At 37.7% G+C, this 72089-nt stretch overlaps 1 protein-coding gene and 1 non-coding gene across 2 annotated transcripts; both read right to left on the bottom strand.

Moving 5' to 3' along the window:
- Positions 1–36986: 36986 nt before the first annotated feature.
- LOC141634622 (small nucleolar RNA R71) lies at positions 36987–37093 on the bottom strand. Its single transcript, XR_012539349.1, has one exon. It is a non-coding gene; the product is annotated as a small nucleolar RNA R71 (small nucleolar RNA).
- A 5446-nt stretch (positions 37094–42539) lies between these two features.
- On the bottom strand, positions 42540–44278 carry LOC141630454 (uncharacterized). Its single transcript, XM_074443272.1, has 2 exons — positions 43682–44278; positions 42540–43403 (listed from the first exon to the last, which is right to left on the bottom strand). Exons 1-2 carry the CDS (start codon positions 44276–44278, stop codon positions 42540–42542), a joined length of 1461 nt encoding a protein of 486 aa, XP_074299373.1.
- Between the last annotated feature and the right edge of the window lie 27811 nt (positions 44279–72089).

Genomic DNA, 72089 nt, shown 5'->3' with positions numbered 1-72089 from the left:
ATACCCCATTAGTCTAATTATATTATCATGTTCTTCTCATCAATCTTTAGTGTAGTGTATATTATTCTAATCTCTCTTTAATCTTGTAATCAACTTCTAATAAAATATTAATACAAATCTCATTTCCTTAATTTCTCTTTTGTTCATCTTTTATTTTGGGTAATTGAAGATTTTTTGGGTTTATTGGGAGATTGACAACCTTCCATCAATCATGAAGTACTTCTTTTATTCTTTGCATTATTATTTTGGAATCATCATTAGGTATAACTCTCTTAATCTCTTTTTAATTATTGTTAATCATCTTCATTTATTCATCATGTTTTGCTTTGTTAATATGATTGACAACCTTGTTAACATGTTAAACTTGATACTGAGTTAGTAGTTTCCTAAACTAGGGTTAATGGGCCATCTTATTGATATGGACACCATGATTCGCAAGTTCAAGTGGGTCAAGCATGACACTCTTGACGACAAATATGGGTGGTTAACAAATGAAGCTAGATCCTTCACCTTGCCTTCCAAAATTTTCCGATTGAATGTTCACCGACCGAACTACCTTCTCCCACTCTCCGAAGAGACCGAGTATATCATTCAACAACAAAGGGGCGAAATTGCCAAGCCCTCCTCCACCATTATCACCCCACCTTACCCAATTGAATACCAAGAGTTCAAACCCAAGGATGTCGAAGTGGGAAATAACTACTTAACACTACTCATGGGGGAAATGCACAAGCAAGCTTACAATGATAGAGTGGATGCTTACAAGGCCCAATATCCGCCCCTCCTATATCTAGCTAGGCAAGGACTTCTTGATCCATCTTGTCCTTTGCCTAGTTGGGCGGATAAGGAAGTATTATTTCCTAGAATTCCTAGTGGTGGTAGACCGGGTGGAGAGGAGATGGTTGTTGGAGAGGGTGGTGACCAAGAAGAGGTTCAAGAAGAAGAGGTTTAAGAAGAAGAAGCTCAAGAAGAGGAAGAGGAAAGTGAGGAAGAACAAGAAAGTGAAAGTGAGAGTGGACATGATTCCATATCTATGGAGGTTGATGATGCCTTAAGAGATGATGATGATGATGATGATGATGATACAATGGGTGAGGATTAGCAAACTTTGGAGGCTCCTACATTCTTACACCTCCATTATTGTTTGTCTACTTCTCTTGTTTTTATTTTATCTTGATCATTTACTTTGTGGAGTCCTAGCAACATTAGAGGACTAACACCTTGGCTTCATTAAGGTGTTCTTTATCTTTGTTCCCAATTTGTAAAATCCAAAATGACAATCTTTAGTTTCATGCATTGCATTCCATGTGTACAAACTCCCCCGAAATTCATGACGTTAGAAATAATATCTATTTTGGTTTGGGGAAGTCCATGCATATGCATCGGGAGCTAATTTAAATTATGCTCTCCGCCATAACAAAAACACATGCATCATGTAGTGTAGCTTAGTATAGCTTACATTTAGTTTAGAAATCATGCATATTCATTGTATAATTTCCTATCGTATTGGCCATTGAGGACAATGCCCATACTAGTGTGGGGATGGGAAATTCTAACTTGACTTTTATTCAAAATCCAAAAATATCAAATTTTTTTTTGAAAAATCCAAAAAAAAATTGAAAAGTTGAAAAAATCAAAAACATGTTCATTCCTTTTTAGTATAGATTTATATATATTGTTTTGTATATATTGTGTTTGTTCATCCTTGTTCACATTGATTGACTATGCCACATCCGAGACATGAGGATATTGAAGACCGCATGGTATGATCTTTCCAATCTCCTTTTTCCTCTTTAAGTTAATGACTATGTGGCTTTATTTTGATTGATGCGGTAAAAACAATGTGAATTTAGGATTACATTTAGATTATTTGGCATATTAGTTGATAGAAGCATATGCATTAGGATGTATATATGTTAGTTGCATCATAGCATATAGTTGCATTTAGGAAAAAATTTGTGAAACCCTCTATTTGGGAAGCTTGAAAAGTGATATAGGCCCTAGTAGATGCTTTTTCTTCTTAAGACTTTGCTTGTTAGAATACTTGTAAAACACCCTAGGATGTGTCATACTAGTATCCTTTGACCCATGGATTAAGGCCTAGTTAAGAGTACCTTGTGGTGTGATAACTCCTTGGCTACCATTTATTCCAAGGTGACCCTTGAAACCATGCAACCATCATTCATCCATGTTCTACCATACATTTTGTCATAAAAAAAGGAATGCGCACAAAAATCATTCAAATTGAGTTCAAGAAATGAAATGAAAAGTCAAAAAAGTTTGCAAATATAAGGCAACCTCATTACTAATTGGGGTGACTTTGAAAATGTTCAAAAAGAAAATGCAAAAGTTGAAATTGTCAAGTGTTGAAAATGCCAAACACCAAAAGAAATGGCAAAAAGAAAATGTTCTCAAAATGTCAAATGCCACAAGAAATTGGAGGGAAAAACAACAACAAAAAGCAAACTCCCAAATGAAACTCAATTACTATTGATTCCTTTATCCATCGTATCCATTTTTGTGCATGGTAGAGAGGGGACGACCCTTCTTCTTGTCTAGGCAAGAAGGGGAATTCCGCGATCCTCCAGTGTTTCTAACACCATAGGGAGTCTATTCTTGACAAAAGCATTTAACGATTGAGGATAAAAGGTACCCTAGCTTGACACAACTTGGAGGTGATTTATTGGTATCCTTCTAGGCTTAGTAGTTTGAAGAAACCATATCTATGAAGGAGTTTGTACCCATGAATTGCTTCCCCTTTAGATAATTTCCGCCACTTAGATGAGGAAAGTGGCTATTCTTTTGTAGATGCATCCATTACTTGATTTTGGGTGCTTTAATGCTTGGACGTGTCGCCATTTTGGCAAGGCCCACCTTGCCTTGCAAGAAGGCATCTTACCTCATGGTTGTCTTGTTGTGAGTTGAAGGGGCGGAGTGAGACCCGCTAATTGTCTCATATCGGCTATAATAGTAGGATAGTTTAAATAAGGGTCCTAGTTTTGTCATATCTTTACTCGGGATGAGCAAAGGTTCGGTTTGGGGATATTTGATGTGATCAATATTTGAGCATATTTATTCCCGAATTAGCCTCGTTCCTATGCTTTTTAGTGCATATTTGGGTCATTTACTATCTTTAGTCCTTTGTTTTGCATATTCTTTGAGGTTTTGTTTCCTTGGTAGGAGAGGAGTGCAAACCTTGCATTTTCATGGCAAAATAGAGCTAAATTAATCAAATCTAATGACCAAGCATCTAAGAGAAGACAAGACTAGAAGGCCTTTGTACATAATGAAGTAGATGGGCAATGATGAGGAAGATCCTTGCATCCCCGACAAAATCCCGGAGGATTGTTGGAATAATAAAAGAAGAAAAGAAGAAAAGGAAGCTGAGTCCCTGGACGCTCGTCCAAACCATCGGGACGCCCGTCCAACAGCTCCCCAGGACGCTCGTCCAAGTCACCCAGACGCCCGTCCAGCAACTCCCCAATCCGCCCGTCCCGACCCTTGGACGCTCAGAATGTACTCCAGAGGGGCACGTCCTCTTCTTCCTTCCATTGGAGATGCGCATATTTTTGGAAGACTAGCTAAAAGGAGACCCGCATCTTTTCTTGAGAGGAGCGATTCCTCAAGGACTTAGTCGTCATTTAAGCCCTTAGTAACCCTAATTTGTGCACCTAATCCCCACTATAAATACCCCATTAGTCTAATTATATTATCATGTTCTTCTCATCAATCTTTAGTGTAGTGTATATTATTCTAATCTCTCTTTAATCTTGTAATCAACTTCTAATAAAATATTAATACAAATCTCATTTCCTTAATTTCTCTTTTGTTCATCTTTTATTTTGGGTAATTGAAGATTATTTGGGTTTATTGGGAGATTGACAACCTTCCATCAATCATCAAGTACTTCTTTTATTCTTTGCATTATTATTTTGGAATCATCATTAGGTATAACTCTCTTAATCTCTTTTTAATTATTGTTAATCATCTTCATTTATTCATCATGTTTTGCTTTGTTAATATGATTGACAACCTTGTTAACATGTTAAACTTGATACTGAGTTAGTAGTTTCCTAAACTAGGGTTAATGGGTAATTAGGGGAAACCAACATGGGGGAAGATTCATGCTTAATCTAATATGTTTTCATAATTTATTTGCTTGCTTGTTGTGATCTCAACTTATGCACATGTTATGTTTGATGAAATGCGAGCCTATGAATCCTTGCATTTTTTACCCATCACCTACCTTTTCAATGAGACTTGTAAGTCCTAAACCAACTCGAGTCTCATTAGACCATGCATATAGTTGAGTGGGGAGGATTAATTCGACTTGTAGGTGTTGTACAATCTAATCGATTCGGCTCCGGGACCCAAACCTTCCTAGGATTGTAAGATATAAACCAACTCGATCCTATCACAACAATAATTGCTTGCTTATAATTTGAGAATATATTTGTATGGTCAATTCCCATGAATCCCCTATGAACCCATGACACCCTAATGATTTTAATCAATTGTTTACATCTCATTTTAGTCATCTTGCTTGTTTACTTTTATTGTCATTTAGTTTAGTGATCTTCTCATCTCAACCCAAATTGTGACACGCCTAGACACCACTACTTGCAATCGAAAATCCTACATCAATACCCGTCCCTTGGGATCCGACCTTTACTTGCCTCTTTACTATTAGTAGAGTTGTTTGTGAAGTTATAATTATTGTTTTGGTCTAGATGCTCCTAACGACAAGTAACCGAAATCTAAGCTCAAAGTATACTCGACCAATTAACTCGGTAAAAACTACAAAAACAGTTTGGCGCCGACCGTGGGACATAGTGGTCATCATCGTTAATTGTACCGCAAGCAACAATGAAACCATGTCAGGAAGTAAGCAGAATATCTCACGAAGATCGGAAGGTAGTCAATCGCCACACTTGGCGACATGACCACCATCGGTAGCAGGAGTGTAAGCCTCAGCATCAGGGCCTCCACAAAAAGCCAATATCCCAACCAAGACAAGCAATCAAAAAGTATCCAGAGAGATGAAAATCCAGGCAAGGACAGAGAGAGAGAGAGAAAGGGCATATCCAGCAAGAGTAAGAATCCCACCCAGCAAGTCACGTCAGGCACCAGACTCCCCCGCCATCCAATACAACCAAAATTATAATCAGTGGGATGGATAATCTACAAAGAACAATTGACAGCATGAGGGAGGAAAACAGAAATGCAAAGAAGCAGGCAGTAGAGGATAACCGTGCACTCTGGGCACAGATAGACGCCTTGCAGCAACGGAGAGTTACCCCAACACCCATGGCAATCAGAAGCCAGGCTCCAATAGTAAGCCACCAGGATGAGGCATCAAGCAGTAGGAACACCGCCATAAACGGGAATAATTCCATGAGGGCTAGGATGCTTGACACCCGACGGCTGGCCAGCACCAAGCAGTATAGAACCAAGGGCAAGTAACCCCCAAACTAGTAATGTTGCTATCACTAATCAAACACCTGGTGTATAATTTGTCAGTAGACAGGAAACAGATTGGCAGCCAGGATCCTTAATGGCGACAACCCCCTAGTCACCAGGCATCCGAATCCCACGACAATCTGGCTAGGGGGCGGCATCCAGAATCTCACGACCCCTGCGTAGCTTATGACAACATCAAGGATAGGCAATATTTGGAAATCAGGGACATGCTCATCAGGATCCCAGGAATGTCAGCACCCCTGGAGAAAGCAACCCCTAAAACCTATGCGGATTCTCCGTTCATAGGCGCCATATCGCTGGTTACCGTGCCAATGGGATTCAATGCTCCCACAATGACACTCTATGATGGTACATCAAACCCTTTGATCATGTCAGCCAACATAAGCAAAACTTGATAGTGATAATAGCAGTTGGACATCTGAAGGAAGCCAACATGTGGAAAGTATTTGGGTCGACGCTATCTGGAGCAGCCCTTCAATGGTTCGTTGGTTTACCAAACAAGTCAATATTAACCTTCGCTGACTTGGTGTGGACATGGGCCACCTACACGCCAATGGTAAATCTGTGGACGTGTAGCGGTCGGAAAGCAACGCTCGGCGGCGTAAGAAATGCTTTCGACCGGATCGCTTTAGATCAGTCCGTTTCGTCTCGGCAAAGGTCTCGAAATGATGCTAGAGATGTTCGGAGTCGCCACCAAGAAATTACGGGATGCCTGGAAAACGTTTGAGTCCACTTTATACCTAGGTCAATCAAGGCAAAAAACAGTGCTTAACATAGGTACTAAAGATAAGGAATCGCCCCTGTTTAGCATCCTATCGCTGGAGTGACTCTCTTTTGCCCTGGATAAGATCGTCCACTATCCAAAGTTTCTGAGTAAGAGATGAGGGTACGCATTGGGCAACCCTTTAATCGGACACCCAATCTCGCCCGCGGTAGCAGCCTCCACTGATCATCTTGGTTGGTTAAGTGCAAAAGTTGAAAAAACGGTTTAAATGCATGAATGCGCATCCACAAGTTTAAACCTAACATGCGAAAGTTTGCTAAGTCGGTTGTTTATCCAAGTATCAAGTAATTGATGTCAAGTTTGTTTTAATGTTGTTTTGCATACAAGACGAAAATTAAACATCCATTTATCGAGTTGGGTTTATGGTTCATCACATGATCCATTTGTCTTAGAATTTTTTTTTTTGTAAAATAGGAACTCATCAATCTGATATGTCTGGTATTTGGGTTATCCGAAGTCGGGATCGGCCTAGATGAGTGCTGGAAAGAAACAGGAGCAGCACGAGGCGACCTATTGAGGCGCGAGCCATAAGGCGATGTGTCACGGTCCGCTACTTTTGCCGGACCGTGGCGCGCACCCTTGCCCGTCTCAAGGCAGGATGCAAGCGACAAGGATCTTCGTACTAGTGAGGGATCGCCCACTAGCACGATACTCGGGTCTCGGGGTGTGAGTCGGGATCCTAGTGTCGATCCCACAAACACGGCTTGTTAGTAAAGTGAAGGCAAAGAGTCGTTCACAACAAAGCAACAACAAGCAATACGAAGGCACAAGGTAGGAAGTAGATTTTCATTCACTAGTACTCCCTAAAGAGGGAAATTTGATTATTACATCCTGGTAGCAGGAGACATTGAATTTACAAGTTTAGTTCAGAATAGCGATATACCTATTTATGGAAACCAATTCTAAAACTACTAAGAAAATACTTACTACAAATGTACAAGGGAAATGAAATTACATAAGCATAAAATAAATCTAAGGGTTCAAGTGTGCGGATCGTCACACGATGCAAGGGAGCCTATCCAGGTTTGAAAACTGGAAGTCAAAAGGCCTGTTTAGGCGCGAGTCATGCGACGACCTAAAGGGTGTCTCCTGGTTGGTTAAAATGCTTATGAAATTGTTTATAAAAAGGTATCAAAAACCGTTTTGTTGAAAAGGTCGTTAAGACCGCTTTTTGTGCTAATATAAAGAACGGGACTTGGAATAATTATCATTACGTTGACAATATTCAATTTTGAGTTCGGTTTTGCTAGCTTGACATGGATAGTTTTATAAAAAAGGATGTGAAAATATTTGTTATGAACTAATTTTGTTAAGTTAATTGCTTAATAAAGTGTAAAAAGTGCTTGATATGAACTAATTATATTAAGTTCATTGCTTTGTAATTAGTCAAAGTTCATTATCGTACTCGGATTAAACCGACATGGTATGTAGAACCAAGGATGACTATTTGTGTATGACTAATATGGTTTTTGTTGGAATAGTGTCCTCCACAATAAGTGCGTTTATATATTAAATCTCGTAAAAGGTGTTGGAGTTAGTGTCCTCCACAATAGTGCGTTTACATAATAAATCTCATTAACGGAATACCATCAGGATATTTAATTATTTGATCCTCGTCAGTTGTGTTGTGACTCATATTTAAGCATATTTAGTCCCCGAATTAGCCTCGTTCCTGTGCTTTTCAGTACATAATTAGGTCATTTACTATCTTTAGTTTCCCATTTTCCATATTCTTTGAGGTTTTGTTCCCTTAGTAGGAAACGAGTGCAAACCTTGCATTTTCATGGCAAAATGGAGCTAAATTGATCAAATTCAATTACCAAGCATCAAAGGGAAGACGATACTAGAAGGACTATGTAGATAATAAAGTAGATTGGGCAATGATGAAAGGATCCTTGCATCCCCAACAAGATCTCCGAGGATTGTTGAGGAAAGAAGAAAAGAGAAGTGCTGAGCCAGGATCCGAGCGTCTCCCTGCCCAGGACGAGCGTCTCCCTGCCCACCAATCTGAGCGTCCCGATGCCAATACGCTCGTCTTAAGGCCAACAAATCCGAGTGTCTCTCCTCTGATCCACTCGGATTCCCTTGCAGAACCCATCGTGCCTACTGCCTAGACGCTCGGGACGAGCAGATTTCCTGGAGACTACCAAAACGGAGATGAGCATCTACTTGGAGAGGAGCACTTCCTCAACTTTTCTGAAGGGTCTTAATAGTCATTTAAGCCCTTAGTAACCCTAATCCTTGTACCTAATCTCTAGTATAAATACCCCATTGTACTACCTAGATTAGCATGTCATCTTAATAGGATCATAATCTTATCTTAATCAAGTCATAATACTCTCTTAATCTTGTAATCAATTCTTAATTTAGCATTAATACAAATCTCATTTCTTAATCTTTGCTTAATTTCTCTATTGTTCATCATTTATTTTGGGTAATTAGAATATTATTTGGGTTTATTTGGAGGATTGACAACCTTCCATCAATTATCAAGTACTTCTATTATTCTTTGCTTTATTATTTGGAATCATCTTTATTGGTATAGTTCTCTCTTAATCCGTTTTTAATTATTGTTAATCTTCTTTATTTGTTCATCATATTTTGCCTTGCTAGTATGATTGACAACCTTGTTAACATTTTAAACTTGATAATGAGTGAGTAGTTTCCTTAACTAGGGTTAATGCAAAATTAGGGGAAACCGACATGGGTTTTGATTCATGCTTAATCTAATATGTTTTCATAATTAATTTGCTTGCTTTTTACGATTCCAACTTATGCACATGTTATGTTTGATGAAATGCGAGCCTATGAATCCTTGCATTTTTTACCCATCACTTACCTTTACAATGAGACTTGTAAGACATAAACCAACTCGAGTCTCATTAGAACATGCATATAGTTGGATAGGGAGGATTAAGTCGACTTGTAGGTGTTGTAAAATCTAATCGATTCGGCTCCGGGACCCAAAACTTCATAGGGATTGTAAGATATACACTAACTCGATCCCATCATAACAATAAGTGCTTGCATCTAGTAGAGAACATGTTTGTATGATCAAATCCCATGAATCCCCTATGAACCCATGACACCTTAGTGCTTTTAATCAATTGTTTACAACTCACTTTAATCATCTTGCTTGTTTTCATTACTCTATTTACATTGATTAGTTTAGTTGATCTCCTACCTCAACCCAAATTGTGACACCCTTAGACACAACCATTTGCAATCGAAAATCCTACATCAATACCCGTCCCTTGGGATCCGAACTTTACTTACCTCTTTAATAAGAGTAGAGTAGTTTGTGAAGTTATAAATATTGTTCTGGTCTAGGTAACTTTTGACGACGAGTAACAAAACCCATCCGACCAAAAATGGTGCCGTTGCCGGGGACGGTGTTAACTTGATTTGATTTCCTTTGCTTGTTTTTAGTTGTGTCTTTCTTTTCCTTGGGGAAGTAAAACTCCTCAAGGTACTTCTCATATTTTTCTCTTAGTGCATTTTGCAAGATGGATATTATAGATTTTTTTGTTGAGGACCACTTGAGTATACCTTTCTTCAAAGACCCCATGCAAGCATTGGAAGCCTTAGAAGCAAGTGAGACCAAAAATATGCATTAGGAATTGGAAGTAGATCTTCTTGAGGCCGCTCTAGCCAACAAAGAACTTACTCATGAGCAATCCGTATTGGTACATAACATTCTTGTGGAATCATATCAACCCATAGAAGAAGAACAAGCCATAGAAGATGATATCATACAAGCCGAGGAGCAAGAAGAATTTGTCATGAAATTTGAGTATGACGAGATTAGTGAGCTTGAAGAACAAGTTGAATATGCCATGAGAATGGAATGTCTAATGGAAATGGAGCAAGTCCTTAATGAATCTTCAATGGAAAAAAGTGAGGTACAAGTTCCAACTCTAAAACCCCTTCCCCCAAATTTGAAATATGCTTACCTTGATGAATCTAAGACTAAACCCGTGATTGTTAATGACAAACTTGATGAGAGCCAATTGGGAAAATTGCTTGATGTGTTGAAACAACATGAAAAGGCTATAGGTTATAGTCTAGATGATCTTAGGGTGATAAGTCCCAATTTTCGCATGCATAGAATTTATCTAGAAGAAGACCATAGACCTACAATCCAATCTCAAAGGAGATTAAACCCCCACATGCAAGAAGTTGTAAAAGCGGAGGTTATGAAGTTACTTGATGCGGGAATCATATATCCTATATCGGATTCCTTGTGGGTTAGCCCCGTTCAAGTGGTACCTAAGAAAGGAGGTACCATGGTGGTAACAAATGATAAGAATGAGCTAATACCCACAAGGAATATCACCGGTTGGCGTATGTGTATTGACTATCGAAAATTGAATTTCGCAACAAGAAAGGATCATTTCCCCTACCATTCATTGACCAAATTCTTGAGAGGTTATCCTCTAACAAGTTATTTTGCTACATTGACGGGTATTCAGGATTCTTCCAAATCCCAATACACCCGGATGACCAACATAAGACCAACCTTCACATGCCCTTACGGTACTTTTGCATATAGGAGAATGCCGTTTGGCTTATGTAATGCTCCCGCTACTTTCCAAAGATGCATGATGAGTGTCTTCTACGACTATCTAGAAACCATAGTGGAGGTTTTTATGGATGATTTTAGCATTTATGGGAAAGACTTTGACTCTTGCTTGCATAATATTTCTCTTGTATTGCAAAAATATGAAGATGTTAGTCTCGTTTTGAATTGGGAAAAGTGTCACTTTATGGTCAATGAAGGTATTGTTTTGGGTCATTTAATTTCAAAAAAGGGCATCGAAGTCGATAAAGCTAAGGGTGAGGTGATAGAGAAACTCCCACCTCCCGTGAATGTTAGAGGGGTGAGAAGCTTTCTCGGTCACGCGGGTTTCTATCCCCGTTTTATAAAAGATTTCTCAAAAATCACGAAACCCCTCACTCAACTCTTACTTAAAGATGCCCAATTCCACTTCACTAATGAGTGTGTTGAAGCCTTTAATAGAATTAAGAAAGCACTAATCTCGGCACCGATCATCCAACCACTAAATTGGGAACTACCATTCGAGATCATGTGCGATGCAGGTAACTACGCCGTTGGAGCGGTTCTTGGCCAACGGGTAGGAAGGGCTTTGCATGTTATCTATTATATAAGCAAGACTCTTGATTCCTCCCAAGTAAATTATGATACTACCGAAAAGGAACTCTTTGCCATTGTCTATGCATTAGAGAAATTCCGTTCCTATTTGCTTGGATCAAAAGTGATTGTTTTCTCGGATCACCGTGCTCTTCGACATCTCTTAATAAATAAAGAGGCAAAACCAAGATTGTTGAGATGGATTTTGCTACTTCAAGAATTTGACTTAGAAATAAGAGATAAGAAAGGGGCCGAAAATGTGGTAGCAGATCACTTGTCGAGAATCCGATTTCATGATGAAGAGGGAGAGACACCGATCAATGACTCTTTCCCCGATGATATTTTGATGGCCATTCATTCACAATTTGAGAGGCATACTACTCCATGGTTTGGCGACTATGCCAATTATATTGTTGGCGGAGTTCTTCCTCAAAATTTGAGCTACAGCCAAAGGAAGAGATTCTTATTCGAGGTAAAGAGATACTTTTTGGATGACCCCAATCTTTACAAAGAGTGTAGGGATGGACTTTACCGGAGGTGCATACCCAATGGGAGATTCATGGTATTTTGGAAGGATGTCACTCATCACCTTATGGTGGACACCATGGAGCACGAAGGACTATTGCTAAGATCCTTCAATCGGGCTTCTTTTGGTCTACCATGTTCCAAGATGCTAGGGAATTCATTCTCTATTGTGATGCTTATCGAAGAACGGGAAATATTTCTTAGAGGAATGAGATGCCACAACGAGGAATATTGGAGGTGGAAATCTTCGATGTTTGGGGTATCGACTACCAAGGACCGTTTGTGACATCTAAGGGCAACAAATACATCCTTGTGGCCATTGACTATGTTTCAAAATGGGTAGAGGCAATTGTTACCCCAACCGATGATGCCAAAATGGTCACCAAACTCTTCAAGAAAATAATCTTCCTAAGGTTCGGAGTCCCTAGAGAAATCATAAGTGATGGAGGGACACAATTTCATGAAAAGAAGCTTACATCCCTTTTGACCAAATATGGTGTTCAACATAGAACCGGCTTGGGATATCATCCTCAGACAAGCGGTCAAGTTGAAGTTTCAAATAGAGAGATCAAGCAAATTCTTGAGAAAGTTGTCAACAAGACTCATAAGGATTGGAGCATGAAGCTTGATGACGCTCTTTGGTGTTATAGGACGGCCTATAAGACTCCCATAAGAGCCTCCCCTTACAAACTTGTCTATGGGAAAGCATGCCACTTGCCAATTGAGCTATAATACAAAGCTTTTTGGGCAATCAAAGCTCTCAACCTTGATCTCAAACTAAGTGGTCAAAAGAGAATGATGCAAATCCAAGAGTTGGAGGAATTCCGACTACAACCTTATGAGAATGCCAAAATCTACAAAGAGAGGACAAAGTTGCTTCATGACAAGCGAATCAAGCAAAAGGCCTTGCACAAGGGAGACAAAGTCCTTCTATTCAACTCTCGATACCGAATCTTTCCCGGGAAGTTGAACTCTAGATGGATGGGTCCTTATGTGATCACCGAGGTAGGAAAATATGGAGACTTCGAGATAAGGTTGGAAGATGGGAGCAAATTTAAAGTCAATGGCCAAAGATTGAAATCGTATTATGAAGGAGCATTCATTGGAGAGGTCGAGGTCACCTACCTCGGGCCTCCTCCCCCATGAGAAGATTATCCAAAAGAGAGTTTGGTGGAGTCCTCTCCAAACCACCACTTGTAAATATACTAACTCTTCTTACTTGTATTTTTAACTTTATTGCATTTTTTTCATAAGCATGATTCTTGCCATGAGAGTAAGTGAGGGAGGGCCACTAACCATTTTTGATGAATGAAGGATTTAGAAATTCAAGTGCGGGGAAGAACTTTCACCGAATAAGGAATGAAGAAGAAATAGGATCAATCCGAGCGTTCCGTAAGGAATCATCTCGACCTAGACGATGATTCGAGCGTCCTGGGAGCAAGACGCTTGTCCTGAGAGAGCTGGAAAAGAAATTTTTGGTTTGACTAAAGATCCGAGCGTCTCCATAAAAAATCTGCTCATCTCAGTCAAGACGGGCATCTTACCATGCATCCGCTCGTCCTGATTATATCAATTTATGGGATTTCATCCTGACAGAGAATCCGAGCGTCCTCAGAAGGATCCGCTCGTCTCCGTGCAGAAATACGCCCGTCCCGTATAGAATCCGCTCGTCTCCAAGAGCTATGATCCGAGCGTCTCATGCTCGAGCCGCTCGTCCCCTACCGTCCTTTTCTTCTATTTTCTCACCAATTAAAATCCCTCCCCACCACACATTTCGTGACACCTCATCCTTCCTTCCACTTTAAAACATAAAACCCCCTCTCATATAACTCAAATTATATCTCAAGCACTCATTTATCCCTCAAAAACAAAAACCTCCCAAAATCTAAGGTTTCAAAAGATTCAAAAGAAGATCTAAATCACAAGGAACATCCCCATATTTCAACAAGTCTAATTCTAGATCTACATTCAAGAATGGGGCCAAGAGGATCATTATATAGAGAGAGAAGAAGACCAAGGGTGAGGGGGAGCTCATCTACTTCTCACCTTAATACTTTGAGGAGGGAACATGAAGAGATAATTGATCTTACAAAACTTGATGAGTTTTCCAACATAGTGTTCGTCAACGATGTTCAAAGGCTTGTTTTCCATCGTCTTCTTGGTAAGAACATTCTACCCACTAAATTTATGTGCCATAAGACTTTGAGGAAACTTTGAATCTTTCATCAAACCGGAGCTCTCTTTGAATTGTTTGGTCTTTCAACCTTATTTCACATGCATGAGCGTACCTATCAATATTTAGTTCTTAAATTCTTGAGCTTCTTGAAAATCACTACCTTGAACAAGACCATATGTGTGGAATTTAGATTAGAAAACACCACTAGGATGATGACCCTTGCTGAAATCGCTAGTGTGCTTGGGCTAGATGTTTCGCCTACCCGAACATCAAAGCCAATAAAGTATAGCGTGGCACCCCTTTGGAGAGCAATGACGGGTCGGGATTTTTCATACATCAAAGAATGCTTGGCTTTTCACATTCAAAATCCTATCATTAGGCTCACATATCGATTTCTATCCGGCACTCTTCTTGCCCGTCGAGATCCTGCAATAGTGAATAAGCTTGACCTTGTCTTCATGGAGTCTTATCTCGAAATTCAAGGAAGAAGCGGGTACCATTTTAACGCCCCCTTGTTCTTCTAGAGAAATGGGCTAAATTCCAAAACGGGGACGATGATGGTTGTTGGACCATTTAGATATATTATTATGTTTTGATAATAACAAGTGTGTGCTTCATTTTATATATAATTTTGCTCGTAATCATTTGTTTAGTCTTTGTTAGATTGACTTAGGTTTACAAGTTTAGCAAGTAATGTTATAGCATTCTTAGCTATAACATTGAAGATTTGTGAGGCATCATTCAAGTAATGTTATAGCAGCTTGAGCTATAACATTGAAGATTCTTAAAGCGTCATAGTAACTGTAACAAGTTTCAAGTATGATGATCACTCAAGCAAAAGGCTAGATCAAGTCTTTAACAAGCTCAAGATGAAGAGCTTTTGGTCAAGATAAAGAGAAGATCCTATCACTGAAGATCTCCAGGAAGATTAGCTAGTATAGGTCTTCATCTAATGACGGTATCTTAATAAAAGAATATTGGGAAGGTAAAGTTAAAGCTATTTCACCTATAACTTTACCTACCAAACTTAAAGTTATAGCTGTTTCTACCATAACTTTAGGTAGCATTTTAATGGTATGATTTTAATAGTTTTAAAATCATTTTTCAAAGGATAAAATTCTTTAAACATATTTCAAAATCATATGTGTATATAGTAGAGATGAATTATGGGTTGTTATAATGGATAACTTGCATGTCTCTATTGGTTAGTAAAACGACTAATGGGTCGTCATGCTACCTAGGGTTTGCTAGTTTATTTTAACCTAACCCTAATCCAAGAAAAGGGATTTTCGTCTAGATGGACACGGGCCTAGGGTTTCGGCTGCTGGCTTTGAACCTTTAGGTTTTACAAGTCCTCTAGTACAAGTAACCTATCTAATTAAATCTAGCTTATATTTTTATAAGCTATTTTCCTATCTTAAATATATTCATGATTTAATTTGTTTACTTATCTGAAAATCTTAAAGATATAGTTATAGAAAAATAAGACTCACTTTTATCTTATTTACCTAAACTAATATATCTTGGATTGAATTAGGAAAGAGATAGAGATTTATCTCTTGCGAGATAAACCGCCTATCTCACGGCATCCTAGGGTTTCGTGCAAACCCTAGTTCTTTCCTCTACTATAAATACATATGATCATTCTTTATTCTAGTTAAGCTTTTCGAAATATTAAAAATCCCTTGCAAACAAAATTGAGTTTAATTTTTAATTGGCTATTTTTATTGTTTTGCGTTTGTAAAATCTTGCGAAAAGTCGTGCTCTTTAATTTGCTTACTTTTCTAAAGGTTACGTCTTAAGATAATAGTGCTTCATATTGTTTCTTACTCGTTCAATTGTGTGAACACTTAGAAGAACAATCAAGTGCTTTCTTAGTAACTTAAGATAGTCAAAACCGAATATCCAGTGATATTCAAATTGAGTTATAGTTAGGGTTAGCTATACAAGTGGGTTGATAATTTTGTAATTCGGAGAAAGGTACTAAAATTCTTAATCGAGAATAGTGGACGTAGGCTTCGACGTGTGAAGCTGAACCACTTCAAATATCGTGTGTCCTTACAGTTTTTCTTTTCGTTCATTTCATTACGTTCATAATCACTTAGTTAATTATTTAACATTTAATTAATAAACTTTAAGTAATTAGTCATTGATATAAAATAAAAAGAAGGCATAAGTTTTTAAATACTCAATTCACCTCCCCCCCTCTCGAGTATTTCGGGTGTGATAGACTCTTCAATTGGTATCACAGCCTCGTGCTCTTGGTTGCCTAATTGCAAAGAGGCTAGATCCGTCTATCTTTTTATCTTTTTATTTTATTTTTATTCCGCTGCCTTACACGTATGAAATGGATTCCAAGTATCTTAAGTGTCCCGTCTTTGATGGGAAGAATTATGGACTTTGGAAAAATATGATGACACGCTATATAAAAGGACATGATTGGGAGTGCTAGACGATCATCAAGAATGGACCAAACAAATTTTTGGTTGCATCTTCGGAAGGCACTACCTATGAGAAAAAGGAAGAAGACTATATTGAGGCTGATTACAAGAAGGCTGAGAAAAACTCAAAAGCGATAAGCCTGTTACAAAACGGCATGACATCGACTGAATTCGATCGTTTTTCTTCTTGCACTTCGGCCAAGAAAATATGGGATGGTCTTGAGTTGGCCTATGAAGGAACGTCGGCTGTAAGGAAATATCGCATTGACCTGCTGATTCAAAAATATGAACTTTTTAGAATGGAAAAGAATGAATCACTTGATAGCATGTCAGCACGATTTTCTACTACAGTCAATGAGCTTAAAAATCTTGGTAAAACTTTTGACTCCGAGGATATTGATAGAAAAGTACTTAGGAGTCTAACCAAGAAATGGCATCCCAAGGTCACGGTTATGGAAGAAGTCAGAGATCTCACTTCTCTTCCTTACGCAGAACTTATTGGTGCTCTCATGGCTCATGAACTCGTCTTGGAAGACGATGAGGCCGAGGCCAGTAACACTAAGAGCATGGCTCTAAAAGCTTCTGCTAAGGAAGAAGAAGATGTTGAAATAGAGGACGAAACGGTTTTGTTTTCTAAACGATTTAACAAACGCGTCTTCATAAATAAGCAAGCAAAATCGTTCAACAACAATAACAACAAGTTCTCTAATAAAAAAACTTATGAGTCAAAGAATACGTTTGCTAGTAGAGGATGCTTAAAGTGTGGAGAATCCAGTCATATGATTAAGGATTGTCCCACATGGAAGAAAATTAAAGATAAAGCAAAACGTGAGAAGACCAAGAAGGAATTCAAGCAAGTGATGATGGCATCATGCTGGGGAGATCTCGACCCTGAGGACGACAAAGTATCAGAAGAAGAAGAAGTTGCTAACCTATGTCTAAGCAACGTTAGTCTTGACCTCTTCTCAGACAATGATAAAGATAGCGTAGACTCCTACTGCTGCTTCCTAGGAGATTCCGATTCAGAAGAAGAAGAAGAGGTAAGTTATCTTGAACTTAAGAAAAGTGTTAAGAAATTGCCTAAGAATGCTTTAATTGAATATTTTGAACAATCTCTTGATAAGTGTCACGAACAAGAGATGGAATTAAAAGACTTGAAAGAACAAATTCTCGATATTGCTGAAGAGAATCACCTCCTTAAAGTAAAGGCCAAAAAGCTCAAATCTAAAGTTACAGCTAATATGGCTACAACTTCAGATACGACAAATGCTGAGAAGAAGGCTCTTCAGTCTAAAGTTATAGCTAATGAAGCTATAACCTCAGACCTGAAACTCAACATTAAGCATCTTTAAGCCAAAGTTATAGCTAGTGAAGCTATAACATTGGAATTGAGGAAAGTCAAAGAGCTTCTTGAGTCCAAGGCTACGGCTAGAGAAGCCGTGATCTCAGATCAAAAGAAGGATATTGAATCTCTAACTCAGCAATTAAAGAAATCTAAAACCGTTCTTTCAAATACTAAAAGAACGCATACCGAGACGGTACGAGTTCTTAATGATAGATTGCAAAACTTTTGTGACAATTATGAAGAGACTCATCCTCCAAAGATCATAGAGTCAGACCATTCCAAATGCAACGAAGAGATACAATCTTTGAAAGAATTACTCTTGCATGCTAGAAAGGTTCACGAAAAATGGGGAGGTAGTACACGTGTTCTAAATTTCCTAACTGAGCAATCAGATAATATGAAAATGGGATTAGGGCACGAGTGCTATGGTCGTGGAGATCACTCTAAATGCAAATTAAACCCCTTCCGAACGATATTTCAGAAGGATAAAATATACAAATTTACCAGAATATTTGATTTGCAATTACTGTGGTCATACTGGACATATCCAAGAAAATTGTGTCAAATATGCTCAGGATTTAAGAAAAGGAATCAACTTTGTTAAAGCATCTGACACTACTTTCGAAGATAATGATTGTACCCCGTCAAAACCAACTATAAGTGAAGAACGCAACAATGATCATCGTTGGTTCTACGATATGAGCTTTGATTTCAAGAAAGTTACCAAATCAAAACAAACACCTAAACCTAAAGAGCCCTTCAAAACCAAAGCTCCCCGAAAACAACCTGAAAGACCATGATATAAGGAACCCACAACTCAACCTAAGACGGTTCCTAAACAAACCCATTCGCCTCCAAAACGTAAAATTATAAAAAAGGTTTGAGTTAGAAAAGATCTAGTTTTTAGAGTGACTAACGTCAAAGGACCCAACTTAGCTTGGGTACCTAAAAACTGTATCTGATTATTTTGCAGGTTATGGTGAAAGAAAATAACTTATGGTACCTTGATAGTGGATGCTCAAGGCACATGACTGGAGATGTAAATTTATTTCTTTCACTTGAACCTTTCGGTGGAGGTAAGGTCATATTTGGTGATAACAAGAAGGGTAAGATCATCGGTGTTGGTAAAATTGGAATATCCTCTTCTCATGCTATTAGTGATGTTTATCTTGTTAGTGGTCTCAAACACAATTTACTGAGTATCTCTCAATTATGTGACAAAGGAAATAAAGTTGTCTTTTATTCAGATTCTTGTCGAATAATAATTGAAGGAACAAGTAGTGTTGTGCTTGAAGGACACCGTAGAAGGAATATTTATATGATTGATCTAAATAATATTCCTACTAATTCATTCACGTGCATGAAAGTAACGACAGATGATCCGTGCCTTTGGCACAAAAGATTTGCTCACACAAATTCAACAACATTGAATAAGCTAAAGAAATGGGATTTGGTTGAAGGACTTCCCTCAATCAAATTCGATCAAGAAATGTTATGTGATTCATGTGCCCGATGCAAACATGTGAGATCATCATTCAAACACAAGAGAATGGTAAGTACCAAGGAACCACTAGAACTCGTGCATATGGATCTTTGTGGCCCAATGAAGGTAAGAAGTAGAGGTGGATCCAGGTATGTCTTCGTTCTAATGATTATTTCAGATATGTTTGGCCAATCCTTCTCAATTCAACTTTCGAAGAATTTGCAGTTCTAATGAAGCTTGCCCAAAATAAGTATAAATCAAAATTAGTTTCCATTCGTACGGATCATGGCACCAAATTTAATAACCATGCTTTTATAGAATACTGTAGAGAGAATGGTGTTGGGCATAACTTCTCAGCACCACGAACCCCACAGCAAAATGGTGTTGTTGAACGTATAAATAGAATATTGGAGGATATGGCACACACGATGTTGTTGTGTAGCGGCCTACCTCGAAATTTCTGGGCCGAGGCTATTAGTACTGCAGGCTATGTTTATAATCAAGCGTTGATTAGACCCATTCTCAAGAAGACTCCTTATGAGCTTCTTAAGGGACGTAAACCTAACATATCACATCTACGTTGCTTTGGGATTAAATGTTTTGTCCATAATAATGGCAAAAATAGATTAAGCAAATTCGATCCCAGAAGTGACGAAGCGGTGTTTGTCGGTTATTCTAATCATAGTAAAGCATATAAGGTTTTCAATAAAAGAACCTTATGCATCGAAGAAAGTGTTCATGTTGTTTTTGATGAGAATAATATGTTTGACAAAGCTGAACAAGATGAGGAAGAAGATTTGAACGAACCTGATTTTCGACTATCCAGGGATGAACTTCCAGAATTGGATGAAGTAGATAAAGAAATTGAGGGCACAAATGATGAACAAGGAAGCCCTTAGAATGATAAAGGAAAGACAACTGAGAGTTTAGTTGATGATACTAAAACCTCTTCTCAATCTAAGCAATTGGAGGATAAAGTTATAACTGATGAAGCTATAACTTCAACTCCAAATCAACGAATTAGATCCTATGTTATAACTAATTATGTTATAACTCCAGGATTGGATTCAGGGGGAACAAGGCTTGGACCCCAATCATTCGAAGAAGGCAAGACTAGTTCAGATGAAGATGTGCCTCTTGTTTCTAAGAAATGGAAATATAAGGATTCTTATCCAATGGAAACCATCCTAGGAAATTTGAATGAAGGTGTTCGAACTCGTAGATAACAACTTTTGTTCGTTCTACTCCTTTCTCTCAACCATTGAGCCAACAAATATCAAAGAAGCACTTGTCGAACCTGATTGGATCGTTGCTATGCAAGAAGAGCTTCAACAGTTCGAACGGAACAAAGTGTGGCATTTGGTTCCAAGACCTAAAGACCGAACGGTCATTGGTACAAGATGGGTTTTAGAAACAAGCTGGATGATACAGGAGTTATTGTACGAAATAAAGCTAGATTGGTTGTACAAGGGTATAATCAACAAGAAGGAATTGACTATGATGAGACCTTCACTCCTGTAGCCAGACTTGAGGCTATTAGACTATTAATAGCGTTTGCTGCTCATAAAGGAATTAAACTTTATCAAATGGACGTTAAGACAATATTTCTTAACGATTATTTGAATGAGGAGGTTTTCGTCGAACAACCTCCAGGATTTCTCGATAGCAAGTTTCAAAACCATGTTTTCAAATTAGATAAAGCCTTGTATGGTTTGAAACAAGCTCCGAGGTCGTGGTACGACAGATTGTCAAAATATATTCTTGAAAGTGGTTTTAAAAGAGGATATGTCGATAAAACCCTATTCCTGAAAACTGAGGATTCAGATTTATTTGTTGTACAAATATATGTTGACGATATTATTTTTGGTTCAACTACTAATCGTTTATGCAAGTATTTTTCAGATTTAATGACCTCAGAATTCGAGATGAGCATGATGGGAGAACTCAAGTTCTTCCTTGGACTCCAGATTCAACAAACTTCTGAAGGAATTATGATACACCAACAAAAATACATCAAGGAGCTAATCAATAAATTCGGTATGGAAAATTTTAATTCTAAGCCAACTCCTATGGGTACTGAAAAGAAGTTGACTTCGGATGAAAACGGTAAGTCTGTCGATGAGACCACTTATCGAGGTATGATTGGCTCACTTCTTTATTTAACTGCAAGTCGTCCGGATATTATGTTTAGTGTATGCATATGTGCTCGGTTTCAATCGTGCCCTAAAGAATCGCATATGATTGCAGTTAAGAGAATCTTGAAGTATTTAATCGGTACATCTAAATTATATCTGTGGTATCCTCTTGTGTGTAATTTCGATCTCATAGGGTATTCAGATGCAGATTATGCAAGTTGTTCACTTGACAGAAAAAGTACTTCCAGCATAGCCACGTTTGTTGGACCGTGTATCATTACGTAGGGGTCTAAGAAGCAAAATTCCGTTGCGTTATCTACAGCTGAAGCCGAATACATTGCTGCTGGATTGGTATGTTCTCAACTTTTATGGCTTAAGCAACAATTATGTGATTATGGTGTTAATTTTGGGTGTATACCTATTTTATGCGACAACATGAGTGCTATAATCATATCTAAGGACCCGGAACAACACTCACGAACTAAGCATATAGACATCAGACACCATTTTCTACGTGATCATGTAGATAAGGGCAACATAAGACTGGAATTTTGTAGTACAGAAAAACAATGGGCTGACATTTTTACCAAAGCATTGGCTAGAGAACGTTTTGAGATTTTACGGTTGGAAATTGGTTTAATTGGTGGCAACTAAACTTGTCACAAATATTCTACTCTCGGTATGACTGGCTAGATTTGACGAGATTGTATGACTGTGTCCGTATTTTTCGTTGCAAGTTTATTTTTGTCAAATGTTATTTTATAATATGAGAATATTCCATTTGCTAGTCATGTATATTTTGAGTTTTATTATGAATCATAAAGTCGTAACAAATTGCCTCCTTATTTTTCCCTTAACCGAAATTCTCTACCAAAATTTTATCTCTTGCCATATCTTATCTTATCATATCTTATAAATTATCTACCCTAACCACTTATATTATTTTATGGTAAGTAAATAATTAACAAAAAAAGGAGAATATTTACCTACCTAATTCCACACGTCACCTCCACCTTCATTATCTCACTCAACCTCTTTTACCATAATTCACAATTAACACTCCCCATAAATACCCCACCCTCTACCGTCACCATCAACACACAACTCTCAATATTTACTTTTTCTACACCCTTCCACACTCAACCTCTAAAATCAAATCATCATCATGACTCCTCCCTCAACTCGCCTCCACTCACCCTCAACTCGGTCCACAACTCGGACCGGGTCCTCCAAATCACCATGCAACAAAACCTATGTCCCTCTCAAAACTCCCTCACCTTCATCAAACCAAAAACCAACTAATCCCGATCATAACCGGGTTGATCCTAACTTAGAAGGGAAAAGACGGAAGTTAAATAAGGGGAAGAAGAAGGTCGTAAGATTTGAAGGCTCGGTGGAGGAAACAGAGGTCGTAGCTACTCAAGAAGGTCATCAAAGAGCAATGTTCTGAGAGTATATGCCGAATGCAACATCATCGGGACTTGATAAGCTTCGACTTACCGCGGACGAAAGAACCCGAGTCAACAATGTTATGCGGTATGGTATTCATGGTGGTCGTTCTTACTCCGAAAAATGGTATGGGAAAATTGAAGCTTTACAATTTTTTAAGGATTTCTTGAATTTTCAAGAATGGAAGAAAGTTAGTTCCTTTGTTGGTCCGGTTTATCCTATTGAGGTAATCCAGTTTTGTTCTTCTGTCTCCATAAAAAATAACGTGTTGCATGCTATGGTGAATGAATCCGAAGTCAAAATCTCCCTTGCCGATTTTTGTACTCTGTTTTCGGTCCCTGATGATGGGATCGAAATAAATCCGAGTGCGGAATGGGGAAATGTGACGGAGGAAGAAAAGCTTAAAATTAAGAAGTCTTTTGATGTTGATGCTACGGGGTCGAGTAATATGCTTGCAGGGTCGTTCACTCCAAAATTGAAATTCTTTCTTAATTTTCTTTCGAACACGGTTGTCCCGAGGAGGGGTGGTCATGATAAATTGTCAAGTTATGAGATGGTATTGATGTCTAAGTGGCTTGAAGGATCCAAAATTAGTCTTCCTCGTCTCGTGTTTCATAAAATCATCCAAACAAGTATTTCTGTCACCGAGGAAAAGTTTTATACTACTTTGGATTTGCCGTATGGTATGTGGGTCTCTCGGCTTTTGGAACAAAAAGGGTAATTGGGTCTTCTAGCTATGGTGTAATCGTCAAAGATGAGATGTGTGACACTCATCTTAAATTCATGAAGATTGGTGCAATTGGACCCGATTTGGTGTTTTTGGCTAAGGGGAATGTGGTGGAGAAATCGTCGGATGTGGTCTCGATTGTTGAACAAAAGTTGGGCTCGTTTATGGCGAGTATTTGTGAGAAAATGAATGCACAAAATAAGATGGTTGCGGCATTGGTCTCGGGTTTGGTGGGTCAAGACAGGAATGGGGCTTCGGGTTCGAAGGGTTCGGATCTTGCCGAGGTCTTGTCTTATTTGCATGGGTTGGAAGCTCGGGTTGATGCTATGGCTCAGGATGCGGCTAAGGCGGCTAAGGAGTGTGTCCATCATTCCGGGTCATTGGCTAACTTAGCTAGTCAAGGAGGAGCAATATGGCGTGAAGGGAAGGCTATGCATGAGGATATGCGGATTGTTTACGAGACTACTAAAGCCTTGTCATTGAAAGTGCTCAATTTCGAGAGGTGTCTCACGGCACAAGCTAACATGTCCGAGCATGCTTTGATCGTCTTGACTCTCTTGAGTTTAGGACCCGTCCCGGTTATGTGAACCCAAATGTCGTGAAATGCGACTACCCTTAACCCGACATCATCCTTACCTTGCTTTTCTTTTTATTAGGCTTTCTATTTTGAATAATTTTCTAATTCGACCCATTTGGCTTTATCACTTGTCTCCTTATTCGGCTCAATTGGCAATTAGACTACTTTGGTTTGTAGTACTCTTATTTTATATTTGGCATGCTTAATGTAGATTATTTTCTCGTTTTATAATCTTTCTTTGCATGATTAATACGTGTCTCGATCTATATCATTCTAGTTGTTTTATGTCTTTTCTCGTCTTTTCGATGATGTCAAGAGGGGGAAGAAATTATCGTGACTTAAGTATTTGCCTAAGCTTGCTCCTTGTCAGAACCTTTAATCTCTTAAGGTCCTTAGATGCTATACTTTGTATATTAGTGGATTGTTCTTGCGTTCGACTGACTATGACTTTTATAGTATTATGTTAAGGGGGAAAGTTCACTTAGTCACAAATCATAAGAGACTTATCATCATCAAAAAGGGGGAATTTGCTGGACCATTTAGATATATGATTAAGTTTTGATAATGACAAGTGTATGCTTCATTTTATATATACACTTGCTCATAATCGTTTGTTTAGTTTTTGTTAGATTGACTTAGGTTTACAAGTTTAGCAAGTAATGTTATAGCATTCTTAGCTATAACATTGAAGATTTGTGAGGCATCATTCAAGTAATGTTATAGCAGCTTGAGCTATAACATTGAAGATTCTTAAAGCGTCATAGTAACTGTAACAAGTTTCAAGTATAATGATCACTCAAGCAAAAGGCTAGATCAAGTCTTTAACAAGCTCAAGATGAAGAGCTTTTGGTCAAGATAAAGAGAAGATCCTATCACTGAAGATCTTGATGTGAACATTATTTGCACACATTTAGTCCCCTAATTGAGCCTATTTTTCATACTATTATAACATTTTATGACCATTTTATCCGTCAAAACCTTCCTATTTGCTTTTCTAGCGCATTTCATATGTTTTGTAGGAAAGGAGATAATAAGGCGGAAATTCCCGTCTTTCATGCATATTTGGAAGCTTGTTGACGATATTTGATGGACTAAGTATGAAGAGGAGGCAAAAATGATGACCAAGGAAGTATAAATAAAGAGTATATAGAGGCATCTTAGGCTAAAAAGCAAGGATGAAGAAAAGGAAGACATTGCAAGAAGAAATTGCTCGAAACCCAAACCAAGAGTTGCTCCTTTGGCTCTGAAAGTATGCTAGATGAAACGGCGTCGAAAAATCAAGTGATCTAGGTTTTTGAATCACTCCAATAGGAGTCCGAATGAGAAAATGGCGTCCGTTTTACAATCCGAGCTCAAGTAAGGCATGATATAGCTCAACCCGCTCGGGACAAATTCAACCCGCTCGGGTTGAGGCTCAGGATGCTCATATTTTGCTCGGGATGAGCATATTCCTGGACAGGAAGTTATTCCTTGCTACGTGAACCATGATCCACGCATATTTCTTGAAAGACTAGCAAAAAGGAGACTCGCATATTTTTTCGAGAGGAGCATTTCCCTACTCAAACTTAGCAATGCTATTTACTAAAATACCCTTGCTTAACCTAATGATGCACCACTATATATAACCCATTTGTAATAATAAAACCATCAAGTTTTCATTAGATTAATTCAATCCTTCTTTAGATTAGGTTAAGCTTTCATTAGGAGTAGATTAGAATAGATTACTCTTTAATCTTTCCACAAATCACACATTAATCTTTCCTTTAATTACTGTTCAAGTTTATTATTAAGTAATTCAAGTTTATTACTCTTGGGTAATTGAAGATCATTTGGGTTTATTGGGAGATTGACAACCTTCCATCAATCATCAAGTACTTCTATTAGTCTTTGCATTATTATTTTGGAATCTCCATAGGTATAACTCTCTTAATCCTTGTTTTAATTATTGTTAATCTTTCTTACTTGTTCATCATGTTTTGCCTTGTTAATATGATTGACAACCTTGTTAGCATGTCAAACTTGATAATGAGTGAGTAGTCTCTTAGCTAGGATTAATGGGTAATTAGGGGAAACCAACATGGGGATTGATTCATGCTTAATCTAATATGTTCACATAATTAATTTGCTTGCTTGTTGTGATGTCAACCTATGCACATGTTATGTTTGATGAAATGCTAAGCCTATGAATCCTTGCATTTACAACCATCTCTTATCTATTCAACTTGACTTGTAAGATATAAACCAACTCGAGTCTTGTTAGACCATGCATAGAAGTGATTAGGGGGAAAGTAAGTCGAATTGTAGGTGTTGTACAATCTAATCGATTCGGCTCTGGGACCCAACTCTTCCTAAGAACCGTAAGACATAAACCAACTCGGTTCCTTCACAATAATAATTGGTTGCTTATAATTGAGAACATGTTTGTATGATCAACTCCCATCATTTCCTTATGAACCCATGATATCCTAGCATTTTTAGTCATTTGTTTACATCTTTCCTTTTGTTGCTTGTTTATTGCTTTTATTAGATTAGAATTATCAACCCATTATAATTGTGACAACCCCTAGCACAACCATAATTAGATTGAATAATTTGAGTAACCACCGTCCCATGGATCGACCTCGACTTACCACTAACTAGTTGTTTGTTAAGTATTATAAATTTGTTTGATTGGAAGACACGACGACATCACCCATCAGATCTCCAGGAAGATTAGCTAGTATAGGTCTTCATCTAATGACGGTATCTTAAGAAAAGAATATTGGGAAGGTAAAGTTATAACTATTTCACCTATAACTTTACTTACCAAACTTAAAGTTATAGCTGTTTCTACCATAACTTTGGGTAGCATTTTAATGGCAAGATTTTAATAGTTTTAAAATCATTTTTCAAAGGATAAAATTCTTTAAACATATTTCGAAATCATATGTGTATATAGTAGAGATGAATTATGGGTTGTTATAATGGATAACTTGCATGTCTCTATTGGTTAGTAAAACGACTTATGGGTCGTCATGCTACCTAGGGTTTGCTAGTTTATTTTAACCTAACCATAATCCAAGAAAAGGGATTTTTGTCTAGATGGATACGGGCCTAGGGTTTCGGCCGCTGGCTTTGAACCTTTAGGTTTTACAAGTCCTCTAGTACAAGTAACCTATCTAATTAAATCAAGCTTATATGTTTATAAGATATTTTCTTATCTTAAATATATACATAATTTAATTTATTTACTTATATGAAAATCTTAAAGATATAGTTATAGAAAAATAAGATTCAATTTTATCTTATTTACCTAAACTAATATATCTTAGATTGAATTAGGAAAGAGATAGAGATTTATCTCTGGCGAGATAAACCGCCTATCTCACGGCATCCTAGGGTTTCGTGCAAACCCTAGTTCTTTCCTCTACTATAAATACATAAGATCATTCTTTATTCTAGTTAAGCTTTTCGAAATAATAAAAATCCCTTGCAAACAAAATTGAGTTTAATTTTTAGCTGGCTATTTTTATTGTTTTGCATTTGGAAAATCTTGCGAAAAGTCGTGCTCTTTAATTTGCTTATTTTTCTTAAGGTTACGTCATAAGATAATAGTACTTCATATTGTTTCTTACTCGTTCAATTGTGTGAACACTTAGAAGAACAATCAAGTTCTTTCTTAGTAACTTAAGATAGTCAAAACCGAATATCTAGTGATATTCAAGTTGAGTTATAGTTAGAGTTAGCTATATGAGTGGGTTGATAATTTTGTAATCCGGAGAAAGGTACTAAAATTATTAATCGAGAATAGTGGACGTAGGCTTAGACGTGTGAAGCTGAACCACTTCAAATATCGTGTGTCCTTGCAGTTTTTCTTTTCGTTCATTTCATTACGTTCATAATCACTTAGTTAATTAGTTAAAGTTTAATTAATAAACTTTAAGTAATTAATCATTGATATAAAATAAAAAGTAGGTATAAGTTTTTAAATACTCAATTCACTCCCCCTCCCCCCTCTCGAGTATTTCGGGTGTGATAGACTCTTCAATGGTGTAAAACATATTGTCAATGGAGGACTTATCACAAGGCTTGCCAAGTTTTTTAACCCCAAATTCAATGAAAACAATGAATATGTACCCCTTCTGGGCAACACAAGGATCAATGAAGAGCTAATCCTTAGGCAACACCATTGAATGACCCATGAGGGATATGAAAAGAGGATCAAATGGCTTACTAAGGGGAACACTCCCATTTACCTACCAATAGAAGGATTAGCAAGAATTTCACCAAGACGAGGCCCTCTCTCTCCAATACCATCATATCTCATCCCAACAAGTACAAATCAAGCAAATCAAGCACCACCTCCAACACAACATCAACAACATGAACAACAAAATAATGACAATGAAAAGATTGTGATACCACCCTACCCCTTTCAATACCAACCTTACAACCACCCGAATCCTTTCATCCTCCCTAGGGATGATTTTGTGACGGGAATCCTTCAAGATATGCATCTCCGACAATTTGAATCCAATTTGGATAATTATTATGCCTTGTATCCACAATTTCACCAAATGGCTCGGCAAGGAATCATTAGTGAAGAGGGAATGCTTCTCTCTTGGGCTCAAATGCATATTTTTTTCCCAAATTCGGGGAAAGATAATGAGGGAGCACATGGTCAAGGAGGTTAAGTGAGTGAAAACTCAAATGGTGGAGACACGGTGGAGCTAAATAGCGAAGAGTATGAGTTTATGGATTTCCATGAAAGTGAAGCATCAAGGGAAGCTTGGGATAGTGATTTGGGAGGGGATGATGACGACCTTTGAAGAACACTTCATAAGCTAGATGGAGCGGGCACGAGGCACCCATCAAGGCCAAAGTAAAGTTTCTCTTATTCCCCCTCATTTCTTTCTTTTTCATGACAAGAATTTCATGTTTTGTTAACATGTTTCATAATTTATTGTTCCAACTTTGTGGTGTCTTTGTAAAATTGAAGGACTATTATCACACCTTGGCAACATTAAAGGTGCTAATTTAATTGTTCCCACTTTTTCAAAATCCAAAATGACAATTGTAGTTTCATGCATAGCATCTTTATGCATGAACTCCCCCAATTTTTGTCATCAGAAATAATGTCTATTTTGGTTTGGGGAAGTTTATGCATATGCATTGGGAACTAATTTAAATTATGCTCTCCAACCAAAAAAAAAAAAATCATGCATCATATAGTGTAGTTTCGTTGCATCACTTGTTTATATGTCATATAGTTTGCATTTAGCTTAGAAATCATGCATTTTCATATAGATTGCATAATTTCCTATCGTATTTGCCATTGAGGACAATGTCCATACTAGTGTGGGGATGGGAAATTCTAACATAACTTTTGAAAACAAAAATGATAAAAATTTGAAAAATTATAACATAACTTTTTAAAACAAAAATAATAAAAATTTGAAAAATTCAAAAACCCAAAAACATGTTCTTTTCCTTTATAGTGTAGTCTTGTATATATTGTGTTTGTTCATCCTTTTTCACATTGATCGACTACGCTACATCCGAGACATGAGGATATTGAAGACCGCATGGTATGATCTTTCCAATCTCCTTTTTCCTCTTTATGTTAATGACTCTGTGGCTTTATTTTGATTGATGCGGTATAAACAACGTGAATTTAGGATTGCATCTAGATTATATGGCATACTAGTTGGTAGAATCATATGCATTAGGTTGTATAAATGTTAATTCCATCATGGCATATAGTTGCATGTTCGGAAAATTTTTGTGAAAACCATCTATTTGGAATCTTAACAAGTGTATATAAGGCCCTTGTAGTCACTTTTTCTTCTTAAGACTTTAGAATACTTGTAAAACACCCTAGGACGTGTCATGCTAGTATCATTTGACCCATGGATTAAGGCATAGTCAAGAGTACCTTGTGGTGTGATAACTCTTTGGCTACCGTTTATTCCAAGGTGACCCTTGAAACCATGCAACCATCATCCATATTCTACCACATTTTGTCATCAAAGGGAATGGGCACAAAAATTGCTCAAAATTTGAGTTCAAAAAATGAAATGAAAAATCAAAAAGTTTGCAATTGCATCAAAATAAAAGAGGAGTAACAAAATAAAAAACTCCTATGCTTCAAAAATAAGCACCCTCCTACAAATGGGGTGACTTTGAAAATATTCAAAAGAAATGGCAAAAGAAATGTTCTCAAAATATTAATGCCACAAGAAATTGGGGGGAATAACAACAACAAAAGAAAACTCCCATATGAAACTCAAAACATATTAATCCCTTTTCCATCGTATCCACTTTTGTGCATGGTAGAGAGGGGACGACCCTTCTTCTTGTCTAGGGACGAAGGGGAATTCCACGATCCTCTAGTGTTTCTAACACCATAGGGAGTATACTCTTGATGAAAGCATTTAACGATTGAGAATAAAGGTACCCTATCTTGACACAACTTGGAGGTGATTTATTGGTATCCTTCTAGGCTTAGTAGTTTGAAGAAACCATATCTATAATGGAATGTGTACCCTTAGATTGCTTCCCCTTTAGAAAATTTCCGCCACTTACATCAGGAAAGTGGCTATTCATTTTTGTAGATGCATCCATTACTTATTTTGTGTGCTTTAATGCTTGGATGTGTCGCCATTTTGGCAAGCCCCACCTTGCCTTGCAAGAAGGCATCCTACCTCATGGTTGTCTTGATGTGAGTTGAAGGGGAGGAGTGAGACCCGCTAATTGTCTCACATCGGCTATATGAGTAGGTTAGTTTGAATAAGGGTCCCAGTTTTTGTCACCTCTTTACTCGGGACGAGCAAAGGTTCGGTTTGGGTATATTTGATGTGACACATATTTAAGCATATTTAGTTCCCGAATTAGCCTCGTGCCTATGCTTTTTAGTGCATAATTGGGTCATTTATTATGTTTAGTTTCCCGTTTTGCATAATCTTTGAGGTTTTGTTCCCTTCGTAGGAAAGGAGTGCAAACCTTGCATTTTCATGGCAAAATGGAGCTAAATTGATCAAATTCAATGACCAAGCATCAAAGGGAAGATGATACTAGAAGGCCTACGTAGATAATAAAGTAGATTGGGAAATGATGAAAGGATCCTTGCATCCCCAACAAGATCCCCGAGGATTGTTGAGCAAAGAAGAAAAGAGAAGTGCTGACCCAGGATCCGAGCGTCTCCCTGCCCAGGACGAGCGTCTCCCTGCCCACCAATCCGAGCGTCCCGATGCCAAGACGCTCGTCTTGAGGCCAACAAATCCGAGCATCTCTCCCCTGATCCGCTCGGATTCCCTTGCAGAACCCATCGTGCCTACTGCCTAGACGCTCGGGACGAGCAGATTTCCTGGAGACTACCAAAACGGAGATGAGCATCTCCTTGGAGAGGAGCACTTCCTCAACTTTTCTTAAGGGTCTTAATAGTCATTTAAGCCCTTAGTAACCCTAATCCTTGTACCTAATTTCTAGTATAAATACCCCATTGTACTACCTAGATTAGCATGTCATCTTAATAGGATCTTAATCTTATCCTAATCAAGTATTAATACTCTCTTAATCTTGTAATCAATTCCTAATTTAGCATTAATACAAATTTTATTTCTTAATCTTTCCTTAATTTCTCTATTGTTCATTATTTATTTTGGGTAATTAGAAGATTATTTGGGTTTATTTGGAGGATTGACAACCTTCCATCAATCATCAAGTACTTCTATTATTCTTTGCTTTATTATTTGGAATCATCTTTCTAGGTATAATTTTCTCTTAATTCCTTTTTAATTATTGTTAATCATCTTCATTTTTTCATCATGTTTTGCCTTGATAGTATGACTGACAACCTTGTTAGCATGTTAAACTTGATAATGAGTGAGTAGTTTCCTTTACTAGGGTTAATGGGGAATTAGGGGAAACCAACATGGGGATTGATTCATGCTTAATCTAATATGTTTTCATAATTAATTTGCTTGCTTGTTGCGATTCCAACTTATGCACATGTTATGTTTGATGAAATGCGAGCCTATGAATCCTTACATTTTTTACCCATCACTTACCTTTTCAATGAGACTTGTAAGACATAAACCAACTCGAGTCTCATTAGACCATGCATATAGTTGGATATGGAGGAATAAGTCGACTTGTAGGTATAGTACAATCTAATCGATTCGGCTCCGGGACCCAAACCTTCCTAGGGATTGTAAGATATACACTAACTCGATCCCATCATAACAATAAGTGCTTGTATCTATAGTAGAGAACATGTTTGTATGATCAAATCCCATGAATCCCCTATGAACCCATGACACCCTAGTGCTTTTAATCAATTGTTTACAACTCATTTTAATCATCTTGCTTGTTTTCATTACTCTATTTACATTGATTAGTTTAGTTGATCTCTTACCTCAACCCAAATTGTGACACCCTTAGAGACAACCATTTGCAATCGAAAATTTTACATCAATACCCGTTCCTTGGGATCCAACCTTTACTTACCTCTTTACTAAGAGTAGAGTAGTTTGTGAAGTTATAAATATTGTTTTGGTCTAGGTAACCACTACTACAATTATAGGCGACAAGGACGGTTAAAAACCGTCTTTAAAGGGGGTACAAAACCATCATGCAGGTGACTTTCCTCTTTGCCTAAGAGCACGGTTGTATCTGAGTCAAACCGTCTTCGTTAGTAGTACAAAAGAGGACGGTTGAGTTTTAGAACCGTCATCCTTGATAAAAATAAGAGAACAATTGGGTATATGAACCGCCTTCTTTGTCCTTGTTTAACCGTGCTCTTATGTCACCATACCCCGCGCGCTTTTCGGCAATATTTTGTCTTTGACCGTCCTCTTTCAACCTAGCTTTTTAGCAACAATTTTTTTTTCATTTTAACCCTATACAATATTATACCATTACTCGTACAACTATATAATTCTGTTAGAATTTCAGAATTTTTAGAAGAGTTCACAATGTTTGAATTTACCAACTCAATAAATATCATACTTGAATCCACAATGTAGAGATCAAATCTTGAGGAAAAAAAAGTACAAAGTCATGTTTGAACCAAAATATCAAAATCTTTGGAAAATATACAGCCATGTACACAGTAACTAACTACATACTTAAGTCCTTCAATCCTCAGTCGTACATGTAATTGCGAAAGGAGCCCAAATGCTTTAAACCTCATCATAACTTGAACGTTGCTTAAATTGGAATGTGTATCAAATCCAAATATTTCGCGCCTTATTAATTTGCTTAAAGAAATGTGTCGTTGGAGCTTTATGTATGAACTGCATATAAAATTAGCCAAAATGTAATTAGATCAAAAGAAATGATTAGTTATCCCCCTGAAAAGCAATAATACAAGTGATGAAAACAACCAGTTATAAATTATGGTCATTACGGCACTAATAACCACAGTAAAGGTAGTCTGCCTCAGAACAAAAATAAACGTATATGCAAGAGATTCTAATTTATCTCTTCTACTTGTAATTCTACCAATATGGGATGCAAACTTGCATAATGTATGGTTCCCCTTTTCATTTTACATTGAGGTGATGTTGTATAAGAGAGAACGCAATTCAATAATAGACAATGATGTATTTTAATTACAAATATGAGTAAAAATGAATTTTTGCTAACCTGAAGATAACACGACACTGATCGTAATCCATATGTTCCCCACTTGAGGTATCCCTAAACTATCCCCTGCAAACAGTTTGAAATGTTAAATAGATTAAAAAACACGAGTAAAAATTAAAATCATTGACAGAGTGACCCCACACAAACGACCAAACCTAGTCCAATGTCAACAAGAAACAACTTCCTTAACTCCCTGTTGAGTAATGGATGGTTGACTAAGTAAAAAGATCTCTGGTAATAGGTCTCAGGTCTCCATGTATATAAGTTATATAACCGACATTGGCACAAAACATTGAAATCATATAGTAATAACGAGTAGGTTGGTATCTACGCCATATAAAAGATAGATAAAGATTCCACGGTAATACAGGAAAGCATTTCAAGTGACATCCTGCAGGCATATCATAGTAAGAATTGATGCAGATAGAAATACTCAAAACGAAACTTGGAATCTACACCATATAAAGATTTTACATTCATCTCCATGTCCTGAAACAATTCGTTCCTTATCGTGAGGTACTAAGACCAAACAATTCATTCCTTAGAGTAATAACAATTAGGTTGAGAAAACAAGTTTCACTCTACCATCATCAATCCCCACCAATCAAATGAATAAAATTTGAACATGTTTCATAGTTTGATGTGACCAATATTTGAGCATATTTAGTCCCCGAATTAGCCTCGTTTCTATGCTTTTTAGTGCATATTTGGGTTATTTACTATCTTTAGTCCTTTGTTTTGCATATTCTTTGAGGTTTTGTTTCCTTGGTAGGAGAGGAGTGCAAACCTTGCATTTTCATGGCAAATTAGAGCTAAATTGATCGAATCTAATGACCAAGCATCAAAGAGAAGACAAGACTAGAAGGCCTTTGTGCATAATGTAGTAGATAGGCAATGATAAGAAGATCCTTGCATCCCCGACAAAATCCCGGAGGATTGTTGGAAGAAGAAAAGAAGAAAAGAAGAAATGGCAAAGATCCGAGCGTCTCACCTATCGGGATGCTTGTCCAGAAGCTCCACAGGCCGCTCGTCCAACCTGCCAGGCCGCTCGTCCAGAAGCTATACAATCCGCTCGTCCCGACCTTTTGGACACTCGGATTGTCCTCCAAAGCAACACGACCTCTTCCTTCTCCATTCGAGATGCGCATATTTTTGAAAGACTAGCTAAAAGGAGACCCACCTCTTTTCTTGAGAGGAGCGATTCCTCAAGGACTTAATCGTCATTTAAGCCCTTAGTAACCCTAATTTGTGCACCTAATTCCCACTATAAATACCCCATTAGTCTAATTAGATTATGATGTTCTTCTTATCAATCTTTAGTGTAGTTTATATTATTCTAATCTCTCTTTAATCTTGTAATCAACTTCTAATCAAGTCTTAATACAAATATCATTTCCTTAATTTCTCTATTGTTCATCTTTTATTTTGGGTAATTGAAGATTATTTGGGTTTATTGGGAGATTGACAACCTTCCATCAATCATAAAGTACTTCTATTATTCTTTGCATTATTATTTTGGAATCATCATTAGGCATAATTCTCTTAATCCCTTTTTAAATATTGTTAATCATCTTCATTTATTCATCATGTTTTGCTTTGTTAATATGATTGACAACCTTGTTAACATGTCAAACTTGATAATGAGTGAGTAGTTTCCTTAACTAGGATTAATGGGGAAATAGGGGAAACCAACATGGGGGATGATTCATGCTTAATTTAATATGTTCACATAATTTATTTGCTTGCTTTTTGTGATCTCAACTTATGCACATGTTATGTTTGATGAAATACGAGCCTATGAATCCTTGTATTTTTTTTACCCATCACTTACCTTTTCAATGAGACTTGTAAGATATAAACCAACTCGAGTCTCATTAGACCATGCATATAGTTGAGTAGGGAGGATTAAGTCGACTTGTAGGTGTTGTACAATCTAATCGATTCGGCTCCGGGACCCAAACCTTCCTAGGATTGTAAGATATAAACCAACTTGATCCTATCACAATAATAATTGCTTGCTTATAATTTGAGAATATGTTTGTATGATCAATTCCCATGAATTCCCTATGAAACCATAACACCCTAGTGATTTTAATCAATTGTTTACATCTCGTTTTAGTCATCTTGTTTGTTTACTTTTATTGTTATTTAGTTTAGTTATCTTCTTATCTCAATCCAAATTGTGACACCCCTAGACACCATTACTTGCAATCGAAAATCTTACATCAATACCCGGCCCTTGGGATCCGACCTTTACTTGCCTCTTTACTATTAGTAGAGTTGTTTGTGAAGTTATAAATATTGTTTTGGTCTAGGTGCTCCTAACGACAAGTAACCAAAATCTAAGCTCAAAGCGGACCAACCAAAAATGGCGCCGTTGCCGGGGACGGTGTTAACTTAATTTGATTTTCTTTGATTGTTATTAGTTGTGTCTTTCTTTGCCTTGGGGAAGTAAGACTCCTCAAGGTTTGTTCTAATTGTTTTCGAGTTGTTTGATATTTTGCATGTCTAGAAGATCACAAGGTAACTTGTTACCCATTGATCACGAAATTGAAAGGGACTTTGACAACCAATATAAGACTTGCTAGAAATACTTTGAGAGGTATTGGTGAGGTTGTATATATTCAACCAAATACTATTGAGTTCGTCAACCCTTTTGCAAGAGAAGGTGAGGGGAACCCAACACAAAATTAACCACACAATCACCCCACAATGCCTAAGTTTTCATCACATTCCGTACCAACCGAGGAGAACCTACCCAATGGTACTCCCACACCACAACACTTAACCGGAAATTTCATTGCAAAATCCGCATTTATCCAATTAGTCGAAAGAAGCCAATTTGGGGGGATGCCTAGTGAAGACCCTCATTCCCACATGGAGACTTTTTGGGACTATTGTGATTCGATTTCACAAAACGGAGTGACTCAAGACCAGATTCGATGGGTCTTATTTCCTTTTTCTCTAATTGGTACCGCGAAACAATGGTTGAAGAGCCTTGATAAGGCTACTCTTGGAATTGACTCTTGGAAGAAGTTGACTCTAACTTTCTACAAAAACTTCTACCCTCCGAAAAAGACTAACATGCTAAGAGCTCAAATTACGGGTTTTAAGCAGAGGGACGAAGAATCTTTGTATGAAGCTTGGGAGCGATTCAAAGGAACTTGTCGCTCATGTCCTCATCATGGACTTAGCGAGTGGTTCTTGGTACAACAATTTTGGAATGGTCCTTATGAAGACTCAAGAAACATTCTCAACATGGGATCAAATGGTATGTTCACCGAAGTTGACGATAATCAAACTTGGAACAAGATTGAGGAAATGGTCTCATCATGGACTTAGCGAGTGGTTCTTGGTACAACAATTTTGGAATGGTCTTTATGAAGACTCAAGAAACATTCTCAACGTGGGATCAAATGGTATGTTCACCGAAGTTGACGATAATCAAACTTAGAACAAGATTGAGGAAATGGCGGTCCATAATTCACAATATAGTAGATCTCGCAAGGCTACTAGAGGAGGAAAGCATGAAGTGGACTCTATTACTCAATTGGGTGCTCAACTTAGTGCTCATATTGATACCATCAATTTGAAGTTTGAGAAGGCTATGGCTAAGCTTGAAGAAGCCTCAAAATCACCAAAGCATCATGTTAATGCCATGGTGGCATCTTCATCAATCCCAAGTGGGATATGTGAGAATTGTAGAACTTTGGGGACATGACCAAAGTGAATGTAGAGGAACAAATGAGCAAGTGAATGTTTTTCAAGCATACAAAAGTGGTACCCCTCATTCCAACTATTACAATGAAAACACCAAATTCCACCCAAATCTCTCATACAAAAGCCAAAATGTTCAAAACCCTCAACCAACATACACCTCACCTCCCATGAGAAACCAAAATCAAAGACCCTTTTTCAACCAAAACTAAGGTTATCAAAATCAAACTCCATACAATCAACAATATGACCAAGGTTTTGATGTTCAAAAAGCGGTCCTCCAAATGCAAAAGATTCAACAAGAATTTTTCACTCAAATGCAAAAAGATAGCCAAGCAAAAGACATCACCATCAACAACATCCTAGCCCACACAAAAATGTTGAAAACTCAAATGACCCAACTAGTATCTTTAAGCTCTAAAAGACAAAAGGGGCAATTACCACCTCAAGTAATCCCCCAAGACATGAAACGGTTAGTGTCATTCACTTGAGCAGTGGTACGAGATATGAAGGGCCAAAGAAGCAAGTTGAGGATAAAGTTGTGGAATCTAGTGACAAGGAAAGAGTTGTGCAAAACTCTAGGGATGAAGAACCCACCAATCAAGAAGTTTCAAAGAAAAGTGAAGAAAAGGCCAAAGAGAAGGAGCCCATTGTGATTAGAATTCCATTCCCGAGTCATCAAGCTAAGCCTAAGTTTGATGACCAACTTGGAAAATTCATGCAAATTGTAAAGACTTTAGAAGTCTCGAATCCTTTCACGGAATTGATCAATCACGTTCCGGCCTATGCAAAGTACATGAAGGACATCCTTACGAAGAAAAAATCAATCCGGAAGCTTGAGACTATTTCCTTCACTAAGGTGAGTAGTGCCATCCTTCAAGGGAGTTCACCTCCAAAACTCAAGGATCCAGGAAGTTTTTCCATTCCATGCACTATTGGTGACACTACAATCAACAGGGCTTTATGTGACCTTGGGGCAAGTGTTAGTGTCATGCCATATTCGGTTAGCAAGAGGCTAGGAATGGGAGAATTCAAATGTACCAACATCACGCTTCAAATGGAGGATAGATCAACAAAGACACCTTTAGGGATATGGGAAGATGTTCCCGTGAGAATTGGAAAGTTCTTCATCCCGGTGGATTTCATTATTGTTGACATGGAAGAAGACTCCAACATTCCTATTATCTTAGGAAGACCTTTCTTGCACACCGCGGGAGCGGTGATAGATGTGAAGCATGGAGAGCTCACCCTTGAAGTGGGAGATGAAACCATCACTTTCAATCTTGACAAGACCATGAGAGCTCCCCGAATGCATGAGTCATGTTTTATGGTTGATCACTATAACCGGAAGGATGATAGGAAGAAGTTGGAATTTCAATGGAAAAAGAAAGTGGATGATGCTTCATCTAAAGAACAAGGAAATAGCAACAATGAGAGCTTGAAAAGCTCACCCATGACAAGTGAAGAAGATGGCCTCATTGGCCAAGACAAGAAAGAAGGAGAGTTATCTCTATCAACTAAAGAAATTTTTAATGATCAAGTAGACGAAGTTTACGGTCTTTGGGATGATGAGTTTGAAGGGATATTCAATCCCTATATTGGTAATGCTATGAACCAAGACCATCATGGAGAACCACAAGTGCAAAAATCTATTGAGGACCTTTATCATGATAATGAGCAAGCTTTCGACTACTTCTTCAAGGTGTTGAGTAACATCAACAACACCTTGAACATGCCCCCTTGAAATCTCACATTGGATGAGAGTTTGGTGGAGTCCTCCCTAAACCACCATTTGTAAATATTCTAACTCCCTAACTTGCATTTTAATTATTACATTGCATTTTTGTCATTTTTGGATTTACATTTTTGTGCCTTGATCAAGATATTCATCATTTTGAGAGAAGTGAGGGAGGGACTTATGATTTTATTGATGTGTAGTGCTTTATCTTAGTGTAGGGATAGCAATTGCCTAGGTTATTCATGCCTTTGTAGTGCCCCTACAATGAAGAACACGAGAATTGAAGAATGAAAATGACACGGGTTACGAAGTACCCACGGATGGACCTGAATCCGTGTGGTCAAGGAAGATTCCGAGCAGCCAAATGGACAATCCGCTCGTCCTGAAGAAACCCCTAGCGTCCAAGTCACCAGACGCTCGTCTGGTAGAGCTGCAGAAAACAAAAACCTGGTCTGACAATGAATCCGAGTGTCTTAGCTGAGAAACCGCTCGTCTCATTCTAGACGGTCGTCCTTCATAAAAGACGCTCGTCTTTTTGCTGCAAAATTCAGGGATTTTCTCTGTAAAGGAATCCGAGCGTCCACCCAGAAAGACGCTCGTCCCTCCACAAAGAATCCGCTCGTCTTTCCAGATAGATGGCATCTTTTCCTGAGTTAAATTTTGAAGAATCCGAGCGTCCCAACACCTGGTCCGCTCGTCTTCCCCTACAGTTTCAAATATAACAGGTCTTTTTAAACCCTCTTCTCCCATTCATTCTCATTTCTTCAACCTACAAACACTACCCAAAAACCCCAAAACTCTCATCCTCTCTATCAACAAAATCAAATTTCCTCAACCAAACTCAACCAATTCAAATCCAAACTTACTCAAAACAAAAATTACTCACTCCTTTTGCAACAACAAGTGATTCAAAAACCAAAATCTTCAAACCTTTGAGTCGATTTTTAGGATACAAAGCAACATTATTTTCATCCTAAATCGATTTAGGTATCATTAAAAATTGAAGATTTCAATCTTTCATTGGTGTAATCAAGCAAAGGAGAATGGCAAGAACTAAAGGAGGCAAGGCACCCCAAAAGAAGACACTTTCCAAAAGGCAACTAGCTCTTCAAGCAAAACAATTGTCAAAGACTTTGGTAGTCCATGAAGGAAGGTTGGAGGTTCAACAACAAGATGGGTGAAAGCTACAACATCAACAACTCCGGTCATTGAACAATTATCCAATTATCCGGAGGTAATTTTCACTTCCGACTCTCATAGGGAGAAATTCATTCTCTTTGCTAAGAAAACCATCATGCCTACTAAGTTTATTTGTGAAGATGAATTGTCAAAGTTGGGTGTTCTTGAACAAACCAAAACCTTCTTTGAGTCTATGGGGTTGGGTAAATTGTTTACAATGAAAGAATTGACATACCCCTCCCTCACCTTGTAATTTTTAAGTTCTTTGAAAGTCACAAGGGTGGAGACTCGAACCAACATCGAGTTTCGTCTTGAAAATGTTGATAGACGCATAACTTATGGCGAATTGGGTAAGATATTCGGCCTTAGTGATAACCCAAAATATACAAAGACTCCTATCAAGTATGACCCCGCTCCTCTTTAGATGTGGATTTCCGGAAAGAAATTCATACGCTTTCATGATTGTCGTGCTCTCTTAGTCCACCATCCGGGCATTAGAGTATGACATAAGGTCATTGGGAATACTTTGATAGCTAGAAATGGCACAAATCATCTTACCAAACTTGATTGTATTCTTTTTGAGTCGGCCTTGAACATTGGAAGGGAATTTAGCAAGCCATACAATGCTCTAAGACTTTTGGTTGAACGATGGCTTAATGTCGATTGTGGCAAAGAAGGCACCGCCTTTATTGTCAATGGAGGACTAGTTACCTATTTGGCTAAGCATTTTAACCGGGATTTTAACAAAAACAACACTTATGTGCCGGTTAAAGGAGGTCATCTTGTTGATATGGACACCATGATTCACAAGTTTAAGTGGGTCAAGCACGACACTCTTGAAAACAAATATGGGTGGTTAACAAATGAAGCTAGATCCTTCACATTGCCTTCCAAAATTTGGCGATTGAATGTTCACCGACCGAACTACCTTCTCCCACTCTCCGAAGAGACCGAGTATATCATTCAACAACAAAGGGGCGAAATTGCCGAGCCCTCCTCCTCCATTATCACCTCACCTTACCCATTTGAATACCACGAGTTCAAACCTAAAGATGTCGAAGTGGGAAATGATTACTTGACTCTACTCATGAGGGAAATGCATAAGCAAGCTTACAATGATAGAGTGGATGCTTACAAGGCCCAATATCCGCCCCTCCTACATCTAGCTAGGCAAGGACTTCTTGATCCGTCTTGTCCTTTGCCTAGTTGGGCGGATAGGGAAGTATTATTTCCTAGAATTCCTAGTGGTGGTAGACCGGGTGACGAGGAGATGGTTGTTGAAGAGGGTGGTGACCAAGAAGGAGAAGAAGAAGAGGTTCAAGAATAAGTCCAAGAAGAGGAAGAGGAAGAGGAAGAGGAAAGTGAGGAAGAACAAGCAAGTGAAAGTGAGAGTGGACATGATTACACATCTATGGAGGTTGATTATGCCTCAAGAGATGATGATGATAATGATACGATGGGTCAGGATTAGCAAACTTTGGAGGCTCCTACATTCTTACACCTCCCTTATGGTTTGTCTACTTCTCTTGTTTTTTATTTTATCTTGATCATTTTGTGGAGTCCTAGCAACATTGGAGGACTAACACCTTAGCTTCATTAAGGTGTTCATTATTATTGTTCCCGACTTGTAAAATCCAAAATGACAATCTTCAATTTCATGCATTGCATTCCATGTGCATGAACTCCCCCGAAATTCATGACATTAGAAATAATGTCTATTTTGGTTTGGGGAAGTCCATGCCAAGGTTACATGGTTCGGGATTCGGTCCGGTTCGAGTTCGTAGTTCGAGTTCGGAGTTCGCTACTTATGGTGAACTCGGTTCGGAAGAGTGTATTAAAGCTCAGAATCGGGTTCGCTTTCCAAAAATAACTTTCTTTAAATAACATAAAATAAATTCCAAATTCCAAAACAATGTAAAATAAAGTTTCAGCAACAAAGATTAAACATTTTAGCAAAGCAAAAAGAAACATTGTTTTCAATAACTAGCTAAAATCCTACATTCCTACCCACAACGTAACTCTTCTAATCTAACTAATGAATCATCTAAATAATCACTCTCGGGATTTATATCCCATTTATTCGACGGTCCTTGATTATAGCTTGTAGTGTAGCGAGATAGAAGCCGGATATTTGAATGAATGAACACGAGTTTATCCGCACGTGCTCCATTTAGACGGTTTCTCTTCGTATTGTGGATAAAGGAGTATGTGCTCCACACTCTCTCAGCGGATGAACTACTAATGGGCTGTGATAAAACTCTCACCGCAATATCAGCCAACTCCGGAGTCTCGGATCCATACGCATTCCACCAAGAAATGGGATTCATAATAATAGCATCGGCAATAGCTTCACGCGTCCCGAAAATCCCTTCTTTAGATTGAAAGGCTGATAATTGTTGGCGTAGAAGTGTTTTTTCAGCCGCGTCTTCACCAATTTTGTCAAATGCCTTTAAGACTCCGCTAACGACTTCTCGGTCCGCATTTGGTGGGCGCCTCGGAAGACCACCGGGTGCAGGGGTTTTCAAATAATTGGCATCGTAAAAGTGTGGGTTAAGTGAAAACCCAAGGCAATGTAGAGGTATATTCATTTTCTCCCATCGACTAACAAGTATGTCTTCCATTTTATCCCAATCCCCTGCATGTGTGTTATTGTTCACTATATCCTTCATCTCACCAATCATGCAATCCATTTTTTCATACACTTCACCCATTTTTTGCCCTTCCCCATCAGCAAATTTTATCATCATATAAAGAGGTTTTGTTATTTTTAGGACGTTCTCTACCTCATCCCAAAAGTCACTATCATTTATGTTAGCTGCGACTCTTCTCCCTAATTCTTCATCCCCTTTGATCAGATCTTTCCAACCCTTTGAACAACAGTGATAGCAAGAGCGTCACGACACTTTAAAAGCCTTTCCAGTAGCAAATGATGAGACCCAAAACGAGTCTTTGCCACTTTTAACAGTTCCAAATCGGAATGGGCGCGAAAAACAGAACTAGCATTTTGATGATGTTTGAAGTACTTAACTATCTCCTTTCCTTTTTTGTAGGTTTCACTCATCCACCCAAAGGATTAATCGAAATCTTTAAATATTAAATTTGTTGTATGCACAACACAAGGAGACCAAAAAATGTGTTTGTGTACCTTTTCAATCTCCTTTCCTGTGGCCTTGCAATTTGCAGCATTATCCGTAACTACCTGTAACACATTGGATGGCCCGATTTCATCAATTGATTTCAGTAGGTAATTCGCAATATTTTTCACCGTCTTCTCCTGTCCCGAAAAATCATCGGCGTACATGAACATGGAGCCTCGGTTGTTTGAAGCGATAATATTGATGAGTGGCTCCCCTTTGACGTTAGTCCAACCGTCCGACACTATATACGTTCTATAAGGACCCCACGTTTCTTTCACAACAGCCAACTCGTTGTCCACTTGACGGTATACTTCATCTAATACGCTTGTTCTTGCTCTATCAAAAGAAGGTGGTTTGTAATCAGAAGGAGCATTAGATAATGCTTTTATCATGTTAGTAAAATCTGGATTCCTTAGTACATTGAAAGGAATGCCATTGGCGCACAATGCTCGAACAATAAGAACATCGAGTTGTTGTCGCTCAACTGTACGGAATGATTCCGCAATAGGATTCTTTTGAGTTCCTGATTTTCCCACGTTACTGTTTTTAATGGTTGATTTGGTTAATGATTGGGAACCACCACTAGACTTTGCTTGCTCAACCATTGCTCGGATTCTTTGAAATTCGACTGTTTGCGAGCGAACGCTACAACGAATGATTTGATTTTTCACGGTTGAGGACCAAAAAATGATGATGAACTCTTGTATAGGAACTCGTGAAACTTCTTTTACAATGATTGCAGGCCCATTTTTTCTTACCGATTTTGGTGATTTCCGAATACAAAGGTAATGGATTTCAGTGGTTTGTTGTTGTTTGATGTTGTGTGGGTTCAGTTTCCATATCATCTTCATTTATCACAATAGTTTCATTGTGATCTTCATGTTCAACTTCAGTTGGATTTTCTTCTGCATCCAACCGTCGTTTGGTTCCTCTTCTTCCAAAAGCCATTTTTTTTATTGAATTTTTAATTGTGTAGACGACTAAGATGAGGGGGATGATTGTGAGAGTGTGTTTAGTGCGGTGCAATTGACGGCTATATAATATTTGATAGGCTTAGTATTCAATGTTGTTGTTGGGCCTTATTCTATGTGTAAACTTTTGATGCTTCGTATTCATATTCTAGAATAATCTTCTTTCAATTTATTATTAATTATTTAATTAATTAAAAACTAAAAAAATCTCCCTTTAAATTTTTGATGTCTTATTTAATTAAAAATAAAATGGTATTCTAATAATGGTATTAGTGAATCGACGTAACTTGTAACTTATATAATTCACTCGTTGATCATCTTTATAGATCAATACTACTATTAGTGAACTGATATAATAACTCGTAACTTATATAATTCACTCGTTGATCATCTTTATAGATCAATACTACTTTTAGTGAACTGATATAATAACTCGTAACTTATATAATTCACTCGTTGATCATCTTTATAGATCAATACTACTATTAGTGAACTGATAAAATAACTCGTAACTTGATCATCTTTATAGATCAATACTACTATTAGTGAACTGATATAATAACTCTTAACTTATATAATTCACTTGTTGATCATCTTTATAGATCAATACTACTATTAGTGAACTGATATAATAACTCGTAACTTGATCATCTTTATAGATCAATACTACTATTAGTGAACTGATACTCTTAACTTATATAATTCACTCGTTGATCATCTATATAGATTAATACTACTATTAGTGAACTGATATAGTAACTCTTAACTTATATAATTCACTCGTTGATCATCTTTATAGATCAATACTACTATTATTGAACTGATATAGTAAGTCTTAACTTATATAATTCACTCGTTGATCATCTATATAGATCAATACTACTATTAGTGAACTGATATAATAACTCTTAACTTATATAATTCACTTGTTGATCATCTTTATAGATCAATACTACTATTAGTGAACTGATATAATAACTCGTAACTTGATCATCTTTATAGATCAATACTACTATTAGTGAACTGATATAATAACTCTTAACTTATATAATTCACTCGTTGATCATCTATATAGATCAATACTACTATTAGTGAACTGATATAGTAACTCTTAACTTATATAATTCACTCGTTGATCATCTATATAGATCAATACTACTATTAGTGAACTGATATAGTAACTCTTAACTTATATAATTCACTCGTTGATCATCTTTATAGATCAATAATATTATTAGTGAACTGATATAATAACTCGTAACTTATATAATTCACTTGTTGATCATCTTTATAGATCAATAATATTATTAGTGAACTGATATAATAACTCGTAACTTATATAATTCACTTGTTGATCATCTTTATAGATCAATAATACTATTAGTGAACTGATATAATAACTTGTAACTTATAAATTGTAACTTATAAATTTTCAACCTAGTCACTACCGAGTACGGCATACCGAGTACCGACTACTAGTGAACCGACGTAACTCGTAAATTTTCTCCTTTTTCCACTACGCATTTACTTTTGTGAATCGTATACGTAATTCGCAAATATACTCATTAACCTTTCTACTATAGACGAATAATTTATTACTCTTCATTAATTGATGTGTAAAATAAACCGATACAACAAGTATAATACTTTGTTATTAAACTTATTTATTTGAAATAAAAAAATTCAATAGATGTAGGCCATGTAGCTTATAACCATTGATTTAAGAGAAATACAATAGTATTATTGGAGTTCACTTATTGGTCATGGTAACCCATTACCAAAGATTATTCCTTATTAGCACCAAACAAAAAAAGATTATTCCTTATAACTTATAAGGGTTTATTTATCGGACCTGCAAAAGGACACACGTTCTTAGTCTTGAACTTTTGCCCGTATCCTTTCAAATTCTTCTCTATTTTCTAGCATATGTCGACAATATAAGATATTTCTTCTTTGCCCCATTGGAGGGCCAAAAAAATGTTCATGAATTCTTGCATACGAGGATACGAAAGTACGATGACAATGTTTACATGTCAATTTCCTACCTTCTTCTCGTATAACTTCATCATAAAGCGGTTTTGTAGTAGCCATTTTTTTACGAAATTATTTTATGTAATATGAAAATATAGAAACTATTGTGATTAAGCATATTTATAAGTGTGTCTAATACTCTAATTATGATACTCCCTAGCATAGTTTTTTCCGTAATCTTCTATTTACCCCCTCAACCACTAAAAACAAAAGAGTAATATTATCCCACTTTCCAAGACTGACTAAGTCAGTCACTGTTTTCAAAGTCATCGGTCATCCGTCATCATCTTTATCCTTTCATCTTCAATTTCATCTTACTGCAACTCCCTTCCTCATGTTTTGTAAAAAAAAAAAAAAAAAAAAAAAGCCAAAAACAACAAGCCAATAATTGCTTTATCTTCGGTCTTCCTCCAACAGTCCAACCCCCTTTCATCTTCAATCTTCATCTTCCTCCAACTCCCTTCCTCATATTCCTTTTTTCAAGCCAATAATTGCTTCGAAATTTTAAAGCTTCGGCCTTCGCGGACTTATCTTCTTTATGGAATTAGATCCTTTCAACAATGGCGTCCAACAATTCAAGGTACCATACTAACATTAATTTACACTTCATTTTTATCCCACTTTGCTTCGCTTGGGCTTGTTTCTTTTTCCGACAAGGGTTCGCCGGAAAGACCGACCTGGTCTACGAATTCCGCCGGACCGTTCGCGAACGAACCCAGCTTCGGTTTGACCGAAGTGGGTCGTGGCTCGTGGGGGCGAACCCTGAACCTGGTATCCTTGGTCCATGCATATGCATTGGGAGCTAATTTAAATTATGCTCTCCACCATAACAAAAACACATGCATCATGTAGTGTAGCTTAGTATAGTTTGCATTTAGTTTAGAAATCATGCATTTTCATTCCATAATTTCCTATCGTATTGGCCATTGAGGACAATGCCCATACTAGTGTGGGGATGGGAAATTCTAACTTGACTTTTTTTTTCAAAATCCAAAAAAATCAAAAATTTCGAAAAAATCCAGAAAAATTGAAAAATTGAAAATCCAAAAACAAGTTCATTTTCTTTTGTAGTATAGTCTTGTATATATTGTTTTGTATATATTGTGTTTGTTCATCCTTGTTCACATTGATTGACTACGCCACATCCGAAACATGAGGATATTGAAGACTGCATGGTATGATCTTTCCAATCTCCTTTTTCCTCTTTATGTTAATGACTATGTGGCTTTATTTTGATTGATGCGGTATAAACAATGGAAATTTAGGACTTGCATTTAGATTATTTGGCATATTAGTTGGTAGAAGCATATGCATTAGGATGTATATATGTTAGTAGCATAAACGGCATATAGTTGCATTTAGGAAAAATTTTGTGAAACCGTCTATTTGGAAACTTGACAAGTGTACATAGGCCCTAGTAGATGTTTTTTCTTCTTAAGACTTTATTTGTTAGAATACCTGTAAAACACCCTAGGATGTGTCATGCTAGTAGTCTTTGACCCATGGATTAAGGCCTAGTCAAGAGTACATTGTGGTGTGATAACTCCTTGGCTACCGTTTATTCCATGGTGAGCCATGAAACCATGCAACCATCATTCATCCATGTTCTACCATACATTTTGTCATCAAAGGGAATGAGCATAAAAATTGTTCAAATTTGAAAAATGAAATGAAAAGCCAAAAAGTTTGCAAATGCATCAAAAGAAAAGAGGAGCAAAAATAGACTCTTATGCTTCAAATATAAGGCACCCTTGTTACTAATTGGGGTAGCTTTGAAAATTTACAAAAAAAAAATGCAAAAAGTTGAAAGTTGTCAAGTATTGAAATGCCAAAAATCAAAAGAAATGGCAAAAAGAAAGTGTTCTCAAATGTCAAATGCCACAAGAAATTGGGGGGAAAAACAACAACAAAAACAAACTCCCAAATGAAACTCAATTACTATTAATCCCTTTATCCATCGTATTCATTTTTGTGCATGGTAGAGAGGGGACGACCCTTCTTCTTGTCTAGGCAAGAAGGGAAATTCCGCGATCCTCCAGTGTTTCTAACACCATAGGGAGTCTATTCTTGACAAAAGCATTTAACGATTGAGGACAAAGGTACCCTAGCTTGACACAACTTGGAGGTGATTTATTGGTATCCTTCTAGGCTTAATAGTTTGAAGAAACCATATCTATGAATGAGTGTGTACCCTTGAATTGTTTCCCCTTTAGATAATTTCCGCCACTTAGTTGAGGAAAGTGGCAATTCTTTTTATAGATGCATCCATTACTTGATTTTGTGTGCTTTAATGATTGGATGTGTCGCCATTTTGGCAAGACCCACCTTGCCTTGCAAGAAGGCATCCTACCTCATGGTTGTCTTATTGTGAGTTGAAGGGGCGGAGTGAGACCCGCTAATTGTCTCATATCGGCTATATTAGTAGGATAGTTTAAATAAGGGTCCTAGTTTTGTCACCTCTTTACTCGGGACGAGCAAAGGTTCGGTTTGGGGATATTTGATGTGACCAATATTTGAGCATATTTAATCCCCGAATTAGCCTCGTTCCTATGCTTTTTAGTGCATATTTGGGTCATTTACTATCTTTAGTCCTTTGTTTTGCATAATCTTTGAGGTTTTGTTAGCTTGGTAGGAGAGGAGTGCAAACCTTGCATTTTCATGACAAAATAGAGCTAAATTGATCGAATCTAATGACCAAGCATCAAAGAGAAGACAAGACTAGAAGGCTTTTGTACATAATGTAGTAGATGGGCAATGATGAAGAAGATCCTTGCATCCCGGACAAAATCCCGGAGGATTGTTAGAAGAAGAAAAGAAGAAATGGCAAAGATCCGAGCGTCTCACCTATCGGGACGCTCGTCTAGAAGCTCCATAGGCCGCTCGTCCAAGCTGCCAGGCCGCTCGTCCAAGCTGCCAGGCCGCTCGTCCAGAAGCTATACAATCCGCTCGTCCCGACCTTTTGGACGCTCGGATTGTCCTCCAGAGCAACACGTCCTCTTCCTTCTCCATTCGAGATGCGCATATTTTTGAAAGACTGGCTAAAAGGAGACCCGCATCTTTTCTTGAGAGGAGCGATTCCTCAAGGACTTAATCGTCATTTAAGCCCATAGTAACCCTAATTTGTGCACCTAATCCCCACTATAAATACCTCATTAGTCTAATTAGATTATGATGTTCTTCTTATCAATCTTTAGTGTAGTTTATATTATTCTAATCTCTCTTTAATCTTGTAATCAACTTCTAATCAAGTCTTAACACAAATCTCATTTCCTTAATTTCTCTGCTGTTCATCTTTTATTTTGGGTAATTGAAGATTATTTGGGTTTATTGGGAGATTGACAACCTTCCATCAATCATCAAGTACTTCTATTATTCTTTGCATTATTATTTTGGAATCATCATTAGGTATAATTTCTTAATCCCTTTTTAATTATTGTTAATTATCTTCATTTATTCATCATGTTTTGCTTTGTTAATATGATTGACAACCTTGTTAACATGTCAAACTTGATAATGAGTGATTAGTTTCCTTAACTAGGGTTAATGGGGAAATAGGGGAAACCAACATGGGGGGTAATTCATGCTTAATTTAATATGTTCACATAATTTATTTGCTTGCTTGTTGTGATTTCAACTTATGCACATGTTATGTTTGATGAAATACGAGCCTATGAATCTTTGCATTTTTTTTACCCATCACTTACCTTTTCAATGAGATTTGTAAGATATAAACCAACTCGAGTCTCATTAGACCATGCATATAGTTGAGTAGGGAGGATTAAGTCGACTTGTAGGTGTTGTACAATCTAATCGATTCGACTCCGGGACCCAAACCTTCCTAGGATTGTAAGATATAAACCAACTCGATCCTATCACAATAATAATTGCTTGGTTATAATTTGAGAATATGTTTGTATGATCAATTCCCATGAATTCCCTATGAAACCATGACACCCTAGTGATTTTAATCAATTGTTTACATCTCATTTTAGTCATCTTGTTTGTTTACTTTTATTGTTATTTAGTTTAGTGATCTTCCTATCTCAATCCAATTTGTGACACCCCTAGACACCACTACTTGCAATCGAAAATCCTACATCAATACCCGTCCCTTGGGATCCGACCTTTACTTGCCTCTTTACTATTAGTAGAGTTGTTTGTGAAGTTATAAATATTGTTTTGGTCTAGGTGCTCCTAACGACAAGTGACCGAAATCTAAGCTCAAAGCGGACCGACCATGGTTGCCGAGAGTATAGAAAATAATAAAGTTGATCAAATGTGAGTGACACTCATATATTTAAACCGAACAGACAACTTTTGCTAGGATCACTAAATTCAGTAGAGAATTGTAAGTGTTTCGCATGAGGTATTGCCTTCAACGTTTCCCAAGCCTCCAGCCCATCAGGAGCAGTGGTAACTGCACACACAGCAGGCCATTTATATGTGTTATGCCACTAAAGTTGAGCAATTAGAAGTATTTTTAGTGTTGTATAATTAGTCAGATAACCAGTCACAAGAATTGAATTCTCATCTTGGCAGCTGACAAACACTATTCATGATTACAGAAATCATAAAAAATTGACTCATCACTTACTGCTCAAATCAACCAAATTACGTGCACAAATCGAAAATATATTGACTTGTTTCTCTAACTATAATTCATTTTAACCCCTTGAAAAGCAGGATTTGACAATCAGGATCAAGAGCAATAAGGATTCAAATTCATACAATAAGAGCGGGGAGAGACGTCAGTTAGTGTAGTCTCACTTAATAAGTTCAATTCGAGCAAAACCAAACAGGGAAGGTGACATAAGTTGAATAGGAAATACATCTTCGTAACTTTTAATAACAAGAGCAAAGTATTCCCTAAATATCAGTTCCATAATTAGAGCACAGCTAACTCGGAAAATTGCCGAACTGAAACCCGATTTCTCTGTAAAAATAGAACTCTAATTCACAAAATATAAACGGCGTCGTTTATTACCAACAACTAAAGCCTTGTTGGTAAGCCAAATCTACTTTATGTAAACTTGACATTAACATTTCCATACAAATATAAATTTACATCCATATTTCATTCACAACAAATCCCTAAAATTGATAAACTTAGTGCTATAATAGACATAATCTATGTCATCCAGCACAGCAAAGAAGCTACCTTACCATATCAAAAATATGGGCATAAGTTCCATGTTAAAAGAAATGACATAGTTAAAAATGGGTGAACCCGCTTAATTTAAAAGCTAACTAAAAATCTAAAATCTAAAAATGAACAACATAAAATCGAAGGAAACTTACCCAGTTAAAGTTGATGAAGACAATGGTTGGGGGCGATGGCAAAGACGGGGTTATGTGCTATCTGCTTAATCTGGTATCATATCAACACAACTACGCATTACTTTTCAGGAATATACTATATAAAAGCCCCAATTTTAGTATCAATCCCAAATTGTTTTTATGAAAACAAATAAATCTAATATCATGAATAAACTAATGATAAGTTCAGGACTATTAAATTAAACGACTTCCAAGAACAAGGATAAAAAAAAATTACCTGATAAGTGGCGACAATTGAATAAGAATTGATGATATTGGTTGTGCAAAAGCAAGAACCCAAGTATTTGGGCAAGGACGTCATTAGAGAGAACGTCGGAGATGATGACGGTGATGAAGCGGCGGAGTGTGAGCGGTGTTAAAAGAACGAGATCGAATGGTTAGGGACTTAGGGTGTCCTTTGTCAGGTTGAACATGAAATGAGGAGCCTAAAGGAGTATATCGATGTACTCCGTATTTTATTCACTCGAAAGCAAAAGAACGGTAGAATCCATAACCGTTCTCTTTATAGGTAAAAGAGGACGGTTTGGTTGACCAACCGTGCTCTTTGTTTAATATAAGAAGACGGTTCTTACCATGAACCCTTTTTTTTAGAATTTACATAAACACGCCGAAAATCTAATTACAGCAGAGGACGGTTTTGGTCCAAACCGTTCTCTTATACCCGCCTTTGAAGCCTGGTTTTGTAGTAGTGAACTTTTGACGACGAGTAACAAAATGGATCCGAACAAGTTGATTAACGTAAATCGATAACGGTTGGCGGACTAGAGTTTGACGTTATTGTCGTGAGACGGCGGTGATCAACTGACCCCTTTCGGTCATACCTAAAGGAACGAACCCCAATTGGCAACTAATTAACTGTATGAGATACAATTTATTTAGTCCCTTGATTTATTGACTAATTGGTTAGTCGATTATTTTTAGAGAGATTTAGAGTTGCGAACTCGAGGCGCGGTTGTTATTATTTAATTATGCGATAATTGAATAATAAATTTTATGACACGGGTTTTAGTTAATTAATTGTTAATTCACCAAAAATTGTACTAATTGATTAAGGTGATTAATATTAGTACTAAATAATATGTGTAGCGGGTACACGTATATTTACGGAGTAATTTAGACAAAATTTATTGGAAAGCATTTAAACATAAATCGATGTTTAAAGTAAAATTTACATGTATTTGTGCGACACATATAAGAACCAAAATGGACTCGTAAATGGGACATTGAACCGTGTAAATGGAGTGTAGTGGATGATTATAAACATAATCATTTCACTTTGCTTTATATACTTCCATAAGTTATCTTATGTTCATTTTGCATGTGATGAAAGATTGGACAAAAAAATAAAGCAAGTCCACTCCCTCACTCCACCTACTCCAACCGGTTTTCCCACTCCATATAGACCAATTTTTGTTCATTTTTCTACATGCTTGCTCACTTGTGTTGTGCATGTGAATAAAATTGTCTATCTCTCTAAAAATAATAACAACACTTATTAAGTTTGTTAGTAACCAAAATAAAAATTCACTAAGCTTGTTAGTAATATATAAATATTATCAAGGGTTAAATTTTACAAGTATCTAGTTAATACTTGTAAGATTATTTGGGTGTTGTTCTTGGGTGCAACTTGAAGGAGACTTTCTCTTTGAAGGTTTTTCTAGGAGAATCATCCATTTTTATTTAGCTCAAGAACAAACTAGATAGGTGATCTAGTTTGTGCCCATTTTTACCATTGAAATCAATGTAAGGAAATTATTTTTCCTTAATCTTTATTTTTATGCTTTTATATTTGCATGCATGTTACATAGATCACTAAAATGATATATTATGAGATAATTTGTTTTTGATTAGAGAGTATAATTAGGATATATGATCTTTCAAGTGGTATCAGAGCTAGGCTTGTAATTTACATGTTGATTTTAAGCATATTAATAAATTATGAGATAATTTATAAAACTCAAAAAGTGTGTTAGAAGAGGTTTTAGCACGAAAATTTTTGGGCATGCATACCTACTGATCTCAAAATGTTTGTGGTAAAATTTGGTGATTTGTGAAGTTATTTTGCTATTTTTAATGATTTTTGGTAGAAAACCGAGTCAAAAATGCCGTATTTTGGTTAAGAGTTAACTAAAAATAGTTAAAGGTTGATTCGGGTCATGAAATTTTTATGGTGTTTCATGCATAATTTCTACAGATTGTATGTAAAATTTCGAAGGTTGGTTTGAAGTTTTGCATGGTTAATGATTTTATGAGCGCCCAAACTAAAAATAAAAAAGAGACCAGTTCCGCTATCAACCGTTCTTGAAGTGGCGTTCTTGAAGCCTTAAATTGTAGTAGTGACATTTAAAAATATGATTTAAAAGTTAAAAGTGAAATTTAAAATGTGATTTCACCTTATTTTGATGTTTATTGGTTTTAGTAGTTAAAAACCGATAAATATCGATCTTTTTCTTCATAATTTTTATCCGAAATTTTTGGACATTTTTTCTGACATTTTGGTATTTTTGGGAGTATTCCAGAATACTCAAAATTTTTTGTTTTAATTTTTGGTAATATTTTCAATTATTTTGGATTTATTACTTAAAAGTTATGATTTTACTAATTAAATTAGCAAATTATCACCAAATGAAACTAATTATTCACCATCAAATTAGTGAAGACTAATTTTTGAGGTTCAAAACAGTTTGGACAGTTAGTTTGGACTTAAATGAGATTTAAGAGTTGATTATTGATTTTTACATGCTAAAAATCGATTAAATCCACAAAACCGAGATGGATACCTACGATTGTTAGATGGGGCGATTTTGGCATCATTTTTCAGCATTTTAAGCATATTTATTTAAGTTGAATGAATGATTGTCATTTATTTAAAGTATTTATTTTATTGTACCTAGTATGGCCTAATTATTTTTAATCGTTATTACCCGAAATGAATGGGAATACCGATTTGTTTGTAATTTAAATACGATCTTGTATCGTCGGTTTTAATTAATTAATAGTTTTATTCATTTTATTAATTAATGTATAATAGGAATAGCTATGTAATTTAATTTTAATAGTTATTTTTACCGGCGTTTCCAAAAGTCGGATTACATCAAGACGGAGTCTATTTTTGGAAAGGTGTTCCAAATCCCACTTGAAGAAGCCCCTTTTGGAAGATGTTCCTATGAAGAGGCTAGGGACCAAGGAGTTGGTTTCTGAAATATAATAGACTAGTTTTTATTAACTAGGTGGCCATACTAGGTTTTATTCATATGCTTGCTTGCTTTTATTTTTTCGCGCATGCCAAAATCGCCATTCACATGCATTTTATTTTCGTGGTTGTCAATTCACGTCATTTACATTCACCGACTTAGTTCACTTATAGGGAATTTATGACTAAATTGACAAGATCTCTCACATAACTAAAATTGAAATTAGCCTTACCAACTAGTAACACCTATGAATCCCTTGTTCATTAGACTCACGCTCGCTCAAGCGGGATGTTTTATTTTTACCTTGGGTAAGTAGGGTGGTAAACGGTTATCACACGCCAAAATTGGTTGGACTCAACGGGATATAAGACGGTCTTGTGTTCCGGGGCTAGTAGATGGATTTAAGGAAATTCGTCAACCAAGAGTTCTAGAGGTAGAATTAGTCAACCATTAACTTACCGAATTTACACGATTATGGGATGTTTCGCCCAAGCGATGCTTATTTTTGTTTAAAATTTGGGTCTTGGAATCATTTATATATTTTAGTGGGAGATCGTTATATAAATGTTAAAACTTGTTAAACATGTTTTCACAAGTAATTTTTAAAACAATGAATGTTAATTTTTCCTTATATTGTTGTAGCATTTTAGTTCGTAATGGCAACTTCATCAACTCCATCAACTACTTCACTAGGCAAAGATTCATGACTAAGGTCCGTAATTGACAAATGTATCCTGAAAGATGACGGTAGTAACTTTCTTGAATGGGAATCCAACATCAAAAGTGTCGCGTTGTCCAACAACGTGCTCACTTACTTGACCGATGCTCCTTCCATCGAGCCCGGCTCAAGGGCTTCATCGGCGGTGCGTACCGCCTATGATGACCATGTGAGGATGTCGAATGATATCAAAAATGTGTTGATATGGTCGATGTCCCCAAAGCTCAAGCTTTCATGCATTTTTTTAAATGCGTACGAGATATTCACTCGTATGACTACTATGTTTTCACAAACACCTAAAGTCTGTCAATACGATGCGGCAGCATGCTTCTTTGAAGCAAAGCTTGAGAGGGGCCAAAAGGTTGGTCCCTATGTGCTAATAATGGTCGAATATGTCGACATCCTAGAACGTCTAGGGTGTAAGATTCCTAAGACTCTTGTGGTGGATCGTATCCTCCACTCACTTCCCACCAAGTTTGCCCACTTTAGGGTAAACTACAACATGAATGGCATGGATAAGAGTTATCATGAAATTCATGCACTCCTCACCCAAGTGGAGAGGGATATGGAAGCTAGTGGGAGTGAAAAAGGGGATGTTCTAACCATGAAGTTAAAGAACATGTCCCTTGGATTTAAGAAGGGAAAGGGGAAGGAAAAGTCCTAATTCAAGAAATCGTCAAAGAAACAAGACAAGGGAAAGGGGAAAGCTGTTGAGAATGGCAATTCCAAGGCAAAAAGTGTCAAACTCTCCGAGGCCGAATGTTTCCATTGTAATGGAAAGGGGCATTATAGGAGGAGTTGTCCCAAATACTTGGAGGACCTCAAGGAAGGGCGTGTGACGCCTATTGGTATGATTTCCACTCTATGTGATAGATGTTAATTATGCTTGCACTTCCACTTGGGTACTTGATACCGGATGTGGCTCTCATCTTTGTAATCATTTGCAGGGTTTAACGGACGTGCAAGCACTAACAAAAGGTGATGTGGATCTCCGCATGGGCAATGGAGCTAGAGTAGCGGCCATTTCCGTGGGGACCTATGAGCTCACTTTATGTAGTGGTTTAGAGTTGTTTTTAAATAAGTGTTATTTTGTACCAACTTAAACCAAGAACATCATCTCCATTTCTGCGTTAGATGCGGAAGGCTTTTGTTTTATGATTAAGGACAATAGTTGTACTTTTTCATTGAATTATGTGGTTTATGGCAAGGCCATTTCAATTGGAGGCATTTATGTTTTAAATGATGTTAATGACGTTTATCATGTGGAAACTAAAAAGCTCAAAACGGGTGATCCAAATGAATCCTACCTTTGGCATTGTCGTTTAGGTCACATAAACAAAAGATGCATTAAGAGACTTGCTTTATCAAAAGTGCTCAAACCATTTGATTTCGAATCTTATGGTATATGCGAGTCTTGCCTTTTAGGCAAGATGACTCGTGCACCTTTTGCGGGAAAAGGGACACGAGCTAGTGAGGTTTTGGCTCTCATACATACGGATGTGTGTGGACCATTAACCATCACCGCTAGAGGAGGTTTTCGCTACTTCATTACTTTTACTGATGACTTAAGTAGATATGGGTATGTCTACTTAATGAAGAACAAGAGTAAAGCTTTTGACAAGTTCAAAGAGTTTCAAAATGAAGTAGAGAACCAATTGTATAAAAGGATTAAAACCCTACGATCTGATCGTGGTGGTGAATGCCTAAATTCTGAATTTGATTCAAACCTAAAAGATTGTGGTATAGTATCATAATGGACTCCTCCTTGCACACCACAATTAAATGGTGTAGCTGAAAGGAGAAACCAAACTTTACTAGATATGGTTTGGTCTATGATGAGTCTAACCGAGCTTCCTAGTTCATTTTGGGGTTTTGCCCTCTTGTCTGCAAAATTTTCACTAAATCGAAGCCCGACTAAGGCGGCCGATAAGACTCCATATGAGATATGGACAGGGAAAGTCCCTCATTTGTAATTCATGCGCATTTGGGGTTGCGAAGCATACGTCAAGATCAAGTCTGATAATAAGCTCGCGCCCAGATCAGACAAATGTTTATTTGTAGGATATCCAAGGGAAACACGTGGCTATTACTTCTACAATAAAAATGAGAACAACGTGTTTGTGGCTCGTGATGCTGTCTTCCTAGAAAGAGAGTTTATTTCTAGAAGACAGAGTGGGAGAAAATTTGAACTTAAAGAATTTCGAGAGCCACAAACCGATAATGAGGTAGAGGAGAACGTGGAGGATAGCATTCCCTCTTCCTCTGAAACGGTAATTGTTCTTAGAAAGTCAAGTAGGATTTCTAATCCACCTGACCGCTACCTTGGTAACATCAAAGAGGATGGTGTTTTGTTACTTTTGGAAAGTGATGAACCCACTACCTACAAATCGGCCATGTCTAGTCCCGACTCCTTGCATTGGCTAGAAGCCATGCAGTCCGAAATGGATTCCATCTACGAGAACCAAGTATGGGACTTGGTGGATTTACCTGAGGGAGTGCGACCCCTTCAGTGTAAATGGATATATAAAATTAAGCTCGGCGTGGATAAACATATAAATGTTTACAAAGCTAGATTGGTGGCAAAAGGTTTCACCCAAGTTCTGGTTTACACAATGACGAAACCTTCGCTTCAGTCTCTATGCTTCAGTCCATTAGGATAATCTTAGCGGTTTCCGCATTTCATGATTATGAGATTTGGCAAATGGATGTCAAAACCGCCTTCTTGAATGGGATTCTAGAAGAGGAAGTGTACATGATACAACCTGAAGGTTTTGTTGACACATCTAACCCTAAGAAGGTGTGTAAGCTCAAGAAGTCCATCTATGGTCTTAAGCAAGCATCTCGGAGTTGGAATCATCGCTTTGATCATGTTATTAAACAATACGGTTTCACTCGAAGTGTGGAAGAACCGTGTTTATACATGAAGTTTAGTGGGAGTAAGGTTGCATTCCTTGTCCTATATGTGGATGACATATTGCTCATCAGGAATGATATTCCATCGCTCACTTCCGTTAAGGAGTGGCTAGGGAAACACGTCCAGATGAAGGACTTGAGAGAGGTCCCAAATTTGCGATACATGAAAGTATGGGGTTGTGATGCTTATGTCAAGAGCAAGTCTGACGATAAGCTTGCACCTCGTTCTGACAAATGTATTTTTGTAGGCTACCCTAAGGAAACTCGTGGATATTACTTCTACAATAGTAACGAGAACAAAGTGTTTGTGGCTCGTGAAGCTGTCTTTCTAGAAAAGGAGTTTATTTCTAGAAGACAAAGTGGGAGAAAATTTGAACTTGATGAAGTTCAAGAGCCACAAACTGATGTGAAAGTACATGAAGATGTTCCTTCTATGTCTGACTCAGTTATTGGTCCTTCTGAACCTAGGAGGTCAGAGAGGGTTAGTCGCCAGCCTGATAGATACCTTGGTATTATCGAGGAAGATAGTGACTATAAGGTTTTACTTTTAGAAAGTGATGAATCTAAAACCTATAAAGCAGCTATTACTAGTTCTGACTCTAAGCTATGGCTCGAGGCTATGCAATCCGAAATGGATTCCATGTACGATAATCAGGTATAGGACCTGGTTTACATACCTAAAGATGTTTGACCTCTTCAGTGTAAGTGGATATTTAAGATTAAAATCGGCATGAATGGACAGAAGGATGTCTACAAAGCTAGATTGGTGGCAAAAGGTTTTACCCAAGTTCATGGTTTACACTATAATGAAACTTTTGCACCAGTTGCTATGGTTAGATCTGTTCGGATAATGTTAGCGATTGCTGCATTTCATGATTATGAGATATGGCAAATAGATGTTAAGACCGCCTTCCTGAACGGGTTTCTGGAAGAGGAAGTGTAAATGACACAACCTGAAGGTTTTGTAGATCCTAAAAATCCTAACAAAGTATGAAAACTTAAGAGATCCATTAATGGTCTTAACCAAGCGTCAAGGAGTTGGAATCACTGATTTGATCATGTTATTAAACAGAATGGTTTTTCTCGAAGTGTTGAGGAACCATGTTTATACGTGAAGTTTAGTGGGAGTAAAGTTGATTTCTTACTTTTATATGTGGACGACATATTACTCATTGAGAATGATGTAGATATGCTTGCTTCTGTCAAAAAGTAGTTAGGAAATCACTTCCAAATGAAAAATTTGGGTGAAGTTCAGCGCATCTTGGGTATCCGGATCTATAGAGATAGATCTAAAAGGATATTAGCCTTGAGTCAAGAAGCCTATATCGATAAGATTCTTGACCGATTCAATATGAAAAACTCCAAGAGAGGTTTTCTACCTATAGGCAGTGGGATTACTTTGAGTAAGTCAAAGTGTCCTACTGAGCCTAGGGATATTGAATGCATGAAATCGATTCCCTATGCTTCCGTTGTTGGATCGATCATGTATTTTATGATGTGCTCTCGTACTGACGCCTCGTATGCTTTGAGTATGACGAGTCGTTTTCAGAAAAATCCAGGTGAGAGTCACTGGATAGCCGTCAAGAATATTCTTAAGTACTTAAGAAGGACTAAGGATTGATTCTTAGTGTTTGGAGGAGAATCTGAATTACGTGTAAGAGGTTATACGGATGCCAGTTTCTAAACCGATAGGGATGATTTGAAATCCCAGGCTGGTTTTGTCTTTTTGATGAACGGAGGGGCGGTTTGCTGGAGAAGTTTTAAGGAGTCTGTGACTGCTGATTCTACAACAGAAGCTGAGTGCATTGCAGCCTCTGAAGCTGCGAAGGAAGCTGTTTGGATTAGGCAATTCTTAGAGGGACTGAAAGTAGTTCCGACCGCCAAGGATCCTATCACTTTATATTGTGATAACAGTGGGGCAATTTTTCATGCAAAAGAGCCCAAGTCTAGTAATAAGTCTAGACACGTACTTAGAAAATTTCATGTAATTAGAGATTTAATTGAAAGGAAGGAAATTACAGTCTGTAAGGTTGGGACAGCTGACAACATCGTTGATCATTTAACCAAGTCATTGTCTCAAGATAAACATGATAGTCATGTAGTTTCTATAAGATTGAGACGAGTGCCAGAACTGTTGTAAATTATACGATATGTAATAAATAAGATATTGTATTTATTATTTTATATACGATAATTACATTTATCGTTGTATTTAGTTTTTATATCTGAATTTAAATACATTGTTTTGTCCAAATAGGTTGTAGTGACAACGTCGAAAATTATTTAAGTGAACTGGATTAACATTGTATTTTTGTCCCTAGTTACTTAATGAGGTGACGTCTCAGAGTGACTAGATTGTAAGGCGATAGACGACAAGTTCGACTATCATATGGACATAGAGATGGCTGGTCGATTACATAGGCAGATTGTGAGACGATTTGTTGGACAGTGACCGTTTATAGAGTCCTTTTGTTTCTGGTCGTGGCGAGGATTTCTATTTATTTCTTTGAGTCAATTGTTTAGAATGGGGACTATTTGTCTGAGTTGGTACGGTTTTTCGTTGACTTAGGTTTTTGTTCTAGGTCGCGCCGTAAAAGGAGGCCGATGAGCATTTACTGGGTCATTGTGATCTGTATCGAACGAAGAAAATAGGTCAACGGGATTGTCCATTTATGTCATATTTTATCTCAAGGCTACTCGAGGAGAGGTGACTGGAAATGCGTGGCCACGCTCGGATAAGATCTATAAGTAGATTATCCGGTCAGATAGTCATTCTCTGGATCAAGGAAACCACTTTATGATATGATCACGTGCAAAACCGACCTGAAAGACATCTTGCATTGAGTGGGAGATATTATTGGACAAGAGAATTGGGAGTGCACACTTCTGTCGGACAAGTGGGAGATCGTTGGAGTAGTGTCCTCCACAATAAGTGCGTTTACATATTAAATCTCGTAAAAGAAATATCAGGGATTTATATTATTTTTTGTCAGTTGATCAACGTTAATTGGTAACACTCGACTGACTAGAGTTTGACGTTACTGTCGTGTGACGGCGGTGATCAACTGATCCCTTTTAGGTCACACCTATAGGATGACGCCCAAATTGAATGAATTAATTGTTTGTATGAGATGCGAGATAATTAATTCCTTGTAGTATTTGACTTTTAATTAGTTGTGTGAATGTATTATTTGATAACGGGTTACAAACTCGGGCTAAGAGGATTTATTATTTAATTATGTGATAATTAATTAATAAATAAATAAATTAGAATTTATTAATTAATTGTTAATTAATTAATTTTATACGATATGTGATAAGTTTTGAAGTGGAGGTAATTAGCTATTTAAAATTTACAAGAGGTTGTAAAATTAGCTAATAAGGGTTATAAGATATATTTTATATTGATAAAATGGTCCAATAACTACATAATAGTTAAGTAGTTATTAGTTGTTAATTTATATTATTTAAATGTTAAGTAACCAAATTAATATTTAATTATATAAGATAATTAAATATAAGACTTATAAGAATTTGTGGGGCAAATGTCGAAAATCGAAATGGACCCATAAGGGCCAATATGGACCGGGTTTTACACCTACTAATTCACTCATTGTGAGTGGAAAAAGTAGGCGACACCCACTAGAATTTGTATGTTAATTGTATACATTTGCATGCCTATATATATATACCCAAGTCCTTCCATCATTTCTAAGGTTGAGAATTTGAAGAAAAAAACTGGTCTTTGGTTGCTCCATTATACACCATCAAAAGACCAATTTTTCCTTCTTATTTTGTTCATCCTTTTACATTAAAACACATACAAAAGTAAACTAATAATATTATCAAGGTAATAATATTAATTAGTATATCAAATATACATACATAATACTTAAATAATATCTAGTAAATATTATTTGTAGTAAGTTTTGGGCTACTCTTGGGTGCACACCAAAGGAGGCCATCAATTTTGGTGGTTTGGTGTAAGAGGAGGATCATCCATCATTTTATAGCTCAATAACTACAAAGGTAGGAGACCTTTGTAGTGCCCAAATTTGCCATTTTCCAATGTAAGGAAATTTATATCTTTTTATCTTTGCATGCATGTAGATTTTAAACCATCAAATAAAATTAGCTAGTAATTTTATTATCATAAGATGAGTATTATATGGTCCAAAATACTAACATTTTTTTGCAAATGTAAGTGTAACACCCCCATCTACCAAAGAGCCTTACCAAGACCTTCCTTAACAGATACGGGCATTACCATCTTGGTTGCCCGAGGAATAGTATGTCACAACGTAAATAAAAGAACTATTAAAGTATATTATATGTTTAAACTCAACAAAAGAAAGATACAACTGATGAATAAAACAACTACGGTGAAAGCACTCCATGCCAAGACTCGGTGAAAAACTCGTCCCTCTAACGCACCCAGACAAGCTTCAAGCAACAACACCTGCTAAGACTGACTTCTTACCATAATGGATGACCGCAGACACATAACAAGAAGAAACAAAGACAAAACCACACAAGGTCAGTAACTGAAGAAAAATAAACCAAACATAGTACAACACAAGCACAAATCTCCAACACCAATACTCCACCAATAATCTGACTAACACAAAGGTAGAGTCCTACCAGATTACCAATCGCAACCGGTAATCCACACCACCAGTGGGGACCACAGCCTTTCCACCTAAGCCCCGCTTAACACCATAGAGCGAATAACTGTGGACATAGGCCACCCGCACGCCAATCAAATATGTGGACGTGCGGCGGTCGGAAAGACAAGCTCGGAGGCGTATTAAATGCTTTCGACTGTATCGTTTTAGATCAGTCAGCTTTGTCTCGGTAAGGGTCTCGAAATAATGTAGTGATGTTCGGAGTCGCCACCAAGCAATTATAGGATGCCTGGCAACCATTCGAATGCACTTTATACCTAGGTCAATGAAGGCAAAAAGCGGTGCTTGCCATAGGTATTTAAGATAAGGAATCGTCCCTCTTTAGCATCTTATCGCTAAAATAACTCTCGTTCGCCCTGGATAAAGTCGTCCACTATCCACAGTTTCTGAATAAGATGTAAGGGTATGTATTAGGAAGCCCTGTATTCAGACACCCAACCCCGCCCACGGTAGCGGCCTCTATTAATCGATCTTGGTTGGTTAAATGCAAAAGTTGATAAAACGGGTAAATGCATGAATGCGCATCCACAAGTTTAAACCTAACATGTGAAATTTGCAATGTCGGTTGTTTATCCAAATATCAAGTAATGGATGTCGAGTTGGATTTAGTGTTGATTTGCATGCAAGACGGAAATTAATCATCCATTTACCGAGTTAGGTTTATGGTGCATAACATGATCCATTTGTCTTAAAAAGGAGTTTTTTAGAATGTAAAGTGTTTAAAACAAAGTGTAAGATGTGGACTCATCAATCTGATCCGTCCTGTATTCGGGTTAACCGAAGTCGGGATCGTCCTAGTCGAGTGTTGGAAAGGAAAAAGGAACAGCATCAGGCAGCCTATTGAGGTGCGAGCCATAGGGTGATGCAAGAGAGCCTGTCCAGATTTGAAAACTGTAAATCAGTATTTAGGCGCGAGCCAGGCGACAACCTAAATGATGTCTCCTGGTTGCTTAAAATGCTTATGAGGTCATTTGTAAAATTATTTGTAAAAGGGAGTCAAAACCCGTTTTGTTGAAAAGGTCGTTGAGACCGCTTTTGTGCTAATATAAAGAATGGGAATTGGAATAATTATCATTATGTTGATAATATTCGATGTCGGGTTCGATTTTGCAAGCTTGACATGAATAGTTTTATAAGAAAAGATGCAAAAATGTTTGATATGAACTAATTATGTTGAGTTCATTGCTTTGTAATTAAAGTTTAAAAGGATGCTTGATATGAACTAATTATATTAAGTTCATTGCTTTGTAATTAGTAAAAGTTTATCATTGTACTCGGATTAAACCGACATGGCATGTAAAACCAAGGATGATTATGCACGTATGACTAACATGGTTGTTTTGAAAATGTAAACAAAAAAAGAGAGGGATTTTAAATACCCTTTAAAATGTAACTAACCAAATATTATCACCGAGACACGGATTAAACCGTCATGGTATGAGGAACCAAGGGTGAATATAATATATGGTTAAAAATGCTTGTTGTGAAAATGGTTTGAAATATTTGAAAGGGTAAAAACCGATTAAAAATGAGAAATGAAAATGGAGGAAAGAATGAACTCAAACACATTTGAGTTCTGACCTAGGTAGCTAGAAGAGGCGCGAGCCACCTAATTGTTACTAGGGGCTTCTGCTTCAGGTCAAAACTTAATTTTAGCTCATTCAATCCGTATTTTGGACCATGTTATGCATGTTTTAGTATGTTAAGGTCATAAAAACATATAAAAGAACATGAAAGAAGAGGATTAATTACACTCTCATACTTACATGCTAGGTTGCTTGGCGAGAAATCGACAAAAGTGTAAAAACTTGTTGAGTCGGAACACTCAATTTAAAACCTGTTGTGAAGTAAGGAGTGTTGCTTTGTTTAGTGATGGTGTAGTTGTTCGAAGTGGTAAGTCAAGTGATTTAATGCACGATGACGGTACCAAAAAAGGTGTATGGCTCGTATTTATGATCGGTAGGTCGAAAATACGTGTCGTTTCTTGACTCGGGAAGTCGAGGTCTAGAATTTTAAGGGAGAAAAGAGGAGGCGAATGTTCACATGCCTTCAAATGGTGACATTTGATAGAAAATTGTGTGGTTGTGTGCGTTTTGAGCGACGTGGCGAAATAGGCTACTCGAAGAGGCGCGAGCATGTCCGCGGATCTTCAAGCTTTCTTGTCACTATCACGCATTTAGATTTATTGTTTTTCTATCCTAGATTTTGGATGTTATGATTGTTGTACTTGACCATCAAGTATACCGTGCATACTTAGCATGGAAGGCTTGTGATGTTTATTTTTTGTGTTTGACTCGGTTTGACCCGTTGTTGGAGTCGGAAACTGAATTTCGAGTCGGTTTTTGGTTCGGAGTCAGTTTTAACTCTAGTTAGTGTCATTGCGACCCCGTCGTCGTGTATAAAATACTCCAGGTACTTTTGAAATGCTTTGAAAATGTTTTGTTTTCGAAATCGTTTTTGAGTTTTTCGACGCGTAATTTATATAAACTGTCGATCAGATGTAGCGATTTCTAAACATGTTGTGGTTCGATAATCATCGGGTTTTTGTTGGGGATTCAACAAATACTAGGTATCTACTGAGCCACCACTTTGACTGAGGTGTCGACAGGGCAAAAGTCAAAGTACAGCCCAAAGGTCAATCGAAGATTACAACCTGGAGACCGGAGCGACGTCGAGGCGGCTCGAAAGGATTCGTAACCAGGGACCTTACGTCAGGAAGAGCGATGTCGAGGCGACTCGGGGATTCGGGTCAAGGACCTACCGTCGACTGCCAGTGCGGGTCGTTTAAAGTCCATTAGACTACGTATAAAGGCTCGTCAGCCATAGGAATGAGTCATACCCGAGGCATCTTCGGGATACGTCCTTGAATTGTTCCTTGTTTGCACGTAAAGGCTCGTGAGTCGTCGAGGGTCAAGTAATCAACTGCGGGAAATAGCTGGATTTTATCGGGCTTATTTCAAGAGGTTATTGTATAGAGACTTGTTTATCGTTGAAGGTCGAATAATCGACTGCGGGAAATAGCCGTATTTGACGGGCATATTTTAAGAGGTTGTTGAGACTTGTTTGTCATTGAAGGTCAAATAATCGAGTGCAGGAAATAGCCAGATTTTATCGGGCTTATTTCAAGAGGTTGCTGAGACTTGTTTGTCATTGAAGGTCGAATAATTGACTGCGGGAAATTGCTGGATTTGTCGGGCTTATTTCAAGAGGTTGCTGAGACTTGTTTGTCGTTGAAGGTTGGATAATCGACTGCGGGAAATAGCCGGATTTTATTAGTCTTATTTCAAGAGGTTGCTGTGTTGTTAGTGGGCTCCGTGGGGAGGTCTCCGATATCCTGCTGAGGAATTTTGGTGTTTTTATTGGATGTTTGCAGTGTTGGAAAGAGATAGGCTTTTGTAGTTTGAGCCTGGCTCTTGCGGATGACGGCCTCTATTATCGTCATTCTTAATTTCGAATTTCGAAGAGAAGTAACGGTTTTTATTGCCGTTTATTTTTTTTGAAACTTTGTGGTGGTCGCGAATTTGACTTTTTGCCGTTCGTGACTTGGAAAATTTTGTTGTGATAGTAGCGAGTTTTACTTTCGTCATTTGCTGTTTTTCTTTGAAGATAACGGTTTTTAATTCCGTTGTCCTGCGATTTTGTGAGAAATAGCGAGTTTTGAACTTCACCATTTGCGGTTTTTTTCTGTTTGAAGAGAAGTTACGATTTTTAATGCCGTCGTTCTGCGATTTTGTGAGAAATAGCGAGTGTGAACTTCGCCATTTCCTACTTTATTCAGAAGATAACGGTTTTCACTTTCTGTTATCCTGCAATTTGAAATTTGTGAGAAATAGTGAATTTGAATTTCACTATTTGGGTTTTTGTTTGAAAAGGACGGTTTTTAATTCCGCCATTTGAAATTTGTGAAAATAACGAGTTTGTGTTTCGCTATTTGGTTCTTTGTGAAAAAAATGACGGTTTTTAATTCCGTCATTTTAATTTTGTGAAAATAACAAATTTGAATTTCGCTATTTTGATTTTTGCGAAGAAAATGACGGTTTTTAGTTCCGTCGTTGAATTGTGAAAATTAACTAATTTGAATTTCGCTATTTTTTTATTTGAGAATGACGGTTTTTAATTCCGTCATTGAAATTTGTGAAATAGCGGGAATTTGTGTGAAAATGGGCCAAAGCCCAAAATTTCACTGAGATTGCCGGGATCATATCAAAGAGGCGCGAGCATTTGTGCGATGTAAGGAGCCTCTCCTTGTTTCTCTAAAAGACGCGAGGAGCAGCAGCTCCTCATTTCACTTCGTCTTCTTCAGAAAAAACACACGAAATCGCCATTTTTCGCCATTGTTGATCCCGTTTTTTTGCTTGCATTTCTGCTACAACCACTATGTCATCTCAAGGTATGTAAATCCTCATGATTCCATTTGATTTTGTTTGCCTTTTTGTTGATAGAATTAGCGCAAAACCCTAACCCTTTCGAAATCGATTTGGGCGTTTTTATTTTGTCCATTTTTGAGTGGAATTGATGCTTGCATTAGGTTAGAGACCTGTTTAGGAGTATAGGGGTGCTTTTAGTTTGCTTTTTGGTCCCAGTTCCCGCTCCCTAGATGCAAAAACGTGAATGAGACAAAAGACCGTCTTATTTTGCAATGCCGTGCTTGTTTGCTCGAGTTGTGTGCCCCATTAGGTTGCATTGTAGTTGGGGAAGACCGTCTTTGTTGCGTTAAACCTTCATTGGGTGTTTGGGGCAAAAGTTTTGCATTTTGCCTTTATCAAACGGTCTTATGTTGACGAAATAAGCATTTGTTTGGGCTCAAACTGAGCCATTTTGCTTTGAAATAGAATTTATCGGTAATTTAGGTCATTTTGGGGCGTGACCCGGTCACGTTGCTTTGTTGTGGTCGTAATTTTTAAATTTTGACCTGTTTCTGTTCAATTTGGTGTAAAATTGCCCTTTTTGAGCTGTGTAAAGTGCCCAGTTATTGTTGGAGCCGGTGTCCTCCAGTTAGTGCGGATAACGTTATTGCACGTACACTTGTACGGACAAGTGGGAGCTTGTTGGGGCTGGTGTCCTCCACAGTTAGTGCAATGACATATAAATCTCTAAAAGAATCAATGGGTATACTTTTGTATTATTATCAGTTGGTCCACGTTTATCAATAACGGTTGGCTTGCTAGATAAGTTTGACGTTATTGTCATACTGATGGCGGTGATCAACCGGTCCCTAAAAGTCAAACCTATAGGATACGTTTGAGAGATATGACAGTATGAAAATACAGTAATGTTGATGCCTAATATGACTAAGCAGTTAGTCGGAGTTATTGACTAATAATTAGTCAAACGCGATGTTGAGATAATTATTTAATACAGATTAAATAATAATGGCTAAGGTGAATTAAGCAGTTAATTCGTAAATTGAATATAAACGATTATATTTAATTAATGTATATTGAATTAATTAATTATACAATATTGTCATTGTCGGACATGTATTAATATGTCGACTAATTCATGTTACTAGTCGATATTTTATTATCCGATAACGAGTGACGATTTATAATTAAAACCCGTCATATACATTTAGCGATTCGAGTCGGACTACGAGTTAAATGAGGAGAAAGTGGAAAGCCCACTCTCTCCCCTTTCAAACCCACGGCCGAACCAAAGAGAACAAAAGGAGAGTCTTTCTCTCCTTTTGACCTAATCATCTCATTTGAAAGAAAATTAGGGTTTTTGGAGCATTTTTCTCTGAAAATCCTAGATCTCTCATCAAAACTTCACAAAAGGCTCTCTAAATATTGCAAGGCAATTAGAGAGCAATTTCTAGCACAAGGGGCATAGTCTCAGACGATCTTGGGTGCAACGATTAGGAGGAAATCTATATTGATTTCTGTTCTTAGGCCGTCTTCACAAAGGACCCGAGGTTGATCCTTGTTCTTTTATCGTTTTCTCTTGTTTTTCGTTTATGACCATTAATCACATGTTAAAATTACGTTATAGTCCTAAAATTTAAGGGAATTTTACGGATATTTCCCTACAGTTATGTCGTGAATTTTTGTTGCTTATTTTTTGAAGACTTTGTGTAGGTTTAAGGGTGGTGGGTTGTTTTTGTAGTTGTTTTTTTTGCTGTTGCTTTGACTCGTCTTTTGCTGGAAAAGAAGGGCAAGTCATTTTTTTGTGAGTTTTTGTATTGGATAGGATTGGGCGGGTTTGCCCTTGCTGTTGTTTGCTTTTGTTTTGTATTTCCAGGTGATTTCGTTTTTGGGATTTTGTCCGTTTTGTTCCGTCGTAATGCAAAAATTTCGGCTAACGTTGTTTTTTTGTTTTGGTTTCAGGCGATTGTTCGGGGGCCGCTAGACCCGCTGGGTCCGAGGCCGAGGCCTTGGAGGAGGAGGAGGTCCGGAGGACCTTGGAGTCTCTGTTCGGATCTGAGCCGGTTAGTACCCCGGGGAGTGCGCCGGAGGTAGTGGTGGAGGACGCTTCCGAGGAGGAGCCTGCTGCTGAGGCCGCTAAAGCCGAGGGAGCCGTAGAGGCTCGGGAGGAGCTCGTTGTTGAGACTGCTGGTTTTGGGGGGATTCGGGCGGAGTCCATGGTTGGCACCTCAATGAGGAGGGTTTCTATGAGGAGAGGTCCTCGGGTCTCCAGGCATGAGCTTGAGAGGGTTGTGCGGGTTGTTGAGAGGGGTCCTCCTCGTCCCGTTCAGTCTCGCGGTGCGAAGAGGTGGAGAGTGGAGACAAAGGAGGACGACGCCTTTGTCCGCAGTTTGGAGGCTAGGCGGGTTAAGGCTCCACGGGGGCTGAACCTGCGGGCGGTGCTTGCTTGGGCCGAGGGTTTTGACGGCAGCCAGTTGTTGTTGCGGCCTGACACTCACATCTCATACCGTCCACACGAGGGCTGGTGCGTTTGCTGCTTTGCTGAGTTTTTATTGTTTTTGCTATCTTAGATCTGAATAGGTGTTCTGACTTTGTTTGATTCCCAATTTCAGGAGATTGCTACCATGAGGACATTCTCAGGCTTCTCGACTTACATGGGTTTCTACGACGTCCTGCGAGTAGGTTCGAGGGCGTTGATAGAGAGGTCGGCCGTGGGCCCGTTGGTTGCTGCTTGGCGTGACATTCATGGGGCTTCGATTAGGTCGAACTTGTGTTTGATTCGTGCCATGTTGGACTGCTACTGGGACACGACGTCATCGTTCCACATGCAGTTTGGGGAGAACGGCATTAACTTAGAGGATTTTGCCATGGTGTCGGGTTTTTCTTGTGGCAAGACGCCTGTTCAGTTTCCGGAGACACCAGAGAGAGTGTCTTCTGCCGTGATCACGAGTTTGATTGGCGATGTTCTGCCTTCGCCGACCGACATCACTCCTTTCTTGATGGCGAACTCTTATGTGAGGGACCACTTCATGGTGAGGGTGACTAGCTTTGTTCCGGAGCCGTTGGCGAGCTCCGAGGCTGAGACTAGGGCTGACGCGCAGGAGGCGCGGTTGTGGTTGTGGTACTTCTTGGGTACCACGTACTTTGGTGACAAGGGTGAGTCCTTGTCACCCAAAGTACTTCCTTTGCTTGCTGACCTGGACGCCTTGGGTCAGTACGACTGGGTGACGCCTGCTTTGGCCCGGTTCACCCGTTACCTGCACGCTGCTGTTCATCCGGAGACGATGGAGGATGGGAGTTCTCCTGCTTTGGTTGGTCTCGGCCTCATCTAAGAGGTACGAGCGTTTTTGCTGGTTGTTGGTTTTTGATTTTTCCTTATTTCGTGTTGTGTTTTGGTGTTGTTTTTTTTTTTATTTTTTTTAAAAATTGGCTGATTTGTTGTTGTTGTTGTGTTTTGTGTTATAGTGTTGGCTGTTTTCTTACTTTCCCTCCTTGCATTCGAAGACGGTGGGTGACGTGCCTTTAGTTTACCCGGCCGTGAAGGGTTGGACGGTGGCTCGAAAGAAGTCCACCAAGTCGACTTACGTCACTAGTAGAAAAAAACCTATATCGTGACGCAGTTATCGTGGCGGTTCTGACAGAAACGACGTAAAAAGCAAAAAAAATTGGCGGGAACGAAATTTTTATGTTGTAGGAGATCTATAATGTCGGTTTTATTTGATAACCGACGCAAAAATATAAACTATTTGTGGCGGTTTTAATAGAAAACGCCACTATAGGTCTTTTGTGGCGGTTTTAGTTACCACCGACGTTAATATCGACGCTAAAGATAATGAGAAATGGAGCGCCTTTTTAGTAGAAACCGCCACAAAAAACTTTTATGACGGTTTTAATTACAGCCGATGCATTTATGACATTTAAGGGTTAAAAAATACTCCTTATTACTGACTCCTCCAAAAACACTTAGCACATATATGTAACCTAATTTGCATCATGTTCTCTTTATCTTCCCTACCATAAAGTAATGGTCCACGAGTCCATCGATCACCACTCGCTATCCACTGTCAACCTTCACCACTTACGCTACTGTCGACCACAACTTCTACTCACGCTGTGTTTAACTTCGCCGACACCCACGTTCATCTCCGCCGCCGGCGACCCACTCCTCGAACTCACAAATTACAGTTTCGACGACCACCAGTA

Source organism: Silene latifolia, chromosome Y (assembly GCF_048544455.1).
Source record: "Silene latifolia isolate original U9 population chromosome Y, ASM4854445v1, whole genome shotgun sequence".
In the NCBI taxonomy this organism is placed as follows: Eukaryota; Viridiplantae; Streptophyta; class Magnoliopsida; order Caryophyllales; family Caryophyllaceae; genus Silene; species Silene latifolia.
The sequence above is the reverse complement of the archived record's forward strand: the minus strand, read 5'-3'. Positions and strand labels throughout refer to the sequence as shown.

Excerpts from the sequence above, each read along its gene's own strand:
- LOC141630454 (XM_074443272.1), bottom strand. The coding sequence starts at position 44,278 with ATGGTTGAGCAAGCAAAGTCTAGTGGTGGTTCCCAATCATTAACCAAA. Across the intron at positions 43,404-43,681 it reads CAGGAAAGGAGATTGAAAAG|GGTTGGAAAGATCTGATCAA; the intron begins GTACACAAACAC and ends TGTTGTTCAAAG.